Source organism: Callithrix jacchus, chromosome Y (genome assembly GCF_049354715.1).
Source record: "Callithrix jacchus isolate 240 chromosome Y, calJac240_pri, whole genome shotgun sequence".
NCBI classification, from domain to species: domain Eukaryota; kingdom Metazoa; phylum Chordata; class Mammalia; order Primates; family Cebidae; genus Callithrix; species Callithrix jacchus.
In genome coordinates, this window is record NC_133525.1 from 6,245,013 (window position 1) to 6,317,101 (window position 72,089).

Sequence of the window (72,089 nt, forward strand, 5' to 3'; positions counted from 1 at the left end):
TGGGTGGCAGAGGGAGGCCCTGTCTCAAAAACAATCAAATGAAATTAAAAGTGAAACATCACAGATTTTGTTTATTCAACCAAGCCTTCCCTCATCCAACTAGAGTAACGTGAGAAATGGATGAGAGTTGCAAAACCACAACTTCTGTTGTGAAATGTTTCTTCTTTACACTATAATGAAGTCACATTCTTTTGTGAAATCTTTGGAATGTTTTCCAAATCTAAATGAGGAAATACCTCACTACCTGGTTCTGTCTATGTCCTCACAGTTACTGTCTCACACTGCACTTTGCCTTCAGGGAAATCTAAAGCAATTATCATGCATAGTATTTTTAATGCGAAAGAAAAATGAGATATCTTTTCAGACTTTTTGCTAAGATCAAGCATAGCATCTGGATCTATTTCTATTGGTTTAATATCTGATATATTCTCTACCCAAGGACAGTGTATTAAATGAATTTGGAAATCAGGGAGTGGGTATTGCAGTAACTATAGGGATGATGGAAAGAAGAAGCAGAAGTAGAGGAAGAAGAAGAAAAGAGGAAGGAAAGGAGGGAGGAGGAGGAGAAGAGGAGAAAAGGAGGAGGAGGAGCAGGGAAGGAGGAGGAAGAGGAGGAGGAGGAAAAGAAGAGGAGGAGAAAAGGAAGAGGAGGAGGAGGATAAAGAGGAGGAGGAGGAAGAGGAGGAGGAGGAGGAGGAATAAGAGGAGGAGGAAGAAGAGGAGGAGGAAGAGGAGGAGGAGGAAGAAGAGGAGGAGGAAGAAGAGGAGGAGGAAGAGGAGGAGGTGAAATAAGAGGAGAAAGGAGGAGGAGGAAGAAGAGGAGGAGGAGGAAGAGGAGAAAGGAGGAGGAGGAAGAAGAGGAGGAGGAGGAAGAGGAGAAGGAGGAGGAAGAGGAGGAGAAATAGGAGGAGGAAGAAGAGGAGGAGGAGGAGGTGGAAGAGGAGGAGGAAGAGGAGGAGAAAGAAGAGGAGGAGGAGGAAAAAGAGGAGAAGGAAGAGGAGTAGGAAAAAGAGGAGGAGGAAGAGGAGGAGGAGGAAGAAGAGGAGGAGTAGGAGGAAAAAGAGGAGGAAAAAGAGGAAGAGGAGGAAGAAGAGGAGGAGAAAGGAGGAGGAGGAAAAGGAGGAGAATGAGAAAGAGGAGGAGGAAAAAGAGGAGGAGGAGGAAGAGGATGAGGAGGAAGAGGAGGAGGAAGAGGAGGAGGAGGAAGAGGAGGAGGAGAAAGAAGAGGAGGAGGAAGAAGAGGAGGAGGAGGAAGAGGAGGAGGAGGAAGAAGAGGAGGAAGAGGAGGAGGAAGAGGAGAAGGTGGAAGAGGAGGAAGAAGAGGAGGAGGAAGAGGAGGAGTAGGAGAAGGGAGAAGAGGAGGAGGAAGAGGACAAGGAGGGAGAGGGAGAAGAAGAAGAAGGAAGGGGTAGAGCAAGAGGAAAAGGAGGAGAAAAAGAAGAGAAAAAAACACAGGGGTGGCTGAGAACCCAGCCCATCTATGTGCGGCAGGTGGAATCATGGTTCTCCAAAGAATTCCTCACTTTAACGCTTGGAACATGTGAATATGTCATACTTCATAGCAAAAGGGAATTATGGCTGCAGGTGGAATTAAGCTTACAAATCACCTGGCCTTGACATGAAAAGCTGAACCTGCATTCTGTGGGTAGACTAATATAATCACGAGGTCCTTTTCAGTGGAAGAAAAAGGCAGGAGGGCAGTCAGAGTTGGAGAGAGGCGACAGAAGGGCTTGACTGGCCATTGCAGCTTCAACAATGGAGGAAGGGGACATAAGCCGGGGCTGTGACCAGCTTTCAGAAGCTGGGAGAAGCAAGGAGATGGATTCTCCCTTATGGATCTGGGAAGACATGCAGCCCAACCACTGCTTTGGCTTCAGCCTGGGAGACCTATACTGCACTTGTGGTCTACAGAACTGTAGACTGTGTGTCTACAGTGTAAGGGTTTAAGCCATTCGTTTTGCAGCACTTTGTCACAGCAGCTAAGAAAGAAGAAAACAGCAAGAAAATACACTTTGAAATGTCAAGAATCAAATTTTCTCTCTCTCTCTCTCTGTGTGTGTGTATATATATGTATATGTATATGTATATGTATATGTATATGTATATGTATATGTATATGTATATGTATTTTAAATAGAGATGGGGCCTTGCCTTGTTGCCCAGGCTGGTCTAAAACTCCTGTCCTGCGATCCTCCCATCTTGGCTTCCCAAAATGCTGGGATTACTAAGCGTGAGCCTCAGGTGTTTTCTTCTAAATTAAACTGATCTGATCTGGTGGGAATTCAATCGTTCCCTCTCAATCACACAAATGCTAAGGCGTTTTTGGGATTGCGAATCTTGCTCTCGGCAGTATGTGCAGAACCTGAAATATACCAGGCATTTTTGATGAGTTAAATAAATGTTCTTGAAAGAGTCACAAAGGCAGACTTCCCTGTTTAAATGTACGGTTATCAAGTCTCTCTCCTCTCTCTCTCTCTCTCTCTCAATCTCTCTTATTTATTTTATTTTATTTATTTATTTTTGAGATGGAGTTTCGCTCTTGTTACCCAGGCTGGAGGTCAATGGCACAATCTCGGTTCACCGCAACCTCCACCTCCTGGGTTCAGGCAATTCTCCTGCCTCAGCCTCCTGAGTAGCTGTGATTACAGGCACGCGCCACCATGCCCAGCTAATTTTTTTTATTTTTAGTAGAGTCGGGGTTTCACCATGTTGACCAGGGTGGTCTCGATCTCTTGACTTCGTGATCCACCCACCTCAGCCTCCCAAAGTGCAGGGATTACAGGTGTGAGCCACTGCACCTGGCCGATATCATCTAAATTTTAAGAGAGCATCTCTTAGGCCCTAATTTTTAAGAGGAATGTTTAAATTAAAAAAAAAAAGTAGAGTTGGTGACAATTTTTTAAATGCTTTTTAATTTTTAAAACGCCTTTAAAAAATCTATCAGCATGATCCTGTGATTTCCATAGATACTTTGAATTTGAAGATGTAGCATCTGCAGTTTTGATGGTTATCAGGTGACTTGGAAGATCTAGTTCAGTATGCCTTAAATTATTATTTTTATCAAAAATATCTATTGTCAGCCATGCACAGGGGCTCACGCCTGTAATCCCAACACTTTGGGAGGCCGAGGTGGGCAGATCACAATGTCAAGAGATCAAGACCAGCCTGGCCAACATGGTGAAACCCTGTCTCTACTAAAAATACAAAAATTAGCTGGGCATGGCAGTGCATGCCTGTAGTCCCAGCTACTTGGGAAGCTGAGGCAGGAGAGTTGCTTGAACCCAGGAGGTGGAGATTGCAGTGAGCCAATATCATGCCACTGCACTCCAGTGTGGTTACAGAGCAAGACTCTGACTCAGAAAACAAAAAACAAAATGAAAAGCAAAAAACTATATGTATTGTCATGAGGGAAAGCCTATTTTTTAGTTATTGGGGTCTTGAGAGATTCGTATGCATTATATTGTTCTTTTTTAGAAAACATTTTGGCCAGGCACGGTGGCTCACGCCTGTAATCCCAGCACTTTGGGAGGCTGAGGTGGGTGGATCACGAGGTCAGCAGATTGAGATCATCCTGGCTAACACAGCAAAACCCTGTCTGTATTAAAAATAGAAAAAATTAGCCGGGCGTTGTGGCACGCTCTTGTAGTACCAGCTACTTGGGAGACTGCGACAGGAGAATTGCTTGAACCTGGGAGGTTCAAGCAATTGCAGTGAGCTGAGATCACATCTCTGCACTCCAACCTGGGCAACAGAGCGAAACCCCATCCCCAAAAAATTAATTTAATTATGATAAAACAACACATAACAAAATTTACCATTTTAAATCATGTTTAAGGGCACAGTTTAGTGATATTGAGGACATCCATTGTTGCTGGGCATGGTGGCTCACACCTGTAATCCCAGCACATTGGGAAGCTGATGCAAGTGGATTGCTTGACATCAGGAATTTGAGACCAGCTTGTCTTTACTAAAAATACAAAAATTAGCTGGATGTGGTGATGTCTGCCTGTAATCCTAGCTACTCGTGAGGCTGAGGCATGAGAATCACTTGAACCCAGAAGGCAGAGGTTGTAGTGAGCTGAGATCACACCGCTGCACTCCAGCCTGGCTGACTGCAAGACTATATCTCAAAAGATGAAGTAAAATAATAAAATAAAATAAAATAAAAAACATTCAGGCTGGGCATGGTGGCTCACACCTATAATCCCAGCATTTTGGGAGGCTGAGGTGGGCAAATCATGAGGTCAAGAGATCGAGACCATCCTTGCCAACATAGTGAAATCCCGTTTCTACTAAAATACAAAAATTAGCTTGATGTGGTGGTGTGCACCTGTAGTCCCAGCTGCTTGGGAGTCTGAGACAGGAGAATTGCTTGGACCTGGGAGGCAGAGGTTGCAGTGAGCCAAGATCGTGCCACTGTACTCTAGTCTGGTGCCTGGTGACAGAGCAAGACTCTGTCTCAAAAAAAAAAAATTCATTTTTGGCCACATGATGTGGTGGTTCACACCTGTAATCCCAGCATTTTGGGAGGCCAAGCAGGTGGATTGCTTGAGCCCAAGCAGCAGAAAGAGGATTGCTTGAGAAGCAGCAGCAGAAGCAGACAGAGGACAAAATTGAGGACTAGCTAAAACATGGAAGCAGCTTTTCATAAGACATGTCACCAGCGTGCCATGTCAGTTTACCATTGTGATGACAATGCTTGGGAGTGACTGTTCTTCTGTGGCAATGACCTGAGCACTCAGAACTTAGCAACCTTTTCCTAGAAATTTCTGCATAAACTGCCCATGAATCTGCATGCAATTAAAAGTGGGTATAAATATGACTGCAGAAGTGCCCTGAGCTCAGAACTGTGACACTACCACCTCCATAAAGCTGTTTCTTCCACCACTGGCTCACTCTTGAATTCTTTCCTGGGGGAAGCCAAGAGCCCTCCCAGACTAAGCCCCAATTTGGGGCTCACCTGTCCTATATCCATCTGCAGATCTTTGTCTTTTGTAGTCTGCAGTCACAGATGCTTCAAATTTTGGATTTATTTTTGTTTATCCTACTTAGAATTACTTCCTATGTGTATTGACAAATGCTTTTCTTCAATGAAATAATTGTTTTAGCCATGTTTCTTTATTTTTTCTTTTTTTGAGACGGAGTTTTGCTCTTGTTACCCAGGCTGGAGTGCAATGGCGCGATCTCGGCTCACTGCAACCTCTGCCTCCTGGGTTCAGGCAATTCTCCTGCCTCAGCCTCCCGAGTAGCTGGGATCTACAGGCACGCACCACCATGCCCAGCTAATTTTTTGTATTTTTAGTAGAGACGAGGTTTCACCATGTTGACCGGGATGGTCTCAATCTCTTGACTTCGTGATCCACCCGCCTCGGCCTCCCAAAGTGCTGGGATTACAGGCTTGAGCCACCGCGCCCAGCCCTATTTTTTCTTAAACATTAACTCTTCCCCATTTTTCTTATTTTGTGTTTAAGGAATCATGATTAACTGCAATTGCTGATGCTTATGACAACAGTATTCATAATAATATTTATTGACTGCTTATTCTACACAAGGTGATTTCACATTAATTAATGCATGTAATCCTCATAGCTACTCTGTGAAGTAGACATTGTTTTTCCTCATTTTACACATGAAAAAACCAAATTGCAGAGACATCTCCACAATGATATAATTACCAGGAAGCAAAGTCAGGAACTTCAGCACAGTCCTTTTTCTCAGAATCAGATACGTGTTGAACAGGAAGAGAAAAAAAGGAAAAAGAGAAAATCAAGAAGTCAAACTGATAATAGTACTACCTCAAGTTTTATGTGGCCCTCTGCTTCATGATAAAATTAAGTACTTACAATGATTTATTACAAAGCTAGCATTTCTGGGTGTAGGATCTGCAAGCAGAAGTTTCTGACTTAGGACATTGGACCTGATGCTTCTATGAATTCTAGGAACAAAAGCTCTACAAGAATCTGCTGAAGTCACCTTGATCTGCTCTTTTCCTTGGGCAATGGCACAATTATATACTAGAAAAAAATTATACAACAAATGCTCCCCTCCAGATTCACTGTTATATAGTACCACCTTCATTTCACTGAGCTCTTGAAGAAAGAACTGAAGTCTGAGGATAAAACAATGGGTGAGGCCATTAGTTTTAATCCCAAGTGGATTAAAAACTCCCAGTCACCTGACTGGGATTATAGTCAGCTGAGCACTGCTCCTATGACCATTGTAACAGTAAGTTTGTGGTGGGTAACAAATGGTCCCCACGGTCTCATGGAGCTGTGGGAAGGATGTCATCTTCCTTGTCACACCCACAGAAGGGGAAGGTGCCACAGCATGGCTGCAGCCATGGTTTCCAAATCATGCTGAACACAGAGAACTGCTGTGGGGCTGGTGTTAGTGTCCCATGATGCTCTTTTATGGCTGCCTCCATCTTCTTGATCACAGAGTCAAATAATGGTTCGTTGTCAGGGTTCAGTGGAATGACTTCCGAAGGGTCTCTTGAGATGTCAAAGAGGAGTGGTGGGTCATGGTACATCACATCCCCCGAACATGAGCATATTCCACTCCCATAGCAGGCACCAGTTCCCTCAGGGTAGAATTTAGGAGTCACATAATGAACTTTCCAAACAGTTGCACCTAAAAAAAAGTTGCATTGTGATGCCAGCTTTGTGGTGATTTTAGGACTCTTTTCATTAAAAAACGTTTTTCTCAAATGCTTTTTCTGGTGATTGATAACACAATTCTGCACAAAAGTACACAGCAACAGTAGCATTTCCTCAACTCTAAGAACAATGCACAATTTTACTGAAAACTTGAAGACATTTTTAGAAATCTTGTCATGAGAACGTTTGGAGATAACAGTGATGACCCAGGTGGGAATATGGTAATTCTGGGAATTCCAAATTAAAAATTCTACCTCAATCCCATCACAAGTGATTGATCCCATCAGAGAAAATTCCTCCTGCAAAGAAAGCCAAATTCAACCAAGTAAGAATTCTGGAGTTTCATGCAATGACTCCAAAAGACCTTTCTTTACAGGTGTAAGGCAGTCAATACTATTTGTTAATTTGTATTGTTTGCATGACTGTGGGACAGAAAGAATCACTAGCATGCTAGGAAGAAGGTGGAGATGAGTGACTGCCATGCAGGTCACATGGGAGAGTTTACTCCTTATTGCTAGCATAACTACTTCAGTCATCCCTAAGTTCATATTCTCTTTTTCTCTCTCTCTCATGTATATATTCACACAAGCTAATGCACACTTACACACTCATATTAATCATGTTTTCTTAATTGTCTGTATGCTATAATGTTTTGACTATTTTTTTGAGACAGAGTCTCTGTTGCCCAGACTGGAGTGCAGTGGTACAATCATTGCCAACTGCAGCCTCAAACTTACCATTCAGCCTACAGAGTAGCTGGACTACAGTTGTGTGCCATCGTATTTGACTAATGTTTTTTCTTTTTTAGAGACAGGGTCTTGCTATATTTCCCAGGCTGATAAACTGCTGGTCTCAAATAATCCTCCTACCTTGGCTTCCTAAAGTGCTGAGATTACAACTGTAAGCCACTGTGCCAGGTTAGTATTTTGACAGCTTGAGGGGCCTTATCGACTTGGGTAAAGACTGCTCCTCCCAGGGCTAGTTGATTCCTAAAAATAGTGATATGTTTTGGCTCTGCCCCCACCCTAATCTCAGCTTGAATTGTAATAATCCCCACATGTCAAGGGGAAAGCCAGGTGAAGATAATTGAATCATGGGAGTAGACTCTGCCATACTGTTCCCATGGTAATGAATAGTTCTCACAAGATCTGATGGTTTCATACGGCATTTCCCTTTTTGCTTGAATCTCATCCTTTCTTGCCTTCCACCAAGTAAGATGTGTCTTTTGCCTTCTGCCATGATAGCAAGGCCTCCCTAGCCACATGGAACTGTGAGTCCATTAAACCTCTTTTTCCTTTATCAATTACCCAGTCTTGAGTATGTCTTTATCAGCAGCATGAGAACATACTAATACAAATAGAAACAACTCACTTAGGAACACATCCTTCCTAAGCAAGCAACCACCTACTTTATCTAACTCTCACACAGTAAGCTGATATTTCCTCTGCCCCAAATCAACCAAGCACCAGATACCTGGCAGCTATGGACAGTCTTGTTGCACCAAAACTTACTGTGATTACTCAAACTAGATAGTATGAAGCTGTTCACACTATTGTGCCTGACCTTTCCTGAGGCAGACATACTTCGTTTTCTTCCTCTGTGCAGGACACACTTCCTGTTGCTCTCCTGAGACAGACGTACTTCCTGTTCTTCCTCTGTGCAGGACACATGCCCTGTGTTTCTCCAGTGCAGGACACACTGTTTTGTTGCCACAAAACTTACTGTGATTACTCAAACGAGCCAGTATGAAGTTGTTCACACTGTCCTGCCTGACCTTTCCCTTGGAAACTCTAACAGCAAAGGCTGTGTCCTGCGATCTTCATTCCTTCCCGTGTCTGCTTCCTAGCCAAGCCCTGGTGCTTCCCACTGTGAACCTGTGTGGTGAGGTATTATCCTCTTCTTCTGGGAAATCTAAGGCATGAAAATATTGCAATGGCATTAACCTCTCTGTGTCAATACTCATTTACCTCCCAAGGTGTGACTCACTGCATCCTTTCCACTGGGGGCTCACATGTATGGGAGGCCAAGTAGACAGGATCACTTGAGATTGGGAGTTAGAGATCAGCCTGGGGCACATAGTAAGATCTTTTCTTTATTTTTTAAAACTTAAAAAAAATTAAAATAAAACCCTTTGGGCACAAATCTCTCTCACACACACACATCTCTCTAAATTCCTACTGCAGGCCAGGCATGGTGGCTCACGCCTATAATCTCAGGACTTTTGGAGGCTGACGTGGATGGATCACATGAGGTCAACAGTTCGAGACCAACCCGGTCAACATGGAGAAACCCTGTCTCTACTAAAAAATACAAAACTTAGCTGGCTGTAGAGGTGCAACAAGGAGTAAATTCTTCAGTGAGACCCTGTCTCAAAAAAATAGTCAAAACATGATAGGACATAGAAAATTAAGAAAACATGATTAATGTGGGTGTGTAAGTGTGCATTAGCTTGTGTGAATGTATACATGAGAGAGAAAAAAAGAGAATATGAACTTAGGGATGACTGAAGTAATTATTCTAGCAATAAGGAGTAAATTATTCCATGTGACCTGCATGGCAGTCGCTCATTTCCACTTTCTTCCTAGCATGCTAGTGAGTGTTTCTGTCCCACAGTCATGCAAACAATATAAATTAACAAATAGAATTGACTGCCTTATGCCTGCAATCACAGCACTTTGGGAAGCCAAGGTTGGTGGATCACCTGAGGTCAGGAGTTCGAGACTAGTTTGGCCAACTTGGTGAAACCCCGTCTCTACTAAAAATATGAAAATTAGCTGGTCATGGTGGCAAGTATCTGTAGTCCCAGTTACTCAGGAGGCTGAGGCAGGAGAATCACTAGAACCTGGTAGGCAGAGGTTGGTAGTCGAGATTGCACCATTGCACTCCAGCCTGGGTGACAGAGTGAGACCCTGTCTCAAAAAAGTAAAAAATAAAATAAAATCCTACTGTAGTACACTATCTATTTATGTGGTTTTCCCAGCAAAAAAGAACCATCATGACTGGGCAATATCTGCATGTGACGCAGTTTGCCCCAGGAGACAAAGGAGACAGGAACAGGGCACTTATTGTCTTCCCATGTGTCCACAGTCTTTATATTTACAATCCTTCTGATGCCATCTAACCGTGTGCAGATAGACCCCGCAGTAGTGGAAGAGGAACTCATGGTGGGAATGAGACGCCCTTCCTTCCAGCAGGGGCATTATGTTCTGGCCATCAGTCACTCTTGGGAGAGATAGGGGTGTGCAGAAGGTGATGAGAGAGGCATGGTTCAGTCAAGCATTTTTTTTTTTTTTTGAGACAGAGTCTCGCTCTGTTGCCCAGCCTGGAGTGCAACGGCGCGATCTGGGCTCACTGCAATCTCCACCTCCCAGGTTCAAGCTATCCTCCCACCTCAGCCTCCCAAGTAGCCAGGATTACAGGTGCATGCCATCATGCCAGACTAGTTTTTGTATTTTTAGTAGATATGGGGGTTTCATCATGTTGTCCAGGCTGGTCTCGAACTTCTGACCTCAGGTGATATGCCCACCTCGACCTCCCAAAACTGCTTTATACATACGTGTTTTTATTCAGTAATCATTTAACACTTAATTGCTTAATGGTCTAGAAGCTGTGAGGGATGCGATGATGTATGAGAATCAGACAAACACATGCATGCCTAAGTGTAATATGGCAAAGGATATTAAGGTCCACCATGCATCAAGAGGAGAAAGACATCTAGCCCTATGGGCAGAATATTGATAATTAAGTAATATACTATGTACTTAAACACACACATAGAATTATCAAGTATGTCCACATGTGTCCAAATATATCTCCCTAGGTTAGGAGCAACTGTTGTTACTATACCTGTCCTGGGGAAAGATCCCTCCACCTATATAAGACAGCGTCGGGTAGATGTTCATTAGGCTGGTGGACTCACTGATGACTCTCCCAGCCTCCAAGACCATCGGCCACCGGAATATCCCCGGCACACTAATACCTCCTTCCCATCCTCCCATTCCTTTGCCACCTAAAACCAAAGATTACAACACAACCAAAGATGAGTTAAAACCTAACTATATCAGCTGAACGCAGTGGCTCACCTGTAATGCCAGCACTTTGGGAGGCCAAGGAGGGCAGATCACTTGAGGTCAGGAGTTCGACTAGCCTGGCCAACATGGTGAAACCTGTCTCTACTAAAAATATGAAAAAATTGGCCAGGAGTGGTGGCAAGCACCCATAATCAAAGCTACTTGGGAGGCTGAGGCAGGAGAATAATTTAAACTCAGGAGATGGAGGTTGCAGTGAGCTGAGATCCTGCCACTGCACTCCAGTCTGGGCAACAGAGTGAGACTCTGTCTCGAAGAAACAAACCAACCCAACCATGTCATTCTCTACTGAATAGAAAATTAAATCTATATGTGACTTTTTTTGTGCTGTGTTCACAGAGAGATACAAAATAGTGATGAGGTAGCATTCTTGCCTTCCAGAAGTTAAAACATTAGTTGTCAACTTTTAGCATACAGGTGATATGTTCAATAACAATAAATGAAAATAAGCGCTGTCTTACGATAGCACACTATATGTGCTAATTACTGAGATGACCTTTCAATATCATAAGAGGGGAAAAGAGGACATTTGATAAACTGGTCAGTTCGTAGTCCTTATTGGAATTAGAATGGGCTTGAAAGATAGAAGAGGTCAACTCTGTGTTTGGCATGCAAAGGCAAACTAGAAAGACACATTTTGCCAGGCATCGTGACACACGTTTGTAATCCCAGCATTTTGGGAAGCCGAGGTGGGAGAATTGCTTGAGCTCAGGAGTTCCAGACCACATGGGCAACATAGTGAGCCCTCATCTGTACAAAAAAAGTTTTTTAATCACTCTGTCTCCAAAAAAGAAAAAAGAAAAGAAAATGACAGGTTTTATCCATGTTATAATGGCCCTTGAGGAACAAGCTGAAAAAATTCGACTTTACCCTGTGATTTCCCATATAGAGAAAGCAAGAGAGGAGTGTGAGTGGAAAAATGGCCAGAGGCAGAAAAAATGTGGAGAATCACTTCTTAGACAAAAGGCCCCTTGGATATTTCTCAGCACCAAGCAAATAATGAAGCCCTTGCTGTAAGATCAATCGTGCGATTGAGGCATTTATTACAGAATAGAAACATGGCCCCATGCCAAATGCCATTGCCAGGACCATATGTCTACACTCTAAGAAAAAAATGGAAGCCTCTCCTGGGGAAAAGATCTTCCTATGTGAAATGTTCACTGAATCCCTTCTGTGTGTGGACCTGACAGGCAACATTACAAAGAAAACACAAAACCACAGCCTCTAGCAGAAAATGAGGTAAAAGTCACTGCACAAACGTTCACTGATCTAACCACTGTTGAAAGGCATCTCTGCTTCTTGGCACCATCCTTTTTTTTTTAGACACTGTCTCGTTCTGTCGCCCAGGCTGGACTGCAATGGTGTGATCATGGCTCACTGCAGTCTCCAACTCCTGGGCTCAAGCAATCCTTCCCTTCATTCTAAAGAAGAAAACTTGATAAATAAGAAAAACTTGACAAACTCCCTGCACCAAATCTATGTGTTTTAACACACAATCATAAAGCCATCCTGATGTTTTCTTCATCTTGTTTAATAACCTGTATCTTTGTGGGGCAGAGCTGCGGGACATAAGTAGACTAAAACAAAACCCAGCGTCTACCCAGGAGATTGAAATCGCTCTATCCAGTGAATTCATCGCTTCACAGGAAGCACCTGAGAAACAGGGAACCTGTCCCAAAACGTGAGAAATGCTCGCAAGAATTTTGCCAGGCCTATTCCAGGGTTATGTGTGCTTTCTAAGGACACGGCGTTACACTCACACATCGTCACGCAATTAGAATCATTATTATAATATATAATATGTACCACTGTTAGAATCACAGTGATTGTAATAATCACGTTTCATTAGAGGGCATATAAACGGTCATCCAAATCTGTTCCTCACTTTTTCTACTAGGCTTAGTAGCAATTAATCTTTGCTCATTACAGTTATGACTACAGCAAGTTCACATGACAAGCCAGAGGATACGAATGCTTTTAGAGGCTCACTTTTAATAATTTACAATATATGATCCAGTACATACAACCCTATATGTCATCCTATTTGTGTGTGCATCTACATAGGATTTTACATTGTAAATATATGGTGAATATATATTGAATTACATATATTATACATAATGGATATGGTGACCATATACATACAGTAAATATCTATAGGATTATGTACATTATATTGAATACAGTGAATAGATAAAATTATTTTATTATACACAATGAATATAGTGCATATATATATGATTATGTGTAATATGTAATGAATATAGGGACTACATACAGTGAATATGTATACTGTACATAGTGAATATATAGAATTATATACACTATGTATAATAAATATAATGACTAGACATACATAGTAAATATAGAGAGAATTATATATTATGTTATGTATAATGAATATATTAAAAAGTATAATGATCTATACAATACATATAGTAAATATATAGAGAATCATATGTGTTGTATATAGTGAATATAATGACTATATATACATAGTGAATATGCATGGGATTATGTATATTATATATAGAAAATGTGTAGAATTACATGTATTATATATAAAATAGCGAATATATATAGGATTATATGTTTTATATGTAATGAATATAGTAACTACATATACATAGTGAATATATATATGGGATTTTATATATATGACATGACATATATGATATGTTTTATGATGTTTAATTAATATGGTGAATATAGACACAGTGAATATATATAAGAAAATACATATATCACACACGCGCGCACACACACACACACACACAAACACAAACTTTTTAATAAAATACAAGGAAGTCCAAACATTCTGATTTTATAATGACAATTTTGATACCCTGTTAGTTTTTTTGTTTTACTTGGAAGGTTAGAAGATGGGGGGAAATAGCAAATACCAAATTCTTTTTTAAATGATTCTTTCTGTTGGCATGGCTTGGCTGATGCCTAAGAGAGGGTGCCACGGAGTTCTTCAGCAACACAATGTGAAGTCTCTCACAGTGAGCTGGAAGAATCTGCCGACCATGAGGAGGTAGTCAAATGAATAACTTTTTTTCTGATCCACATCACACTCACTAAAGCGTAACGAATAGCATCATTGATGTTACTGAATTAAAAATGTGCATCTGGGTATCCAAGTGAGGATGAATCCAAAGGAGCACTTCTCACCCAGAGCCCAGGGATGCTGTTCAACCCCTGCAATGCACAGGATGCCCCCAGCCAGAGAATCCTCCAGCCTCAAATGTCAATTGCGCAGAGGCTGGGAGAGCTGCCACAGATGGTCACTGAGACCCTACGCTCCCTCTCATGGGGTTGGCATTGCCTCACACATTTTCATTTGAAGCTCTTGGAAACTGCCCCAAAATTTGCAGCTTTTTTTCCCTTTTGTCTAGCTTAGTAAGAGTCTAACTCACATAAAAATGTCTGAACAGCGTGGCAAATGAATTCAAGCAAATGCAAAGCCAATAGAGACTACAATCACCTTTGTAGACCCCGTTCCAGCTACCCAGCTGGGTACCAGGGACTCCAGGTGGCCCCCGTTGTCAGAGGTGAAGTATACCAGTGTGTGGTTGGCCAGGAGCTCCGGTCCAGGGCATCGAGGATTTTACCTGATGAGGGTCAGAGACACAAAGACGTTGACCTCTCAGTGCAGATCACCACTGCTTTATTACGTGTCTATTACGACGCATTTATTACACACAGTGGTGAAAGCTTATTCTGCATTACACAATATTGTATAATTAATAACTATTACATGAAACTGTAATCAAGACTACTTTAAACTGTAGGTAATATAGTGTATATAATACATATATTATATCCGGCAGTTAAAATGTTTAATATATAATGTAATGCAATCTGTATATGTAATATAATAATGTACAATTTTATACATTTTAAATTACTTACTATATATTTATTATATATTATAGGATGCATGGTACATATGTCTTCCAAGTACATGTTAATATATAACATATTTTAGTAATGCATAAAGAATTGTTATATATTAAAATATAATCAATTATGGAATAGAACAAAATATATTGTAATATGTATAATCAATACATATTATGTATAATTATACTGTATGATTTTACAATACTATAAATATATTATTATATAATGGTTTTTAATGATTATGAATAATACTCTATATCACTGTGTAAAAATTGTTATATAATTTATAACGTATATGTTATTTTATAATATGGTATTTTGTATATCAATATAATATGTAAAAATCTGTTTATACAAAATATAAGAAAACATATTAAGTATGAGATAAAATATGAATATATGTAATAAATATATACAATAAATATGTTAAATTTTATAACATATCTAATATATAAAATTGTATCATAAATTTATATCATTTATAGAAATATGCACTGCATTATTTTAGATAATTGTATAATATGTGTAACATACTATTATATTAATCTTATTATATTGATGTAATTATAAATGTTATATTATAAATATTAAATATATTAAATACACTATATTAGTTTAAAATCTAGAATAGTTTATATATAATATATAAAGTATTGGTTTATTATATAATTATATTGTATAACATGTTCATTATTTTATTACTTAATATATAATAAAGTATATTTTATTAACAAATCATGTAAGAACGTGTAATGTCATCATTGCTTCCAACAATTCGAACAGTGCCCATTAGGCCCAGCAGTTAAATAAACTGATGAACATTAATTTAAAAAAATACAATGTGCAAAATGACATCTCCAGGAACACATCAGCAAAACCATTCTTGTCCTCCAGGGCACAGTGTCTCCTCTCTCAGACACTCTGCTGTCCTGGCTGCTATCTGAAGTCTACATGGAAATTGCAGGTTACCCTTGCTGTTCAGGTTATGGTGAAGTTCTAATGACAATCCTGCGCTAGGCTCAGCAGATACCGTCTGTGATGTGTTGACAATCCCTCAGGAGGATGGTTTTTAAGAATAATAAGTAGAAAGCTGATCTAGCAAAATTCCAAATGACGCTGATTTAGTTTCCGCTATCTGTTGAGCATTTGCAAACCCACAGATAACATCACCCTGGGCCGGATGCACGCTGCACTTCTAATTCACACCAGGCCACTGTGCGCTGTGATCTTGTCCCATTCAAAGATAAAAGAAAATGCTGCACGGAGAACTGTTTCTATGTAAACTCATGCATCTTCGTTATCTATTGCTCAAAAGTTATTTGTTTTAAAAGTGACATACACTATTTTTTAGAAATGTTATCATTAGAAATTAAGATATTTTAAAGCCCAGGGTTTGTATGATGAAAGATTATAAAGGCTTTCTGGGAGGAAAATAATTAGATGTTAATTATTAATTCACATTAGATCTGGCTATAGTATAAAAAAATCATAAAAGTGATTTGTAATTTATACTGCACAAATATGATAGCTGCAAATTCTTTTTCTGTTTCAAAACAAATATATATGTAAATAATTGTCCATATACTGTCTAAAGTGTATATAGACAGATACATATAAATATATAAATACTAATGGTAATAGGTCACTTATAAGACCTCCTACTAAAGGCACCTGAAAAGAAACCAATAATGGAAAGTGATTAAGGTTGGGTGCAGTGACACACAGGTAATCTCAGCACTTTGGAAGGCTGAGGAGGGAGGTTTCCTTGAGCCCAAGAGTTCAAGACCAGCCTAGGCAAGATGGCAAAACTCCTTGTCTACAAAACACACACACACACACACACACACACACACACACACTAGCCAGACATGGTAGCCCACACCTGTAGTCCCAGCTGTTCAGGAGGCTGAGGTGGGAGGATCACATGAGCCCAGGAGGTCAAGGCTGCAGTGAGCTGTGATTGCACCACTGCACTCCAGCCAGCCTGGGCAAAAGCGTGAGACCCTGCCTCTTAAAAAGAAAAAGTGATTAATAGGCACAACTTTCTTTGATTGGAAAGTTTAAATGTTACTGAACTCTTCAAGATTCCTTAAGTTCATTTTGCTTACTGTATTTGCATTCACTGAGTATAGTATTGTTATGGCTCACTTTTGAGTAAAGTTAATAATTTACTAAACCTTTGGGATTTTTTTTTTTTTTTTTTTGAGATGGAGTTTCGCTCTTGTTACCCAGGCTGGAGTGCAATGGCGTGATCTCGGCTCACGGCAACTCCGCCTCCTGGGTTCAGGCAATTCTCCCACCTCAGCCTCCCGAGTAGCTGGGATTACAGATACGCGCCACCATGCCCAGCTAATTTTTGTATTTTTAGTAGAGACGGGGTTTCACCATGTTGACCAGGATGATCTCGATCTCTTGACCTCGTGATCCACCCGCCTTGGCCTCCCAAAGTGTTGGGATTATAGGCGTGAGCCACTGCACCCAGCCAACCTTTGGGTTTTATACTCAGGTTGTTAAATAGGAAAATAATACCCACAGAGATATCTGTCTGACTTTCCATATGTCTTGATTTTGGTAGAAATTTTATAAGAAATGATGGAGAAAAGTTAGAATATTTGGGAGACGTTATGCAGAAAAATAGCTACTCATGATTTCCCCTGTGTAAAATAATATTCGCCATTCAATGATGCAACTGCTAGATTTTGTAACACGTCTTCATCATGTATTCACATACATGATAAAACAAACATAATTATTTCTTAGTGATAAATATTCAGATATAGACTTTAACAGAAATTCCCTTTGCAGGACAATGTCTTTTGGCTAAAAGTACAACTATAGTAAGCAACTTCAAAAGAAACAAAGAAAAAGAATCTCAATTATCTAATTACATTAAGGCTACAAGGTTATAGCTGTTTTTAACTGTAACACATTTCAGTGTTTGTATTTCATTACCAAGGAATTACACTGTATATATTATATGTGTATATATGCAATGTACAGTACTATGTATATATATATACAAAACATAACGTGTATATACATATAAACCATATGGCGTGTGTGTGTGTGTGTGCGTGTGTGTATATATATGTATATAACATATGGTATGTGTGTATAGTTTAACTCATATTAAATCTGGCTATAGTATTATGCATAAAAGTGATCTGTAATTTATACCATGCAAATAAAATAACTTTAACTGGGTGAGTATGTATATATACACCCACATACACACATCCCACAGCAAAGATTACATTAATCAATACAGAGCTTGGCTTTAGTTCAACAAGCTTAAAAAGAGGTTTGATGTCAGGGATTAATTCCCTTTAAGCCCTTAAGGTTTTCCTGTTAATACATTCCTTTTTTTTCTCCCCGTTTCTGCTTAAATGCCTTCCTGGTAGCACTGACTTTCCTTGTGTTCTTTTTTTTTTTTTTGAGACAGGCTCTCACTCTGTTGCCCAGGCTGGAGTGCAGTGGTGCAATCTCAGCTCACTGCAACCTCCAACTCCCAGGCTCAGGTGATCTTCTCGACTCAGCCTCTTAAGTAGCTGGAACTACAAGACATGTGCATGACACCATGCCTGATAAGTGTTAGTATTTTTTTGTAGAGATAGAGTCTTGCTGTGTTGCCCAGGCTGGTTACAACCTCCTGGGATCAAGCAATCCTCCCACCTCAACCTCCAAAAGTTCTGGAACTGCAGGCATGAGTCTCCACTCCCTGTGCCTCTTTCTATTCTATCTCCTCTTTGAGATTAAATATAGATGGTAAATATTACCATGGTTTCTAGAATGTTAGGTAAACATAACATAGTGGAAATACAACAGAGAAATTTGGCTGGGCACGGTGGCTTACACCTGTAATCTCAGCACTTTGGGTGGCCGAGGCAGGCAGATCACAAAGTCAGAAGTTTGAGATCAGCCTAACATGGTGAAACCCCGTCTCTTCTAAAAATACAAAAATTAGCCGGGTATGGATGTGCCTGTAGTCCCACCTACTCAGGAGGCTGAGGCAGGAGAATCACTTGAACCCAGGAGGCGGAGGTTACAGTGAGCCGAGACTGCACCATTGCACTCCAGCCTGGGAGACAGAGAGAGACTGTCTCAAAAAAAAAATGAAAGAAAGAAAGAAATTTATCCCATGATGAGATCCCCCACTTTGTCCTACCTGGCAGCACTAGTTCTTCAGTAATTTTAACTAGTATTTTATAGCTTACTTAGATTGTGTTTTCCAGAGAAAAAAGTTATTTATAATAAAAGTTCATTGATTAACACCCCTTAAATGCGTTTAAATTAAAATAGCTCTGTTTCTTTCAAAGGTGCTCACTATAAATAGACAGAGGGAGCTGATAACTGGGTGACTGTTAGTTTAAACGGTTTGGCACGGCACAGTTTTCATGGAGGTGGGGGGGATGCAGTTCAAACACCACAGTTATTCAATATTGCAGAACGCATGCAGCAACTCTTCCCATCTGCTCTTTTATCATTCTTAGTGTTTCTTTATATTGCCCACTATGCCTAAACTCTCACCCCAAATTTCTATGTATTTTCTGTGAAATCAACTACTCTGAATAATGGTTCCTTTTATATTCATAAAAATAACCAGGAACTCAAATTACAATATTCTTTTTTTTTTCACTGTGTCACCCAGGCTGGAGTGCAGTGGTGCAATTTCGGCTCACTGCAACCTCTGCATCCTGGATCCAAGCGATTCTCCTGCCTCAGCCTCCCGAGTAGCTGGGACCACAGGCCCGCATAATCATGCCTGGCTAATTTTTGTATTTTTAGTAGAGATGGAGTTTCACCATGTTGGCCCGGTTGGTCTAGAACTCCTGACCTCAAGTGACCTGCCCTCCAAGGTCTCTCAACGTGCTGGGATTACAGGTGTGAGCCACTGTGTGCCTGGCCAGGAATGACAGTATTCTTTACAGTGCAACTTTATCTTGCCAGTGAGTTTTTCTGAAAACTGGCTGTCTTTATCTTAAAGATGGGAAAACGTATATTTACAAACTGTGACACTTAACTTGGGGAATACATTTTACTGGTATTGATGAGCAACTAAAAGCCAGCTTTTAATTCAATTCTGGGATGAAACAAATACTAATCAGGGATCTATGCTATGCAAGGGTCTGGACATTAACTGTTCTTCTGTAGCCCACACTTGAGATAGTTATAGTGGCATCACAGAATACTTACCCACCATCCAATCCATTTCTTCCACATTATCCCCGTACCTGCCATATTTACTGTGCCCAACAAACTTCTCTTTGGAGATGAGTGGAGTATGTACGTGTAGAAAGGAAAAAAAGAGGAGAAAAGGTTCCCGTTTGTACCTAAGGGTAGAAAGTTAGCAAAATTACCTTCACAGATCAAGTCATTTCTGCCATTTAAACGTGAGTCTGCATTGATGAAAAGATCTGATAGCAGTTGGTGGAGGTTTTCTATGTACATTAGATGACAATACCACTCCTATAAGTTGACAATGCCACAAGATTTCTGTTGAAAGGATATGAGGAGGAATAACAGATAACAGAACATCTGTGTTCCCAGGAAAATGTGTAATGTAGCCAGGCACACTGGCTCATGCCTATATTCTTAGCACTTTGGGAGGCTGAGGCAGGAGGATTGCATGAGCCCAGGAGTTCAGGACCAGACTGGCCAACATAGCAAGACCCCACCTCTACAAAAAATACAAAATTACAGCTGTGCATAATGGCACACCTGTGATCCCAGCTACTCAGCAGGCTAAGGCAAGGGAGTCACTTTAGCCTGGGAGGTGGAGGCTGCAGTAAACTCTTAACACATCACTGCACTCCAGTCTGGGCCACACAGTAAGACTCTGTCTTATCAAAAAAAAAAATGTTTAATGCAGTTCATTTTATACTCTCTTGGGTCCAGTTTAGCTTCTGACATAAAGTAGCAGCTTAATAAATCTTTTCATCTTTGTTGAATGGGTTAAAAAATATAAATTTGCCTCTTCTATTATCCCAAAGTGTTCTTTTAGTTATGAGTTTAGAAGAATCATATCTTAGTGACACATCCAGATGTGCCTCAGTAAGGATTTGATGCTCCTTACTCTCCATTTTCCCTTCTTTCTTTCTTCCACCTCCTTCATGGTTGCCAGAACATAAGTCTGATGGCTGGAACTTTGGCATTCATTTTGGGCCATGAAGCGGCTCACAGTGGATGGCAAAGAACAAGATAAAAGCTAAGGTGTGAATAACCTCACTGTATCTGTAGCCTGCCTACCACAAGAGAGAAATCAATTCTCCTCATGTACATCTTGCTTTTTGTGTTCTGCATTTTATGTATTTATTTATTTTGAGACAAGGTCTCACTCTGTTGCCCAGGCTGGAGTGTAGTGGTGCAATCACAGCTCACTGCAGCCTCGACCTCCTGGGCTCAAGTGATCCTCCCACCTCATCCTCCCCAGGAGCTGAGACCACACATACACACCACCAAGCTTGCATAATTTTTAAAATTTTGTGTACACATGGGAGCTCACTATATTGCCCAGGCTTGTCTCAAACTCCTGGGCTCAAACAATCCTCCTGCCTCAGCCTCCCAAAGTGCTGGGATTACAGGCATGAGCCACCATGGCTTACCTTGCATTCTGCTTTTTAATGTCACATGCAGTCATTCTAAAACTACTCCTTTACACATTTTAACAACCAGTGTAGGAAGAAGGGAGGGAGATGGAGATTGAATGTATTCACACAAAGACAGCCCAAGAAAATGGGTTGGGATGGGAGGGGCAGGTAAGATGAACAGAGAGCTGGCTGGGTGACTACATCACCATTCTTGTGGTTGTGTTGTAATAAACAACCTGATGTGCACAGGGGTATATGAGTGAAGGATATTCCCCTGCATGCCCTTCAGCCTGGTAGAGTAACAATATGTCCTCCCCTCTCCCCTCCCTGTCTGCCCCACTAAGGAATGTGACAAACAGTGTAAATGAAACTCTACACCAACAATTTGAATGTGCCTCTAATTTGTAATCTAGGCTGGGACAGCAGCTCACACCTATAATCCCAGCATTTTGGGTGGTTGAGGCAGAAGGATTGCTTGAGCCCAGAAGTTTGAGACCAGCCTGAGCAACATAGCAAGACCCTGTCTCTACAAAAAAATAATTTTATAAAATTAGCTGGGTGTGGTCATGTGAGCCTGTGGTCCCAGCTACTCAGGAGGCTGAGGTGAGAGGATCCCTGGAGTCCAGGAGTTTGAAGCTTCAGTGAACTATGATTGCACCACTGCACTCCAGCCTGAGTGAGAGAGTGAGACCCTGTCTCCAAATAATATTAATAATAATTTTTAATGTAGAAGTGAGCTGGTAGGGGATGATGAGAGCTCATTACAGTGATGCCTGCAAAGCTTGTATTGAACATAGAAAAGTTAAAACCAGGTTTCTACAAACACAGAGGCACTTCCCAAAAGTTCATGGACAGAGTTCCAGCTGTGTCTGAGACAGAGAAAAAAATATTCACCCCCCCCAAGTTTAATCAATTTAGACAGCAATCCATGCTGAAGCAATGAAGATTGAAATATGTAACTCCAGGTTTTTGTTCTTGTTGTTGTTTTGGGTTTTCTTTTGTTTTGTTTCTGACACGGAGTCTCACTCTGTAGCCCAGACTGGAGTGCAGTGGTGTGACCTCAGCTCACTGCAACCTCTGCCTCCTGGGTCCTGGTTCAAGCGATTCTTCTGCCTCAGCATCTGGAGTAGCTGGAATTACAGGCATGAGCCATCACACCCAGCTAATTTTTGTTTTTTAATAGAGATGGGGTTTCACCAGGTTGGCCAGGCTGGTCTTGAACTCCTGACCTTGTGATCTGCCTCCCTCAGACTCCCAAAGTGCTGGTATTACAGGTGTGAGCCACTGCACCTGGCCTAGTTTTTTGTTTTTAAAAAAGGGGTAAGTGGCCAGGCACAGTGTAATCCCAGCACTTTGGAAGCTGAGGTGGGCAGATCACTTGAGCCCAGGAGTTTGAGACCAGCGTGGGCAACATGATAAAACCCCGTTTCTAAAAAAAAAAAACAAAACAAAACAGAAATTAGCCAGGCATAGTGTGTGTGCCTGTAGTCCCAGCTACTCCAGAGGCTGAGGTGAGAGGATCACTTGAGCCTAGGAGTGGAGGCTGCTGTGAGCCAAGTTCACACCTCTGCACTCTAGCCTGGATGGCAGAGTGAGATTCTGTCCCAAAAAGTAAAAATATTAAAACGTTAAAAATGGACAAATGAGCAAAAAAATGTGTGTGTGGTTTTGTTTTTTGTTTTTCTGCCTTTTGAGCATTCAAAATTTGCAGGAAATTTAACTGTTTTATTCAACCTAAGAGGAGATTCAAGTCTACCATAAATGTTGCCTAAAATGTTTTTTCCTCAGCTTTTATCTTAGACACAGGAGGTGCATGTGCAGGTCTGTTACATGGTATACTGAGCTCAGATAGTGAGCATAGCACCCAGTAGGTAATCTCCAACCCGTATCTATCTGTCTTCCTCTCTCCTCTAGAAGTTTGCAGGCGTCTATTATTTCCATGTTTACATCCATGGAGGCTGAATTTTTAGCTCCCATTATATCCCATGAAATACTACACAGCCATGAAAAAGAATGAGAGGATATCCTTTGCAGCAACATGAATGCAGCTGGCGGCCATTATTCTAAGCAAATTAATGCAGAATGGAAAGCCAAATACCGCACATTCTGTCCAAAAGATTTTTAAAGGCCTGTGTTATCAAGGTGTGATGTTACATCCTGCTAGGAAATAAAGTAAAATTTCCATGCCGGAAATCAGGCAAGAAATGACTAAATACCTTTCAATGAAAGCAAGTGCCTCCTTCAGCAGGAGGGAAGCTACTTTCTCCTCTTTCATCGGCTGCTGGATAATTTCATGGTTCCGCATAAGGATGCAATTCCAACGCTGAGAAAATCCATAACTTGAGTACCAGAAACTGAAAAACAGAAAGGCGAGGAGAGTGGAGAAAAAGATGACCTTCCACGGCACCAAGAACCAGCAGGCAAGCTTGGGAATGAGAAGCAGCAAAAGAACGAGGCCAGTGAGTGCCGTGGAGATCCACAGTTTGATCCTGAGCCAGCGGTGCAGTTCTGGCTTCCCGGATCCCTGGCAGTCACTTAAAAGTCTGAAAAAGGGAGAGGACTCAAGATGGCGCTGTGAGAACAACCCAGGATTGGAGCTCTCGTTGAATCCGCAAACGGTGAGTCGGAGCTGCATTTCCAGACTGATCTTTGTTGTCCATAGAACGGGGAAACTCCCAAGTATAAAAAAGACACGGGACGCCAGGCAGTAGGTCTGCCTGGCGAAGCCAGCAGCTGGGGTGGCGGCGGCCGGCCCTACCCAGCAATCCCCACAGGGCGCAATTGTCTGGGTGCCCTGTTGAACCGGCAACCTGAGACTTGAGAGGGCTGGACTTGAGATTGAATGAGACTTCGACAGTAGGCCAGCCCAGGGGATTGCAGGGACAGATCGTTCGGGACACCCAGTGGGACGAACAAAACCGCGATTTCAAACTATCCCAAGCAGACGGCCCGAGACGCTCTGTGGGGGAGGGGCATCCACCACTACTGAGGCAACCCGCCCCAACTGAGATACATGCCCACTGCTGATGCAGCCAGCTGTTGCCAAGGCAACCTGTCCCTACTGAGATACACGCCCACTGCTGACGCAGCCTGCTGTTGCCGAGGCAACATGCTACAATGAAGAGACTCTGCCACAGGGCGTGGCGGAGACCACAGAAGAGCCTGCAGGAACAGGGTGAATCACACAAGAGAAGGGCGGAGCCGCGGCAGCCAAACAGTGGCTAGTCTGCCTTCTAGCTGGGCAGGACACATCATTGGACATCAAAAATAAAGCCCGAACCCCCCAACACAGAGCATTTGAGAAATAAAGGGTTTTTTTTAATGAGCTCTGTTGCAGCAGAATCAAACATAACAGGCTAACAGCCCTGATTGAACAACAGAGCTCACAGCTCAGCAATTGAGCTCCAAAAAAGTACAGACTGTCTCCTCAAGCAGCTACCTGACCCCTCTATATCCAAAAGACTGACATTTTGCAGGCATCATCCTGGGACAAAGATAGCAGAAAAAGAAACGGGTAGCATCCCTCACTGTGCCACAGCTGCTAGAGGTGCACCCCAGACAAGCAGGGCCTGGAGTGGACCTCAGCAGTCATACAGCGAAGGGGCTAGGCTGGTAGAAGAAAAACCAAGTAACAGAAATACTTCATCATCAACAATCTGGGTGTCCACCCAGAGACCCAATCGAAAAGTCAGCAACTACGCAGACGACAAGCGAATAAACCCACAAAGATGGGAAGAAACCAGCGCAAAAAGGAGGAAAACACCCGAAACCAGAACACCTCGCCTCCTAGAAAGGACCAAAACTCCTAACCAGAAAGGGAGCAAAGCTGGACGGAGAATGACTGTGACAAAATGACGGAATTAGACTTCAGAAGGTGGATAATGAAAAACTTTTGTGAGCTAAAAGAACATGTATTAAATCAATGCAAAGAAACAAAGGAACTTAAAAAAAGATATGAGGAAATGATAACAACAATGGATAACTTAGAGAGGAATATGAATGAATTAAAGGAGCTGAAAAACACAATACGAGAACTTCGCAAAGCATGCACAAGTTTCAATAGCCGAATTGACCAAGCAGAAGAAAGAATATCTGAAGTCGAAGACCAACTCAATGAAATAAAACGAGAAACCAAGATGAGAGAAAAAAGCGCAAAAAGTAATGAACAAAGTCTTCAAGAAATGTGGGACTATGTGAAAAGACCTAATCTACGTTTGATAGGTGTACCAGAAGGGGATGAAGAGAATGAATCCAAGCTGGAAAATACTCTTCAGGACATCATCCAGGAAGACTTCCCCCACCTAGCAAGACAGGCCAACACTCAAATGCAGGAAATACAAAGAACACCACAAAGATATTCTGCTAGAAGAGCAACCCCAAGGCACATAATCGTCAGATTCAACAAGGTTGAAATAAAGGAGAAAATACTAAGGGCAGCCAGAGAGAAAGGTTGAGTTAACCACAAAGGGAAGCCCATCAGACTCACAGCATATCTCTCGGCAGAAACACTGCAAGCCAGAAGAAAGTGGGGGCCAATATTCAACATTCTTAAAGAAAAGAACTTTCAACCCAGAATTTCATATCCAGCCAAACTGAGCTTCAGAAGTGAAGGAAAAATAAAATCCTTTGCGAACAAGCAAGTACTCAGAGATTTTGTCACCACCAGGCCAGCTCTACAAGAGCTCCTAAAAGAGGACTACACATAGAAAGGATCAACCAGTAACAGCCATTCCAAAATCACACTAAAAGTTAAAGAGCATCAACATAATAAAGAATATACAACAACTAATGGGCAAAACAGCCACTTAGCATCAAAATGGCAGTATCAAATTCACACATAACAATATTAACCCTAAATGTAAATGGACTAAATGCACCAATCAAAAGACACAGACTGGCAAATTGGATAAAAATCCAAAACCCATCAGTGTGCTGTATCCAGGAAACCCATCTCACATGCAAGGATACACAAAGGCTCAAAATAAAGGAATGGAGGAAGGTTGACCAAGCAAATGAAGAGCAAAAAAAAACAGGGGTTGCCATTCTCATCTTTGTTAAAATAGACTTTGAAGCAACAAAGACCAAAAGAGAAAAAGAAGACCATTACATACTGGTAAAAGGATCGATAAAACAAGAAGAGCTAACGATCCTAAACATATATGGACCCAATGCAGGAGCACCCAGATACATAAGGCAAGTTCTTAATGACTTACAAAGAGACTTAGACTCCCACACAATAATAGTGGAAGACTTTAACACTCCACTGTCAATACTAGACAGATCAACCAGACAGAAAATCAACAAGGACATCCAGGGCTTGAACTCAGACCTGGAGAAAGCAAACCTGATAGACATATACAGAACTCTCCACCCCAAATCCACAGAATATACATTCTTCTCAGCACCACATCACTCCTACTCAAAAATTGGCTGCATAATTGGAAGTAAAGCACTGCTCAACAAATGCAAAACAACTGAAATCATAACAAACAGCCTCTCAGACCATAGTGCAATCCAGTTAGAACTCAGAATACAGAAACCGACCCAGAACCGCACAGCTTCATGGAAACTGAACAACTAGCTCTTGAATGTTGACTGGGTAAACAACGAAATGAAGGCAGAAATAAAGAAGTTCTTCGAAACCAATGAGAACGAAGACACAACATGTCAGAACCTCTGGGACACACTTAAAGCAGTCTCTAGAGGAAAATATATAGCAATAAGTGCCCATATTAGGAGAATGGAGAGATCCAAAATTGACACCGTATCATCAAAATTGAAAGAGCTAGAGGAGCAAGATCAAAAAAACCTCAAAACCCAGCAGAAGACAAGAAATAACTAAGATCAGAGCTGAACTGAAGGAGATTGAGATACGAAAAACCCTTCAAAAAATCAATAAATCCAAGAGCTGGTTTTTTGAAAAGATCAACAAAATAGACAGACCACTAGCTAGATTGATTAAAAAGAAAAGAGAGAACAACCAAATCGATGCAATAAAAAATGATAAAGGGGAAATCACCACAGATTCCACAGAAATTCAAACCGTCATCAGAGAATATTACAAACAACTCTATGCACATAAACTAGTAAACCTGGAAGAAATGGATAAATTCCTGGACTCCTGTGTCCTCCCAAGCCTAAACCAGGAGAAAGCTGAAACTATGAATAGACCAATAACAAGGTCAGAAGTCGAGGCAGCAATTAAGAGCCTACAACACAAAAAAAAAGCCCAGGTCCAGACGGGTTCACAGCCGAATTCTACCAGACACACAAAGAGGAGCTGGTACCATTCCTTCTAGAACTATTTCAAACAATCCAAAAAGAGGGAATACTTCCCAAATCATTTTACGAGACCTACATCATCCTGTTACCAAAACCCGGCAGAGACCCAACGAGAAAATAAAACTTCAGGCCAATATCCATGATGAACATAGATGCATAAATCTTCAATAAAATATTGGCAAGCCGATTGCAACAGCAAATCAAAAAACTTATTCACCATGATCAAGTATGATTCATCCCAGGGATGCAAGGTTGGTTCAAGATACGCAAGTCTATCAACGTTATTCACCACATAAACAGAACCAAAACCAAAAACCACATGATTATCTCAATTGATGCAGAGAAGGCATTTGACAAAATTCAACAGCCCTCTATGCTAAAAACCCTCAATAAACTCGGTATCAATAAAACGTATCTCAAAGAAATAAAAGCTATTTATGACAAACCAACAGCCAAAATCATACTGAATGGGCAAACACTGGAAGCATTCCCTTTGAAATCTGGCACTAGACAAGGATGCCCTCTTTCACCACTCCTATTCAATATAGTTCTGGCAGTTCTAGCCAGAGCAATCAGGGAAGAAAAAGAAATAAAGGGTATTCAAATAGGAAAGGTGGAAGCCAAATTGTCTCTATTTGCAGACGACATGATAGTATACCTAGAAGACCCCATCGCCTCAGCCCCAAAACTCCTGAAACTGATAAACAACTTCAGCAAAGTCTCAGGATATTAAATCAATGTGCAAAAATCACAAGCATTCGTCTACACCAATAACAGACTTAAAGAAAGCCAAATCAAAAACGAACTGCCATTCACAAATGCTACAAAAAGAATAAAATACCTTGGAATACAACTCACAAGGAACGTAAGGCACCTCTTTAAGGAGAACTACAAACCACTGCTCAATGAAATCAGAGAGGACACAAACAGATGGAGAAACATTCCATGTTCACGGTTAGGAAGAATTAATATTGTGAAAATGGCTATACTCCCCAAAGTAATTTACAGAATCAATGCTATCCCCATCAAGCTACCATTGACTTTCTCCACAGAACTGGAAAAAATCACCATGACCTTCATATGGAACCAAAAGAGAGCCCGCATAGCCAATTCAATTCTAAGGAAAAAGAACACAGCGGGGGGCATCACACTACCAGATTTCAAACTATACTACAAGCCTACAGTAATCAAAACAGCATGGTACTGGTACCAAAATAGAGATATAGACCAATGGAACAAAACAGAGGCACCGGAGGCAACACAACATACATACAACTATACAATCTTTGATAAACCTGACAAAAACAAGCAATGGGGAAAGGATTCCATGTTTAACAAATGGTGTTGGGAAAACTGGCTAGCCATGTGCAGAAAGCAGAAACTGGACCCCTTCCTGACACCTTACACTAAAATTAACTCCAGATGGATTAAAGACTTAAACATAAGACCTGGCACCATAAAAACCCTAGAAGGAAATCTAGGCAAAACTATTCAGGACATAGGAGTAGGCAAGGACTTTATGAACGAAACACCAAAAGCATTGGCAACAAAAGCCAAAATAGACAAATGGGACCTCATCAAACTCCACAGCTTCTGCATGGCAAAAGAAACAGTCACTAGAGTGGATCGGCAACCAACAGAATGGGAAAAATTTTTTGCAGTTTATGAATCTGACAAAGGGCTGATATCCAGAATTTACAAAGAACTCAAACAGATTTACAGGAAAAAAACAAACAAGCCCATTGAAAACTGGGCAAAGGATATGAACAGACACTTTACGAAAGAAGACATATATGAGGCCAACAATCATATGAAAAAATGCTCATCGTCACTGGTCATCAGAGAGATGCAAATCAAAACCACATTGAGATACCATCTCACGCCAGTTAGAATGGCGATCATTAAAATATCTGGAGACAACAGATGCTGGAGAGGATGTGGAGAAAAAGGAACACTTTTACACTGCTGGTGTGAGTGTAAATTAGTTCAAACATTGTGGAAGACAGTGTGGCAATTGCTCAAGGCCTTAGAAATAGAAATTCCATTTGACCCAGCAATCCCATTACTGGGTATATATACAAAAGACTATAAATCGTTCTACTATAAGGACACATGCACACGAATGTTCATTGCAGCACTGTTTACAATAGCAAAGACCTGGAATCAACCCAAATGCCCATTGATAATAGACTGGATTGGAAAAATGTGGCACATATACACCATGGAATATTATGCAGCAATCAGAAATGATGAGTTCGTGTCGTTTGTAGGGACATGGATGAATCTGGAGAACATCATCCTCTGCAAACTGACACAAGAACAGAAAATGAAACACCGTATATTCTCACTCATAGGTGGGTGATGAAAAATGAGAACACATGGACACAGAAAGGGGAGTACTAAACACTGGGGTCTATTTGGGGGAAAAGGGGAGGGCCAGTGGGAGGGGGAGGTGGGGAGGGATAGCCTGGGGAGAAATGCCAAATGTGGGTGAAGGGGAGAAGGAAAGAAAAGCACACTGCCATGTGTGTTCCTACGGAACTGTCTTGCATGCTCTGCTCATGTACCCCAAAACCTATAATCCAATAAAAAATTAAAAAAAAAAGAAAAGTCCGAAAGGCATCCCGTAAAAGTAGTGAAAAACATGGTTGAGTGGGTGGTAGCAGTGATCGTTCCGAGAGGCACAGCTCAAGCCCAGGTGCCATTTGCCTAAAAGTAAAACAAAATCGTAGCAAGGCTGATTGGTCTCTGGAATGTGGGCTTCCCTTTGAAAAAGTCGAACATAACTCTCACTCTATTGTCATCACGGATTTTTCTGGGTATTCCCAATGACTTCCCTGGTATGGACATGCCACCAACGGGCTTCTCCCTACTGTACGCCTCTTTCAGACAAAACCGCGCAGCAGGAACCTCTTTGCTACAAGGAGAGGAGCCTGGTGTTGGATTCAGAGGAAACCTTTTGCTTCATACCAAACAATCTCATGAGCAGCCAGGTATCTGGAGGCTGCTAGGTCGCCAGAGGCGATGTCTTGCTTGTCTGGTGCGGACAGCAGCAAGCATTTCCGGCTCACCTTGCACACTCGTGCTTTTATCTAGCGGTGCCTTCTGACCCTCTCTTTCCATCTCACTGAAACGTCATTGATATTTTATAGACGGAACACCTCTTCTAGGTCCCCAAGCTGGGGATGGCAAACTAGCCAAAGAATTTCATCGAGACCCAAATGATTACAATGATTCAACTAATTCCTTTGATCAAGCACAACGCGAGGGGCCAGGGCATGCTCTGATTTGTCTGCACACATTATTGTGTTCAACATTCCCAGACCCTTTATTATAAATAGAAAACACATTATCGAGATTTTTTTTTTTAAGAGACAAGGTCTTGTTCTGTTGCCCAGACTGGAGTGCAGTGGCATGATTTTAGCTCACTGCAGACTCGAACTCGAACTCCTGGGCTCAAGCGATCCTCCCACCTCAGCCTCCCGAGTAGCTGGGATTATCAACGTGTTCTACCACACCCAGCTAATTTTAAAATGTTGTTTTTGTAGACCCAGGGTCTTGCTATGGTGGCCCGGGCTGGTCTTGAACTCCTGGCCTCAAGCAATTCTTCTGTCTCAGCCTCCCAAAGTGCTGGGATTACAGATCTGAGGCTCTGCACCCAGCTATCTAGATTTATTCAGAAGCCTGAGTTGCATTAATTAATAGTGGTAGAGTCGCATCTGAACCCCATGCTCCAACAATGTGAGAACACTGCAAAGCTAATCTAGAGAATTATTCACAGGACACTGGTGAGGCTTGCATGGGAATACATGCCCTATTGATGGAAACAGTTTTTTAGCTGAGGATATCTCAGAGCTGTGGCTTATAATTCATATTAAAAATCCTCAAATATAGGGCTGGATGTGGTGGCTCATACCTGTAATCCCATCACTTTGGGAGGCCAAGGCAGGCAGATCACCTGAGGTCAGGAGATTGAAAACAGCCTGATCAGCAAGGAAAAACCCTGTCTCTACTAAAAATGCAAAATTAGCCGAGCATGGTGGCAAATGCCTGTAATCCCAGCTACTTGGGAGGCTGAGGCAGGAGAATCACTCGAACCTGGGAGGCAGAGGTGGTGGTGAGCCGAGATCGTGCTGTTGCACTCCAGCCTGGGCAACAAGAGTGAAACTCTATCTCAAAAAAAAAAAAAAAATCCTCCAAAACAGTGAACCATTACAATGCTATTGGGTAGCATTTTTCCAAAAAGATTTGGTCACAAAAGTTATTCAGAGAAATACCTTCTAAGCTTGTAATTCTACAAACAAGCTTATTTTTTGGTAAAAGGTTCCCTCACAAGCTCATGTCCACCCCTCTCCAAAAGGGCAGAGAATATTATGGGATCTAAATCAACCAGCAATTGCCTCCATTTGACAACTCTTCATGCTTTAAGTTCTCAATTTCAACAGTAGTTCTCTACAACTTTACTAGTTTTTCTGCTGTTAATCGTATCACAAATGTCATATCCCTCCAACACAATATTTCATTTTAGGGGTAACTTTGGGTACACTTGTTTGTTTTCTGTTCTCATTTTTTTCCAAAGATTATGCCCTTGATTCTAGACATCCTCAACGTGGGATCAATTTCTTCTTCAAGTGCCTTATCTCAAAGAGAAGTCATTGAACTGTCACACATAGAGCCAACATCCCCAGAAACACCTTACACACTATGACATGGAGGCTGCAGGATCACGTTTCTATTGGCAGAGTTCCAGCCATACCTATGAGTCCCATGTGGTAGCCACAGTGCTGCAGTAGCTCAGCAAAAGTCGTTTCATTGGTAGGAAGACCACCTGATCCACCAAGCCACATGAGGGCACAATTCAGGTTGTAGGGAGACCCCATCCCTAAATTCACAGATGGCAATTGGTTAGCCCCATAGTCTTTGCTAATAGCAGATTAATTGCAACATGCTCAAAATTCTCTCCTCCTGCACCTCCTCAAAGCCATTCTTGCCCAAGTTTTCTCTTGCCTTTCTGGCTATATGTCCTTGACTCTCCTTTTCCCACTTGCTAAATGCAAACATTACCTTGGAATTACAGTTGCCAGAATAAATATGGGACACTCAGTTATATTCATATGAACTTCAGACTAACAACAAACAACCTTCATTAGCTTTTCATGTAAAGGCTGATAACCTTCAATGCTTCAATAGCATCTGAGGATACCACTGCATTTTAGCTGGGTATAAATACTCGGGAAATTAGCTGGGTATAAATATATTTTTAAATGTATCATTGAGAATCTGAAATGAAGAAGAGTGACAATGTCTTTATATATATATATGTATATTTGAGATGGAGTTTCACTCTGTCACCAAGGCAGAATTGCAGTGGCACAATCTTGGCTCACTGCAAAATCCGCCTTCCAGGTTCAAGCAATTCTTGTGCCTCAGCCTCCCGAGGAACTGGAATTACAGATGTGTGCCACACACCGGGCTATTTTTGTTTTTTAGTAGAAACAGGGTTTCATCATGTTGGCCAGGCTGGTCTCTAACTCCTGGCCTCAAGTGATCCACCCGCCTTGGCCTCCCTAAGTGCTGGGATTACAGGTGTAAGCCACCATGACTGTCCTCCATATTGTTTTATGTAGATTTATACTGGTAGATGAATTTACACACCTATAGTTTAAAAGGAATTTACAAGAAAACCACAAGTGAAGATCAACAAGAAATAAATAAATGATAATTTCAGACAGGGTTTGGTGGCTGATGCCTGTAATCCCAGAATTTTGGGAGGCAAAGGTGGAGGGATCACCTGAGGTCAGGAGACCAGTCTGGCCAACATGATGAAACCCCGTCTCAACCAAAAATACAAAAATTAACTGGGTGTGGTGGCAGGTGCCTATAATCCCAGCTACTCAGGAGACTGAGGCAGGAGAATTGATTAAACATGGGAGGCAGAGGTCACAGTGAGCCAAGATCATGCCATTGCACTTTAGCTTGGACAACAAGTATGAAACTCCATCTCAAAAGAAAAAAAGTATTTCAGGGTCTTACCTTGGAAGAAGAAGAAAGTAGACTCTATATAATGTCATTGATAGTAAAGAGGAACAGTTTCATTAAGGGAAGTATTAGACTATTATATTGGTGTTGAACTGTTTTGCTGAAATTTTTGATAAGTAGAATGAATTAAGCTGAACAGTTTGTGTCAAGTGATTAAAAATATACACATGGCAATGACCACCAATCATTAATTTTTTTCTTAATTTTAAAAAATAAATTTTATTTCACTGTAATCAATACTTAGAAATTATGCCAGGCATGGTAACTTACTCCTGTAATCCCAACAGTTTGGGTGGGCCAAGATAATTTGATTATATGAGACCAGGAGTTTGGGACCAGCCTGGCCAACATGGTGAAACCCCATCTCTACTAAAAATATAAAAACTAGCCAGGCATGGTGGTACGTACCTGTAATTTCAGTGACTTGGGAATTGAGGCAGAAGAATCACTTGAACCTGGGAGGTGGGGATTGCAGCGAGCTGAGATCACACCATTGCACTCCAGCCTGGACAACAAAGCAAGAATCTATCTCAGAAAAAAAATTCTCAAGTTTTAAGTGTGATGTTTTTGGAAAGGTATACAGATTCATATCTTTATCTCTTTCCATACATGGTACTGTGTTATACAGAGACTGCTTATCTAGAAACCAAACTGTTTTGAACAAAATGGAAAACCTTGAATTATGAAAGAAGGTCATTAGGCAAAAAAAATAGATAATAATATAACAATATTTATGAGACAAAAACTTTCAATGTTTACTCTTAATTTTAGTATAATTCTAATTAACCTAATTAGTTCATTCTTGAAGTGTATTGGGTGAAAAGCTACTACTTGGAAGAAAACTCATACAGAAAAATTTTTCACTGAAAAATTAAACTGTGAAGGCAGGTATAATAAAATTATGACAAACAAATACTAGAATTAAATAAAATACAAAAGTATGGGGCAATATTTCACATAGAGGCTGATAACCATGAATACTTCAATAGTGTCTAAGGCCACCTCTGTATTTTAGCTGGGTATAAAAATTGTTGTTCATAATATTGATTTTGAGTGGATGTTTGTAGGTATTGATTCTCAGCTAAGCTGCAAAGGAAAACATTTAATTTTCATTATATCAATTTGGCAAGTCTAAATCTTGAAATTTTGGGGTCAAGTAAGGGAATATGTTAAAGTGTCATTTCATTTTTGTTTTCTCAGTTATACTTTTTTCCCAACTGTGTCTAGTTTTCCAATCGCATTCTCAGAGATGGATTAGATCCACTTTCCTCAGAACCACTGCACAGTCTCCGCTAGCTTATAGACATTGGAGCCTCTTGGGAAATCTTAGCAAAAAAATACCTGAAAATGGGAGTGTTCACTGTAAGTTGGCAAATTGCCCCCAAGAGGCCTAAACTCTGTCACTATATGCACAGAGATGGGCAGGTGTGGTTGTACCCAGTGAGAAGCACACCTGCTTAAGCTGTCCATGGGATAACATCCCCCTTTGAATTTAGATTCCTAATACTCTGAGTGACCATTTGAGAATTCTTATAAAAATTTGCAAAAACTAATCATTATAATACATTCTGGTGATACAGAAATGTTGCTGCCTTTTTATTGCCTTACCTGATCTGATGGGGTACCAGCCGGTCAGGAAGGCAGCCCGACTTGGGGTGCACATGGAAGCAGCTGCAAGATGCTGCATGAGCATCACTCCCTCACTTGCCAGGCGGTCAATGATAGGTGTGCTGCAGATAGAAGAAAAGTTCAGCAGGTGAGTTTCTAAAAATTCTCAATACAATGATTCAGGCTCAAAGCTATTCTATTTTGGGTAAATTGACTCTATTTCTGGTAAAACTGAAATCCATCTTTTTAAAACTTTAATCTGGTTACTTCCTTCAATTTCTGGTAAACCTAAAATCCATCTTTTTAAAACTTTAATCTGACTCCTTAGGTGCTTTGATGGGTAGAAGCAAATGGAAATGTAAGTATAAAATATATCTTCAGTCAAAACTATTACAAATGAATACAGGTCACTGTGTATATAGTTTTGTGAGTCTAAGACCAAAATGCATTTCAATGGAAAAGTCAGCCAATTTGTTCTTATCAAGGACCTAAAATTAATAGGTAATTTAGATTAAGAAAAATTTTAATGTGTTTCATATTTTTTTAAGAGACAGGCTCTTGCTCTGCTGCCCAGGGTGGACTACAGTGGTGCAATCATAGCTCACTGCAAGCTGGAATTCCCTGGGCTCAAGTGTTCCTCCCACCTCAGCCTCTCAGGTAGCTAGGTCCACAGGTGTGCACCACCATGACTTACTAATTTATTTAAAATTTTATTTTATTTTATTTAGACAGAGTGTTACTCTGTGGCCCAGGCTGGAGTGCAGTAGTGTGATCCCGGCTCACTGCAACCTCTGCATCCTGGGTTCAAGTGATCCTCCTGCCTCGGCCTCTTGAGTAGCTGGGATTACAGGTCTGAGCCACCACACCCAGCTAATTTTTGTATTTTTAGTAGAGATGAGGTGTCACCATGTTGGTCAAACTAGTCTCAAACTCCTGACCTCAAGTGATCTGCTTGCCCCAGGCTCCCAAATTTCTGGGATTACAGGTGTCAGCCACCACACCTGGCCTTAAAATTTTATGCAGAGATATGGGGTCTTGCTCTTTTACCTAGGCTGGTTTCAAACTCCTGGCCTCAAATGATCCTCCCACCTCAGCCTCCCATTAATGTATATCTTACAGTAAAATTGACCTATTTTATAACCAAATTGTGACATTTTGGAGTTTATTTCCCATTTTGTTTGTCTAATATTTTAAGGTCTTCAAAATGTTGTAAAAATTTTGTAAAACTTATAGAATTCTACAGGTTAAGAAAAAAAAGATGCACCTGTTCTCCCATAAGCTAAACCATACCCAATCTTCATCCCATGTGTACGGCTTTTGTTTCCATAATCCCACAGAAAGATGATAATAAAGGCTGGGCGTGGTGGCTCATGCTTATAATCCCAGCAGTTTGGGAGGTCAAGAGGGGCTGAACACTTGAGTTCAGGAGTTCAAGACCAGGGCCTCTGCAAAAAGAAACACAAAAAATCAGGTGGGTGTGGGGGCTCATGCCTGTAATCCAAGCTATTCAGGAGGCTGAAGAGGGAGGATCACTTGGACCTGGGAGGTCAAGGCTGCAGTGAGCCAAGATCCTGCCACTACACTCCGGTCTGCCTGACAGAGTGAGATTCCCTCATAAAAAAGAAAAAGAAAGTAAGAGAAAGGAGAAAAGAAAGAAAGGAAGAAAGAAAGAAAGAAAGAAAGAAAACAATAAGAAGGAGACCAATGACTTCATAGCTCACTGCAGCCTTGAAGTCCTCAGCTCAGGTGCTGCTTGCAACTCAGCCTCCCAGGGAGTATAGAAAATAGGTGCCATCATCACATTCAGCTTATTCTTGTAATTTTTGTAGAGATGGGGTATTGCCATGTTGCCTAGCCTTGTCTCGAACTCCTGGCCTCAAGCAATCTGTCTGCCCTGGCTTCCCAAAGTGCTGGGATTATAGGCATCAGCCACCCAGCTCAACCCAAGTTCAACACCAAGTACAGTCACACGACACGTAAAAGTGCTGGCCATACATATGACAGCGGGCTCGTAGGAGTTTATCCTGCATTTTCACTAGAGCTTTGTGAGGCTTGGATATGTTGAGAACCACAGATACTTCCCACTATGTGACAGCTGCCTGCAGCATTCCATGCAGTCACATGCGCTATGGGTGTGCAGCCTAGGAGCTGCAGTCTCTACCATCTGGCTTGGGTATCCGGGAGGCTGCATCATCTAGTGGCGGGATGTTCACACAATGACACAATCTCCTAAAAACTCATTTCTCAGACCGCATCCCCAGTGTTAAGTGAGGTGTGGTTGTCTGCTCAATGGCTGACGTTGTGCAACACCTGCAGAGCTGAGTGTGTGCAACAGAGACCATAAGGTGGGCAACTCTGAAAATAGCTACCATCCAGCCCTTTACAGAAGGACTTGCTCGCCTGTTTTATATGCCTGGATTGTCGAGCTGTTCTTTGTACTTAGCAAGGGTATTTCCAATGGTTCTCTCAACTGCATGTTTCCTTGTGCACTTCCTGACGTCTTCCTATACCCCTGACTGGCCGTATTCTTCAATTCCCACCTCTATCTTCAGGCGGCCATTCCCAGATAAGGGGAAATGTGGGGAGGCTGTGATGTGGCTACAGGCAGCAGGCCCGTCCTCCTCCTCAAATGTCCAGGCTGCCCTGGCTTACCGTCAAAGCTTCCGTGTTCCACGGCGTGCTGCAGCAGGAGTTTATGCATGTGGAGCGAAGGCTGGAAGACAAACACCCCGCTATTGAAGCAATCCGGCCATCCTGGGTCTGGGGCTGCAGAAAACTCTCCCCAATCAAACAGCTCATCCACATTGGACAGCACCTGGTGAAGCAAAGATGGAGAATCTGCTGCAATCCTTCTTTTTTTCTTTTCTTTTCTTTTTTTTTTTTTTTTGCGTGAAGTTTTGCTCTGTCACCAAGCCTGGAGTGCAGTGGTGTGCTGTTGGCTCACTGCAGCCTCCACCTTCTCAGTTCAAGCAATGCCCCCACTTAAGCCTTTTGAGTAGCTGGGATTACAGGCACCTACCACCACACCCAGCTAATTTTCTTATTTTTACTAGAGATAGGGTTTCACAAGTTGGCCAGGCTGGTCTCAAACTCCTGGCCTCCAGTGATCCACCCACCTCGACTTCCCAAAGTGGTGGGATTACAGGCACTAGCCACTGTGCCCGGCCAATGCTTCTTTCTGCAAAGGCAGATTGAGTTTACAAAATAATACAGTAGGAACTTTAGGATGGGCCTGGAAATGCTTGCTGGTTGGAAACCTTCATCCAGTTTTTGTTTGTTTGTTTGTTTGTTTGAGTGACTCTTAAGACTTTCACACTTATGCTCAAAGGAAATACATTTGTGAGAAAGACTGTTCTGTGGTTGATTTCAAGTGGTTGAAGCAACACTGTCTAAAATTATTTCCTTAAGGTTCTTAAAATCCTCCATGAAATTCTCTTAATTGTATATCCTCAACACACGCAAATGTCAGCAATGACATTACAGAAACTCATAAGCAGAGAGGTTTGAAAGTCAACATAATGTAACTCATTGCCTTATAGAGCTTGACAATTAATTTCAGTTCTTCTTTACCCAGTGGTCCCCAAGATTTTTGGCAATAGGGTCCAGTTTCCTGGAAGACAACGGTAGTGGGAGATGGTTCCAGGATGATTCAAGCACATGACACTGATTGTGCACTTTATTTCTATTCTCATTGCATTGTAATACGTAATGAAATAATTCTACAACTCAACATCATGTAGCATTGGTGGGAGCCCTGAGCTTGCTTTCCTGTGAGTAGAAAGTCCCATCTGGGGCTGATGGGAGACAGTGACAGACCATCAGGCCTTAGATTCTCATAAGGTGCATGCAGCTCAGATCTCTCGCACGTGCGGTTCACGGTAGGCTTTACATCTCTATGAGAATCTAATGCCAGGGCCAGGAGCAGTGGCTCACGCCTATAATGCCAACACTTTAGGAGGCCGAGACAGATGGATCACAAGGTCAAGAGATGGAGACCATCCTGGTCAACATGGTGAAACCCCGTCTCTACTAAAAATACAAAAAATTAGCTGGGCACGGTGGCACGTGCCTGTAGTCCCAGCTACTCAGAAGGCTGAGGCAGGAGAATTGCCTGAACCCAGGAGGCAGAGGTTGTGGTGAGCCGAGATCGCACCATTGCACTCCAGCCTGGGTAACAAGAGCGAAACTTCGTCTCAAAAAAAAAAAAAAAAAATCTAATGCCGCCGCTGGTCTGACAGGAGACAGAGCTCAGGTGGTGATGCCAGTGATGGGAGTGACTGTGAATACAGATGAAGCTCGCTTGCCTGCCCTTCACTCACCTCCTGTTGCATCAGCAGACTGGTGCCTGTCTATGGCCCTGGAGGTTGGGGAACCCCTGCTTTAACACATGCATTTTCTAAACTAGGCAACACTATTCTGATTATCATTTTTGGTTTCTTCTTTCTCCAGACCTAATTTTCCTTAATCGAGACAATCCAGAACTGACTTCTAACACTTAACCTTCATTTCCCATTTTGATTTTCCAACGGATGTTTTTGAAAGTGCCCACTGTGTAGGTGACTAGTCCTCATAGCAATTAGGAGATGCCACACCTTAAAGAGCCTGGTGTACCAGTCCAAACAGGACCACATAATTCAATATACAATCATGGGGACAGGTTTTTTTCTTTTTTTTTTCCTTTTTTTTCTGAAACAGGGTCTTGCTATGTTGCCAAGGCTGGAGTGCAGTCACATGACCTCAGCTCACTACAACCTCTACCTCCCAAGTTCAAGCGATTCTCATGCCTCAGCCTCACAAGTAGCTGGGATTACAGGTGTCCATCAGCACACCTGGCTAACTTTTGTATTTTTTGTAGAGACAGGGGTTCACCAGTTACCCAGGCTGTTCTCAAACTCCTGGCCTCAAGTGATCTGCCTACCTCAGCCTCTCAAAGTCCTGGGGTGGCAGGCAAGAGCCACTGCACCCAGCCACAAGTTTTTCTTTCCTAATGGTTCTATTTTGCTTGTGTAAAATATTGTGGTTATAATTCATTCCTGGGGTAGGAACATGTTTTCCAACCCCTCGTTCTCTTCAGCAGGGTCTAGCACAGTGCTAGAAGTATGTCTGATTATAATACACTGAATACTCTGTTAGAAATAGAAATGCACATAACCTCACAGGCATCTTCCAGTGAGAGCTGACAGACTGGCCAGCATGTTGAAACCCTGTCTCCAGAGGACTCAAGATGGCGCTGTGAGAACAACCCAGAATTGAAGCTCTCGCTGGATGCACGGAGAGGGTGAGTCGGGGACGCATTTCCAGATGGATCTTAGTTGCACACAGAACGGGGAAATTCCCAGGGATAAAAGAGACGCAGGACGTCAGGTAGAGGTTTTGGCTGGTGTAGCTGACAGCCAGTGTGGCTGAGGTCCACGCCGGAGCACAGAGGTGATCCACAGTGCTCCATACAAAAGTGCACTGTTACGGGTGCCCTGTTGAACCGGCAAACTGAGACCTGAGAGGGCTGAACTTGAGACTGAACAAGACTTGGACAGTGAGCCAACCCAGAAAATCCCAGGGACACAACGTTTGGGGTAGCACAGTGTGACAAAGAAAACAGCAATTCCAAATGATTCTGATGAGGATGTTCCCTTACAGGGCAGCTCCGTGGGGGAGGGGCGTACACCATTACCAAGGCAATCAGCCCCTACTGAGGTACATGCCCATTGCTGATGCAGCCTGCCATTGCCGAGGCAACCCGGTGCAACAGAGAGACTCCGCTGCAAGGCGTAGCCCGTGACAGCAGGGCAGAGACCGCAGCAGAAGGGCAGAGCCTGCAGCAACAGGGTGAACCTCACACCAGCAGGGTGAAGCCTTGGCAGGCAAAGAGTGACTAGACTGCCTCCAACTGGGCAGGATAGCACAGCGGACACTCAAAAATAAAGCCCCAACCCCTTCAGAAAGAGAAGCTGAGTTAAAAAAGGGTTTTCTTTTTAATGAGTTCTGTTGCAGCAGAATTAAACATAGCAGACTAACAGCCCTGAATGAAAAATAGAACTCACAGCTCAGCAATTGAGCTCCTATAAAGTACAAACTGTCTCCTCAAGCAGGTCCCTGACCCCTCTATATCCAGAAGACTGACATTTGGCAGGCATTATTCTAGGAAAAGATAGCAAAAAAAGAAACTGGTAGCACCCCTCACTGTTCCGCAGCTGCTATAGGTGCACCCCAGACAAGCAGGGCCTGGAGTGGACCTCAGCAATTGTACAGCAAAGTGGCTAGACAGGTAGAAGAAAAACCAAGTAACAGAAATACTTCATCATCAATAATCTGGGTGTCCATTCAGAGACCCAATAAAAAAGTCAGCAACTACACAGATGACAGATGGATAAATCCACAAAGATGGGAAGAAACCAGCGCAAAAAGGAGAAAAACACCCAAAACCAGAACACCTCCCCTCCTAGAATAGACCAAAACTCCTCACCAGCAAGGGAACAAAGCTGGACAGAGAATAACTGTGACAAAATGACGGAATTAGAGTTCAGTAGGTGGATAATGAGAAACTTTTGTGAGCTAAAAGAACATGTTTTAAGTCAATGCAAAGAAACTAAGAACCTTGAGAAAAAGATTTGAGGAAATGATAACAAAAATGGATAACTTAGAGAGGAATATGAATGAATTAAAAGAGCTGAAAAACACAATACAAGAACTTCACAAAGCATGCACAAGTTTCAATAGCTGAATTGAGCAAGCAGAAAAAAGAATATCAGAAGTCGAAGATCAACTCAATGAAATAATATGAGAAACCAAGATCAGAGGAAAAAGCACAAAAAGGAATGAACAAAGTCTCCAAGAAATGTGGAACTATGTGAAGAGACCTAACTTACGTTTGATAGGTATACCAGAATGTGACAAAAAAAATAAATCCCAGCTGGAAAATACTCTTCAGGACATTATTCAGAAAAATTTCTTCCACCTAGCAAGACAGGCCAACACTCAATTACAGGAAATACAGAGAACACCACAAAGATATTCCGCAAGAAGAGCAACCCCAAGGCACATAATCGTCAGATTAAACAAGGTTGAAATAAAAACAAAATACTAAGGGCAGCCAAAGAAAAATGTCAAGTCAGCCACCAAGGGAAGCCCATCAGACTCATAGCAGATCTCTGGGCAGAAACTCTACAAGCCAGAAGACAGTCGGAGCCAATATTCAACATCCTTAAAGAAAAGAATTTTCAACCCAGAATTTCATATCCAGCCAAACTGAGCTTCAGACGTGAAAAAAATAATAAAATTCTTTGCAAACAAGCAAGTACTCAGAGATTTTGTCACCACCAGGCTTGCTTTACAAGAGCTCCTGAAAGAGGCACTACACATAGAAATAAACAACCAGTACCAGCCATTCCAAAATCACACTAAATGCTAAAGAGCATCAACATAATGAAGAATCTACAACAACTAATGGGATAAACAGCCAGCTAGCATCAAAATGGAAGTATCCAATTTACACATAACAATATTAACTCTAAATGTAAATGGACTAAATGCACCAATCAAAAGACAAATTGGATAAAAAGCCAAAACCTATCAGTGTGCTGTATCCAGGAAACCCATCTCACATGCAAGGATACACAAAGGCTCAAAATAAAAGAATGGAGGCAGATTGACCAAGCAAATGGAGAGCAAAAGAAAGCAGGAGTTGCAATTCTCATCTCTGATAAAATAGACTTTAAAGCAACAAAGATCAAAAGAGACAAAGAAGGCCATTACATAATAGTAAAAGGATCGATACAACAAGAAGAACTAACAATCCTAAAGATATATGAATCCAATACAGGAGCACCCAGATACATAAGGCAAGTTCTTAATGACTTACAAAGAGACTTAGACTCCCACACAATAATAGTGGGAGACTTTAACACTCCACTGTCAATATTAGACAAATCAACCAGACAGAAAATCAACAAGGATATCCAGGGCTTGAACTCAGACCTGGAGCAAGCAAACCTGATAGACACTTACAGAACTCTCCACCCCAAATCCACAGAATATACATTCTTCTCAACACCACATCACACCTACTCTAAAATTGACCACGTAATTGGAAGTAAAGCACTGCTCAGAAAATGCAAAACAACTGAAATTATAACAAACAGCCTCTCAGACCATAGTGCAGTCAAGTTAGAACTAAGAATTTAGAAACCAACCCAGAACTGCACAGCTTCATGGAAACTGAACAAGTGGCTCTTGAATGTTGACTGGATAAACAAAGAAATGAAGGCAGAAATAAAGAAGTTCTTCGAAACCAATGAGAACGAAGACACAACATGTCAGAATCTCTGGGACACATTTAGAGCAGTCTCTAGAGGAAAGTATATAGCAATAAGTGCCCATATGAGAAGAATGGAGAGATCCAATATTGACACCCTATCGTCAAAATTGAAAGAGCTAGAGAAGCAGGATCAAAAAAACCCTCAAAACCCAGCAGAAGACAGGAAATAATTAAGATCAGAGCTGAGCTGAAGGAGATTGAGACACAAAAAAACCCTCAAAAAAATCAACTAATCCAAGAGCTGGTTTTTTGAAAAGATCAACAAAATAGACAGACCACTAGCCAGATTGATTAAAAATAAAAGAGAGAACGACCAAATAGATGCAATAAAAAATGATAAAGGGGAAATCACCACAGATTCCACAGAAATTCAAACCATCATCAGAGAATATTACAAACAACTCTATGCACATAAACTAGTAAACCTGGAAGAAATGGATAAATTCCTGGACTCCTGTGTCCTTCCAAGCCTAAACCAGGAGGAAGCTGAAACTATAAATAGACCAGTAACAAGGGCAGATGTCAAGGCAGCAATTAAGAGCCTACCACACACAAAAAAAGCTCAGGCCCTGACGGGTTCACAGCCGAATTCTACCAGACACACAAAGAGGAGCTGGTACCATTTCTTCTGAAACTATTTCAAATAATCCAAAAAGAAGGAATCCTTCCCAAATCATTCTATGAGACCGATATAATTCTGATACCAAAACCCGGTAGAGACCCAACAATAAAAGAAAACTTCAGGCCAATATCCATGATGAACCTAGATGCAAAAATCTTCAATAAAATATTGGCAAGCCAATTGCAACAGCAAATCAAAAAACTTATTATCATGATCAAGTAGGATTCATCCCGGGAATGCAAGGCTGGTTCAACATACGCAAGTCTATAAACGTAATTCACCACATAAACAGAACCAAAAACAAAAACCACGTGATTATCTCAATTGATGCAGAGAAGGCATTTGACAAAATTCAACAGCCCTTTATTTAAGCTAAAAACACTCAATGAACTCGGTATCACTGGAACGTATCTCAAAGTAATAAAAGCTATTTATGACAGACTAACAGCCAATATCATACTGAATGGGCAAAAACTGGAAGCATTCCCTTTGAAATCTGTCACTAGACAATGATGCCCTCTGTCACCACTCCTATTAAATGTAGTACTGGAATTTCTAGCCAAAGCAATCAGGCAAGAAAAAGAAATAAAGGGTATTCAAATAGGAAAGGTGGAAGCCAAATTTTCTCTATTTGCAGTCGACATGATAGTATACCTAAAAGACCCCATCTCCTCAGTCCAAAAACTCCTGAAACTGATAAGCAACTTCAGCAAACTCTCAGAATATAAAATCAATGTGCAAAAATCACAAGCCTTCCTCTACACCAATAACAGACTTAAAGAGAGCCAAATCAAGAAAGAACTGCCATTCACAATTGCTACAAAAAGAATAAAATACCTTGGAATACAACTCACAAAGAACATAAGGGACCTATTCAAGGAAAACTACAAACCACTGCTCAACCAAATCAGAGAGGAGACAAGGAGATGGAGAAACATTCCATGTTCATGGTTAGGAAGAATTAATATTGTGAAAATGGCTATACTGCCCAAAGTAATTTACAGAATCAACGCTATCCCCATCAAGCTACCATTGACTTTCTTCACAGAACTAGAAAAAACCACAATGAACTTCATATAGAACCAAAAGAGAGCCTGCATAGCCAAGTCAATTCTAAGCAAAAAGAACACAGCGGGGGGCATCACACTACCGGATTTCAAACTATACTACAAGGCTACAGTAATCAAAACAGCATGGTACTGGTACAAAAACAGAGATATAAACCAATGGAACAAAACAGAGGCATTGGAGAAAATGGATTTTTTTTTTTTTTTTTTTTTTTTTTAGTTATGAAGCTCAGTTTTGCTGAATATGAAATTCTGGGTTGAAAGTTCTTTTTATTAAGAATGTTGAATACTGGCTCCCAGTCTATTCTGGCTTGCAGTGTTTCTGCTGAGAGATCTGCTGTGAGTCTGATGGGCTTCCCTTTGTGGGTGACCCGACCTTTCTCTCTGGCTGCCCTTAGTATTTTCTCCTTTATTTCAACGTTGTTCAATCTGACAATTATTTACCTTGGGGTTGCTCTTCTTGCAGAATATCTTTGTGGTGTTCTCTGTATTTGCTGCATTTGAATGTTGGCCTGTCTTGCTATGTGGGGAAAATTTTCCTGAATAATGTTCTTATTAATGTTCTTATTAAGAATAATGTTCTTATTAAGAATAATGTTCTTATTAATGTTCTTAAGAGTATTTTCCTGCTTGGATTCATTCTCCTCATCACATTCTGGTACACCTATCAAACGTAGGTTAGGTCTCTTCACATAGTCCCACATTTCTTGGAGTCTTTGTTCATTCCTTTTTGCGCTTTTTTCTCTGATCTTGGTTTCTCATTTTATTTCATTGAGTTGATCTTCAACTTCTGATATTCTTTCTTATGCTTGGTCAATTCAGCTGTTGAAACTTGTGCATGCTTCACGAAGTTCTCATATTGTGTTTGTCAGCTCCTTTAATTCATTCATATTTTTCTAAGTTATCTTTTCTCATTATCATTTTTTTAAATCTTTTTCAAATGTTTTTCTAAGGTTCTTAGTTTTTTTTCATTGATTTAAAACATGTTTTGACTCAAAAGTTTCTCATTTTTCACCTCCTGAAGTCTAATTTCGTCATTTAATCAAAGTCATTTTTTGTTTAGCTTTGTTCCCTTGCTGGTGAGAAGTTGTGGTTCTTTCTATGAAGCAATGTATTCTGGTTTTGGGTGTTTTCTCCTTTATGCGCTGGTGAGTTTCTATTTTGTCGATTTATCCACCTTTCGTCTGAGTAGTTACTGGCTTTTCGATTGGGTCTCTGAGTGGATGCCCAGATTGTTAATGATGAAGTATTTCTTTTACATGGTTTTTCTTCTACCAGTCTAGCCCCTCCACTATATGACTGCTGAGGTCCACTCCAGGCCCTTCTTGTCAGGGGTGCACCTATAGTAACTGCGGAACAGTGAGGGATGCTACCAGTTTTTTTTTCTGCTATCTTTGTCCCAGAATGATGCCTGCAAAATGTCAGTCTTTTGGATATAGAGATATCAGGAAGCTGCTTGAGGAGACAGTCTGTACTTTATAGGAGCTCAAGTGCTGAGCTGTGAGCTCTGTTCATTCAGGGCTGTTAGTCTGCTACGTTTAATTCTGCTGCTGCAGATCTCATAAAGGAAACCCTCTTTTTCTCAGATTCTCTGTCTTGGGGGGTTGGGGCTATCTTTGTGGGTGTTCGTTGCACTTTCCTGCCCAGTTAGGAGGAAGTCTAGTCACTATTTGCCTGCCGAGGCTCCACACTGCTGGTGTGATGTTCTCCGTGTTGCTGCAGGCTCTGCCCTGCTGCTGTGGTCTTTGTTTCACTGCCACGAGCTACACTCTTTGGCCGAGTCTGTCCGATGTGGTGGGTTTCCTTGGCAATGGCAGGCTGTGTTAGCAACGGGCATGTACCTCAGTATGGGAGGATTGCCTCGGTAATTGCAGACAGCCCTCCTTCACTGAGCTGCACCATCCTGGGTTCAGCTGTGCTCACGGTAAAACTCTCCACCTGGAGAGTTTGGAATTGCCATTTTGTTTGTTTCTCTGCACTACCCTAAACGCTGTTTCCCTGGAATCTCCTGGCCTGGCTCACTGTCCACACCCTGTTCAGTCAGATATGCCAATCTTCCCTCTCAAGTCTCAGATTGCCAGTTCAATAGGACACCCAGACAAGTGCACTTTGTGTGGAGCACCTCTGTGCTACAGCACCGGCTGCCAGCTGCACCGGCTGCTGGCTGCACCAGCCAAAACCTCTGCCTGGTGTCTCGAGTCTCTTTTATACCTGGGAATTTTCCCGTTCTTTGGGAAACAAAGATTCGTCTGGAAATGTGGGACTGACTCACCCTTTGTGCATTCACTGAGAGCTTCAATCCTGGGTTGTTCTCATTGTGCCATCTTGAGTCCTAGGCCAAAATTTTATCTTTTATTTACATAGTTTTAATAAAAGAGAGTACTTATTCCCAAATGTTTTTTCTATTTTTTTTATTTACACTCTGTTTTAATACAAGAAAGTATATTATTTTCACATTTCATTAATCTACCCTGAGGTAAGCTAAACTTTACAATTTAAGGTGAGTGTTCAAAAGACTTTCATCATTACAGTCTTTAGTTTTCTTTCTCTTCTAACTAACTGGATAAAAATTTTTTGGTTCCCATAACTATCCTTTAGTTCAACAATTTGCTAGGATAATACAGAAATTCATGGCATTGCTATGCTTAATTTGACGGTTCTATAATAGTAAAAAGATACCAAGCAGAACCAGGAAAAAATTCTAAATGTGAAGTCAGGTTTTAAGTGCAACACTTCTGTCACCATTAGGGATATGTTATCCTCCAAGCATGAAAGTGTGCCAGTACTCAAAGTGTAATGACAACCAGGGAGGCTCACCTCAACTTTTAATTATCAAAATTTTATTGAGATCTTACATAGGCATAATTTATTAAATTATCAGCCACGTGATTATATCTCCAGCTCCAATAAGATGGCCGACTAGGAGCAGCTCAGGATTGCAGCAAGCGAAAGCACAAAGGAAACATGGACACCACATTTACAGATGGATGTTTATTGCCCACAGACCAGGATATTTCCAGACAGAGAAGCCCCATTGGTCCAGAGTATGGCTGTTCTGGCCTGCACCCCAGTGCTGCAGGTCTCTGCACAAAATACACAGATCTGGGTAGTCTTTTTAATGGCAATTGGAGCTTCTGAGAGACGGAACTTACATTCAACAGATAAAAAAGAGGACTTAAACAAGAAGCCAGGCCAGGAGAGTCCCAGACAAAAAAGTGCCACAAATATCAGCAAGGCTGTTTCAGCCAGTGCCATGTGTTGCCACATGGGAAATCACACAGATCTCGGCACATTTTCAACACGTGATTGAAACATCTGGGAGACAGTAGCCTGTTTATATTAAAAAAAAAAAAAAGAAAGTGATCTGAGGCAGGAAGCCAGGTGATCAGGCTTGGCTGATCCCACCCCATAAAAAAACAGCAATCTGAAACTCTCTGGATTGAGAGTTTCACAGCAAGCACAGCTGAACCCAGGATGGTCCAGCTCTGTGGGGGATGAGCGTCTGCAATTACTGAATAGGTCCACTACTATGGCAGTGGTCCACAATTGCTGAGGCAGCCAGCCGTTACAGAAAGCCCACCTGTATAATGGTATAATAGTTCACAAAGCAGCTGGGCAGTGTCTGAAGCAGTTCAGCAAAGTTTCTGCAGGCAGACAGTGAATAGTCTGCTTCCTCCCTGGGCAGGGCAGCCCTGAGAAAAGATAGAAGCATAAAAGAAACTTATAAACAAAGGCCTACTTCCCTGACACAGAGTAGCTCAGAAGAAAAGGGGGGTTTTTTTACTTCTGCTTCAGCAGACTAAAACAAACCAGCCCAGCTCAATGGAGCTCTGAATATACAATAAAGCCCACAGCTCAGCATTTGAGCTTTTACAAGGAACAGACTGTCTCCTCAGGGAGCTCTCTGAAGCTATATATCCAAAAATTCACCTCATAAAAAGAAGCTCAGACTGACTTTGGGCAGGTATCCTTCTAAGACAAAGATAGCAGAAAAAACAGGCAGCAACCCTTTCTGTTCTGCAGCTACTGCAGGTGACCCCCAGGCAAGCAGGGCCCAGAGTGGACCTCCACAATCCTTCAGTAGAGTGGACTGAATGTTAGGAAAAAAACTAAGAAACAGAAAGAAATAATAACTTCATCATCAACAAACTGGGCATTCACTCAGAGACCCAATCTTAAAGCCAACAACTACAAAGATGACAGGTGGATAAACCCACCAAAATGGTAAGAAACCAGGGCATAAAGCATTAAAACACCCAAAACCAGAACACCTCTCCTCTCTCAAGGGATCACAACTCCTCACCAGCAATGGAACAAGACAGAACGGAGAGTGAGTGTGATGAACTGACAGAAACAGGCTTCAGATGGTAGATAATAAGAAACTTCTGTGAGCTAAAAGAACATTGGGTTCTAACCCAATGCAAAGAAACTAGAAACCTTAAAAAATATTTGATGAAACACTAATGGGAAGAAACAACTTAGAAAGAAATATAAGTGAATTGATGGAGCTGAAAAACGGAAGAGCTAAATTCACCAAAGAGAAGAAAGGATATCAGAGGTTGAAGATCAACTAAAAAATGAAATAAAATAAGAAGGCAAGACTAAAGGAAAAAAGAGTAAAAAGGAATGAAAAAAGTCTCCAAGAAATATGGGACTATGTGAAGAAACCTAAACTATGTCTGATAGGTGTATTTGAATGTGAGGGAGAAAAGGAATCCAAGCTGGAAAATACTCTTCAGAATATTATCCAGAAAAACTTCCCCAACATAGACAATCAGGCCAACATTCAAGTCCAGAAACACAGAAAACGCCACAAAGATATTCCTCAAGAATTCACCCCAAGGCACATAATTGTCAGATTCACCAGGGGTATAATAAAAGAGAAAACGCTAAAAGCAGCCAGAGAGAAAGGTGGGATTACACACAAAAGGAAGCTTATCAGACTCGCAGCAGATCTCTCAACAGAAACCATATAAGCCACAAAAGAGTGGTGGCCAATATTCAACATCTAAAGAAAAGAACTTTCAACCCAGAATACAAGGTGTTTCTGAGCATATGGCTCAATGCTGCTGCATGGCTGTAAAGCCAGTCCTTGATAGGTCAAATTATGAAAGTCAGCCAAGGAGATTAATATTCCCCTATCTGGGTTTTCCCCTTAAATCTTAGCCTGTTGTACATTTCTTACACTTTGTTTTTGAATTTTTATTTGTTTGCTTATTTATTTTTTATTGCATGTTAAGTTTTGGAGTACATGTCAAGAACACGCAAGATAGTTGCATAAGTACACACTTGGCCATGTGATTTGCTGCCTTCCTCTCCTTCATCTATATCTGGCATTTTTCCCCCTGCTATCTCTCCCCAACTCTTCACTCCCCACTGTCCCACCTCTATTCCTCCCAACAGACCCCAGTGTGTAGTGCTCCCCTTCCTCTGTCCTTGTGTTCTCATTGTCCAACACCTGTCTATGAGTGAGAACATGTGGTATTTCATTTTTTGTTCTTGCGTCAGTTTGCTGAGAATGATGGTCTCCAGGTTCATCCTTGTTCCTTCAAAGGACAAACACTCGTCGTTTTTGATTGCTGTATAATATTTCATGGTGAATTTGTGCCACATTTTTCTTGTCCAGTCCATCATTGATAGGCATTTGGATTGTTTCCAGGTCTTTGCTATTGTAAACAGAACTGCAATAAATATTCGTGTACATTTGTTCTTACAATAGAACTATTTATAGTCCTTTGCATATATACTCAATAGTGGGATTGCTGGGTCTAATGAAATTTCTATTTCTAGGTCCTTAAGAAATTGCCACACTGTCTTCCACAATGGTTGAGCTACTTTACACTCCCACCAGAAGTGTAAAATTGTTTCTATTTCTCAACTCCCTCTCCAGTATCTGTTGCCTCCAAATTTTTAGTGATCATCATTCTAATTGGCATAAGAATTAGAATCTCAATGTAGTTTTGATTTGCATTTCTCTAATAATCAGTGATGATGAGCATTTCTTCATGTTTGTTGGCCTCATGTATGTTGTAGTTTGTAAAGTATATGTTCATATTTTTGGCCCACTTTTGAATGGGCTTGTTTTGTTCTTGTAACTCTGCTTTAGTTCTTGTAGATTCTGGATATCGGCTCTTCGTCAGATGGGTAGACTGCAAAAATTTTTTCCATTCTCTTGGCTGCTGATTCACTGTAATGACTGTTTCTTCTGATATTCAAAAGCTGTGAAGTTGGATTAGGTCCCATTTGTCTATTTTGGCTTTTGTTGCCAATGCTTTTGGTGTTTTGTTCATGAAGTCCTTGTTTATGCCTATGTCCTGAATGGTTTTGCCTTTATTTTCTTCTAGGGTTTTCATGGTGTCAGGTCTTATGTTTAAGTCTTTAATCCATCTGGAGTTAATTTTAGTGTAAGGTGTCAGGAAGGGGTCCAGTTTCTGCTTTCTGCACATAGCTAGCCAGTTTTCCCAACACCATTTATTAAACAGAAAATCATTTTTCCATTGCTTGTTTTTGTCAGGTTTATCAAACATCGTATAATTGTAGATATGTTGTGTTGCCTCCAAGGCTTCTGTTCTGTTACACTGGTCTATATCTCTGTTTTGGTACCAGTACCATGCTGTTTAGATTACTGTGGGCTTGTAGTATAGTTTGAAGTTTAGTAGTGTAATGTCTCTAGCTGTGTTCTTTTTACATAGAATTGATTTGGCCATGCAAGCTATCTTTTGGTACCATATGAAGTTTAAGGTGGTTTTTCCAGTTCTGAAAAGAAGGTAATTCGTAGCTTGTAGGTGTGATGTGGTGCTGAAAATAATATATATTCTGTGGATTAAGAGTGGAGAGTTCTGTAAATGTCTATTAGGTTTCCTTGTTTCAGGTCTGAGTTCAAGTTTTGGATATTCTTGTTAATATTCTGTCTGGTTGATCTGTCTAATACTAACAGTGGAGTGTTAAAGTCTCCCACTATTATTGTGTGGGAGTCTAAGTCTCTTTGTAGGCCATTAAGAAATTGTCTTGCGAAGTCAAGATGGCATGGTGAGAACAACCCAGAATTGAAGCTCTCAATGAATGTGCAGAGCGTGAGTCAGGGCCACATTTCCAGACGAATATTTGTGGCCCACAAGATGGGAAAATTCCCAGGTATAAAAGAGACGTGGAATGCCAAGCAGAAGTTTTGGCTGGTGCAGCTGGCAGCCGGTGTAGCTGGTGGCTGGTGTAGTAGTGCAGTGGTGCTCCATAGTGCTTCACACAAAGTGAACTGATCTTGGTGCCTGGTTGAACCGGCAATCAGAGACTTGAGAGGGCAGATTGGCATATCTATCTGACTGAATGAGACTAAACAGTGAGCCAGGCCAGGAGATTCCAGTGAAACGACGTTTGGGGTAGCACAGTGGGACAAACAAAATGGCGATTCTAAACATTCCAGGTGGAGAGTTTTACTGCAAGCACAGCTCAACCCAGGATGGTGCAGCTTGGTGAAAAAGGGGCGTCCACCATTACTGAGGCAATCTGCCCCTACTGAGGTACACACTCATTGCTGATGAAGCCTGCCATTGCCAAAACAACCCACAACAACAGAGAGACTCCACCACAGGGTGTAGCCCGTGGCAGCAGGGCAGAGACCGCAGCAGCAGAGCAGAGCCTGCAGCAACAGGTTGAATCTCACACCAGCAAAACGAAGCTTCAGCAGGCAAATAGTGACTAGACTGCCTCCTAGCTGGGCAAGACAGCACAACAAACACTCACAAAGATAGCCCCAACCCCCCAAGACATAGCATCTGAAGAAAGAAAAACGTTTCTTTATGAGTTCTGCTGCAGTAGAATTAAACATAGCAGTCTAAGAGCCCTGAATGAACAACAGCACTCACAGCTCAGCACTTGAGCTCCTATAGAGTACAGATGATCTCCTAAAGCATCTTCCTGACGCCTATATCTAAAAGACTTACATTTGGCAGGCATCATTCTGGGACAAAGATAGCATAAAAAAGAAACTGATAGCATCCCTCACAGTTCCACAGCTGCTATAGGTGCACCCCAGACAAGCAGGGCCTAGAGGGGACCTCAGCAGTCATACAGTAGAGGGGATAGACTGGTAGAAAGAAAACCATGTAACAGAAATACTTCATCATCAACAATCTGGGTATCACTCAGAGACCCAATCAAAAAGCCAGTAACTACTCAGACGACAGGTGAATAAATCCACAAAATGGAAAGAAACCAGGACATAAATGAGAAATACACCAAAAACAAGAACACCTTGCCTCCTAGAAAAAACCAAAACTCCTCACCAGCAAGGGAAAAAAGCTAGACAAATAATGACTGTGACGAAATGAATGGAATTAGACTTCATAAAATGGACAATCAGAAACTTTTGTGAGCTAAAACAACATGTTTTAAATCAATGCAAAGAAACTAAGATACTTTAAAAAAGATTTGAAAAGAGATTCGAAGAAATGATAACAAGAATAAATAACTTAGAGAAGAATATGTATAAATTAAAGGAGCTGGAAAACACAATACGAGAACTTCGTGAAGCATGCGCAAGTTTCAACTACCGAATTGACCAAGAAATAAGAATATCAGAATTCAAAGATCAACTCAATGAAATAAAACGAGAAACCAAGATCAGAGAAAAAAACACAAAAATAAATGAACAAAGACACCAAGAAATGTGGGACTATGTAAAGAGACCTAACCTACGTTTGATAGGTGTACCAGAATGTGACGAAGAGAATAAATCCAAGCTAGAAAATACCCTTCAGGACATTATTCAGGAAAATTTTCCCCACCTAGCAAGACAGGCCAACACTCAAATGCAGGAAATACAGAGAACACCACAAAGATATTCCTCAAGAAGAGCAACCCCAAGGCAGATAATTGTCAGAATCAACAAGGTTGAAATAAAGGAGAAAATACTAAGGGCAGACAGAGAGAAAGGTCAAATCACCCACAAAGGGAAGCCCATCAGACTCACAGCAGATCTCTCAGCAGAAACACTACAAGCCAAAATATAGTGGGGGCTAATATTCAACATCCTTAATAAAAAACTTTCAACCCAGAATTTCATATCCAGCCAAACTGAGCTTCATAAGTGAAGGAAAAATAAAATTCTTTGCAAACAAGCAAGTACTCAGAGAGTTTGTCACCACCAGGCCTGCTATACAAGAGCTCCTGAAAGAGGCACTACACATAGAAATAAACAACGAGTACCAGCCATTCCAAAATTACACTAAATGCTAAAGAGCATCAACATAATGAAGAATCTACACCAACTAATAAGCAAAACAGCCAGCTAGCATCAAAATGGCAGTATCGAATTCACACATAACAATATTAACCCTAAATGTAAATGGACTAAATGCAGCAATCAAAATACCCAGACTGGCAAATTGAATAAAAATCCAAAACCCTTCAGTGTGCTGTATTCAGGAAACTCATCGCACATGCAAAAATACACAAAGGCTCAAAATAAAAATATGGAGGAAGATTTACCAAGCAAATGGAGAGCAAAAAGAAGCAGGAGTTGCAATTCTCATCTCTGATAAAATAGACGTTAAAGCAACACAAATCAAAACAGACAAAAAAGGCCATTACATAATGGTAAAAAAATCCATACAACAAAAAAAGCTAACGATCCTAAACATATATGGACTCAATACAGGAGCACCCAGATACATAAGCCAAGTTCTCATAGACTTACATAGAGACTTAGACTCCCACACAATAATAGTGGGAGACTTTAGGACTCCACTGTCAATATTAGACAAATCAATCAGACAGAAAATCAACAAGGATATCCAGGGCTTGAACTCAGACCTGGAACAAGCAAACTTGATAGACATTTACAGAACTCTCCACCCCAAATCCACAGAATATACATTCTTCTCAGCACCACATCACACCTACTCTAAAGTTGACCACATAATTGGAAGTAAAGCAATCCTCAGAAAGCGCAGATCAACTGAAATCATAATAAACAGTCTCTCAGATGATCGTGCAATCAAGTTAGAACTCAGAATTCAGAAACCAACCCAAAACTGCACAGCTTCATGGAAACTGAGCAACTGGCTCTTGAATGTTGACTAGATAAACAATGAAATGAAGGCAGACATATAGAAATTCTTCAAAACCAATGAGAACAAAGACACAACATGCCAGAATTTCTGGGACACATTTAAAGCAGTCTCTGAAGAAAAATATACAGAAATACGTGCTTATATGAGGAGAATAAAGACATCAAAAATTGACACTCTATCTTTAAAATTGAAAGAGCTAGAGGAGCAAGATCAAAAAAACTTAAAACCCAGCAAAAGACAAGATATAACTAAGATCAGAGCTGAACTGAAAAAGATAGAGACACAAAAAACCATTCAAAAAATTAATAAATCCAAGAGCTGGTTTTTTGAAAAGATCAACAAAATAGACAGACCACTAGCCAGATTGATTAAAAAGAAAAGAGAGAACAACCAAATAGATGCAATAAAAAATAATAAAGGGGAAATCACCACAGATTCCACAGAAATTCAAACAACCATCAGAGAATATTACAAACAACATTATGCACATAAACTAGTAAACCTGAAAGAAATGGATAAAATCCTGGACTTCTGTGTCCTCCCAAGCCTAAACGAGGAGGAATCTGAAACTATGAATAGACCAAAAACAAGGTCAGAAGTCGAGGCAGCAATTAAGAGCCTACCACACACAAAAAAAGCCCAGGTCCATAGGGGATCACAGCCAAATTCTACCAGACACACAAAGAGGAGCTGGTACCATTCCTTCTGAAACTATTCCAAATAATCTTGAAAGAGGGAATCTTTCCCAAATTATTTTATGAGACCAATATCATCCCGATACCAAACCTGGCAGAGACCCAACAAGAAAAGAAAACTTCAGGCCAATATCCATGATGAACATAGATGCAAAAGTCTTCAATAAAATATTGGCAAGCCGATTGCAACAGCAAATCAAGAAACTCATCCATCATGATCAAGTAGAATTCATCCCGGGAATGCAAGTCTGGTTCAACATACACAAGTCTATAAATGTAATTCACCAAATAAACAGAACCAAAAACAAAAACCACATGATTATCTCAATTGATGCAGAGAAGGCATTCGACAAAATTCAACAGCACTTTATGCTAAAATCCCTCAATAAACTCGGTATCAATAAAACGTATCTCAAAGTAATAAAAGCTATTTATGAAAAACTAACAGCCAATATCATACCGAATGGGCAAATACTGAATGGATTCCCTTTGAAATCTGGCACTAGATAAGGATGCCCTTTTTCACCACTACTATTCAATATAGTACTGGAAGTTCTAGCCAGAGCAATCAGGCAAGAAAAAGAAATAAAGGGTATTCAAATAGGAAAGGTGGAAGCCAAATTTTCTCTATTCACAGATGACATAATAGAATACCTAGAAGACCCCATTGCCTCAGCCCAAAAACTCCTGAAACTGATAAGCAAGTCAGCAACGTCTCAGAATATAAAATCAATGTGCAAATATCACAAGCATTCCTCTACACCAATAACAGATTTAAAGAAAGCCAAATCAAGAACGATCTGCCATTCACAATTGCTACAAAAAGAATAAAATACCTAAAAATACAACTCACAAGGAATGTAAGGGACCCCTTCAAGGAGAACTACACACCACTGCTCAACAAAATAAAAGAGAACACAAACAGATGGGGAAAGATTTCATGTTCATGGTTATGAAGAATTAATATCGTGAAAATGGCTATAATGCTCAAAGTAATTTACAGAATCAATGCTATTCCCATCAAGCGACAATTGACTTCCTTCACAGAACTGAAAAAACCCATCATGAACTTCATATGAACCAAAAGAGAGTCTGCATAGCCAAGTCAATTCTAAGCAAAAAGAACACAGTGAGGGGCATCACACTACCGGATTTCAAACTATACTACAAGCCTACAGTAATCAGAACAGCATAGTACTGTTACCAAAACAGAAACATAGACCAATGGAACAGAACAGAAGCATTGGAGGCAACACAACATATCTACAATTATACAGTCTTTGATAAAGCTGACAAAAACAAGCAATGAAAAAAGAATGCCCTGTTTAACAAATGATGTAGGAAAAACTGGCTAGCCATGTGCAGAAAGCAGAAACTGGACACCTTCCTGACACCTTACACTAAAATTAACTCCAGATGGATTAAAGACTTAAACATAAGACCTGGCAGCATATAAACCCTAGAAGAAAATTTAGGCAAAACCATCCAGGACATAGGAGTAGGCAAAAACTTCATGAACAAAACACCAAAAGCATTGGCAACAAAAGCCAAAATAAACAAATGGGACCTAATCAAACTTCACAGCTTCTGCACGGCAAAAGAAACAGTCACTAGAGTGAATTGGCAACCAACAGAAAGAGAAAAATTTTTGCAGTTTACCCATCTGACAAAGGGCTGATATCCAGAATTTACAAAGAACTCTAACAGATTTACAGGAAAAAAAAAACAAGCCCATTCAAAATTGGGCAAAAGATATGAGCAGACACTTTATGAAGGAAGACATATATGAGGCCAACAATCATATGAAAAAATGCTCATCATCACTGGTCATCAGAGAGATGCAAATCTAAACCACCTTGAGATACCATCTCACACCAGTTAGAATGGCGATCATTAAAAAATCTGGAGACAACAGATGCTGGGGAGGATGTGGAGAAAAAGCAACACTTTTACACTGTTGGTGGGAGTGTAAATTAGTCCAACCATTGTGGAAGACAGTGTGGCGATTCCTCAAGGCCTTAGAAATAGAAATTCCATTTGACCCAGCAATCCCATTACTGGGTATACATCCAAAGGACTATAAATCGTTCTACTATAAGGACACATGCACACGGATGTTCATTGCAACACTGTTTACAATAGCAAAGACCTGGAACCAACCCAATTGGTTTCAAATGCCCATTGATGATAGACTGGATTGGGAAAATGTGGCACATATACACCATGGAATATTATGCAGCAATCAGAAATGATTAGTTTGTGTTGTTTGTAGGGACAAGGATGAATCTAGAGAACATAATTCTCAGTAAACTGACACAAGAACAGAAAATGAAACACCGCATATTCTCACTCATAGGCGGGTGATGAAAAAGGAGAACACATGGACACAGGGAGGGGAGTACTAAACACTGGGGTCTATTTGGTGGAAAAGGGGAGGGCCAGTGGGAGGGGGAGCTGGGGAAGAATAGCCTGGGGTGAAATGCAAAATGTGGGTGAAGGGGAGAAAGGAAGCAAAACACACTGCCATGTGTGTACCTATGCAACTGTCTTGTATTTTCTGCACATGTACTCCAAAGCCTAAAATTCAATAAAAATTAAAAAAAAAAGAACAACCAAAAGGAACTCTTATTTTTTATTCACTGTAAAACTTAAAAACATCTTATATTTTATTAGTAATTTATAAGATAATATCAAGACTTTAAAAATTTCTAATTTTAAAAATAAATGTTATTTTAGAAAAAATAAATGTTTTCTAAACTTTAAAATATTTATTATTCTACTTTGTTGTCCCCAACCTTTCATTCTAAATAATATTTACAATGCAAAGAGCTTACTAATTGTCAGGTACAATGCAGTATTTAATTCTCCCAACCTGTGAGGTTGGTACTGCAATGAACCCGTTTTACAGATGAGAAAACTCCAGCACAGAAAGATTCACACACATCTCCAGAGTCACACAAGTTTTAAGAATATTCTTTTTGTTTGCCTGTTTTTCTATGGGTACCACCCTTCTCTTTGCATTCTCTCTAGGTCTTCTGACCGTTGCCAGGTGAAGCCCAATCATGAGAACTCTTTTTTTAAGGAGGTCACCTATCTCTTTCTCGTCTATTCTGTGCCCAGCTAACTATCAGTGTCTATGTGCAAAGGAAGGCTGCTTGCTACTGCACTGGAAATCTTCAAACATTTCTAAGTTTGCATTCATCCATCTTTTTGGGGGACTTGTTTCAGTCAGGACTAAACCTTTTTGAGGAAAGGCCCTTGGGAGAATAAGCCACAAGAAGGTAGTGGCACTCCTTTATAACCAGGAGACATTGGGAAAAAAGAAAGAGTTCTCTACAGCACTGAGTTAAGAAAAATGGAATCACAGGTCCTATGGTAATGGTGTTCGTAGGAAGCTGAATGGTGAAAAGCCACCCTGCAAGATCTTTTCTTTCAAGGATTAACTGGACTTTCAACATTGAACAGGGAGAGGGGTACTGTTACTAAACATGTGACATTTGGTTCATGCATGAACAGGTCCAGTGCTCCATCTAGAGGGCAGAAAGACAGCCACCCAGTAGAACATTACATACAGAATCAGATGGCATCTGCTCCTATGCACCTCCACTTTTTTCCTCTTTAGGAAAAAGGAAGTCATGTAGGTGAAGAAATGGGGAAGTCCCATACTCTAGTTTTTAGATACAAAAACCTGGGCCATGAAAATTATTAGCAAGGTATTTCTAAAAAACACTTCCTCAGGTCACAGAAAAGAAGGAATATTTGCACACTGCCTTGTCTCAGAAATAATCACAGGCCTCTTTATAACTGGGAAGTCTTCTGTTTAAATGCCATTTACAGGTGCATGACATGGTATTTTTAACATGGTATGTTAATTTTCAGTAGCAAGTGAGTCACTGGAATTCAGATTCAGGTACCATTTTGAAAAGTGCTTTCCTCTACCTTAATCTTTTATATTTGTGATGCAGATTATTGGAGATGTCCAAGTGCTGGAAATGCTGCTTGAAAGATTTTTAAATTTCAAGTTATGATATTAGAGATAACAGGACTATTCTATAGTCTAAAATTAAACAGAAGTTTCATTATCAATCAGTTGAATAATTTACAAAAATAAAAAACAAAAAGATAAAGACTTTCTCCATTGTCAGGCAAAGTCAATGTCAGAGGTTGAACTTGAGTCATTTTGTTAAAAGGGAGATGTTTTCCCTATAAAATCCAGTCAAATTGCCCTACACTCATGAAATATTACAGTTGAATAATGTGGTCACAAAAATTATGCTGATGAAACAATATGTGTTATAGGGGTGAAAGTTTCTGGTTTAAAATCAATGAAGGGTGGTTTACTTCCCACTGAAGGCAAGAGGCATGCCACCAAGGAAGAAAAAAAAGGGCTGGGGTGGGGCATGTAGCATCCACTGGTCTGAAACGTAAGTCACAGGGACAGTAACATTGAGCCAGGTCATGCCGTCCAAAAAGAGACACCGCGCATTTGTTTGGGGATGTCTGCAGTACACAAAGCCAATTTGGCATTAATAGAAGGCGTGTCAACCTAGGGGTCAACCAGACCCTTACAGTTTGCATGAGCAATTTTTCAGCAGTTTGCATGAGCAATTTTTATGGTCATGTTGGAAAAACTCATCGTAATGAAATAAACGTAAAACAGGAAAGCAGTGTTTTGAAAGCAGTCTTTGACGGTGCTTTGCTCCTTTTATTTTTTTTAATCGTTGTGATTAGGAGGTAACGGTGGAGAGGATATGGGGCTTCCCAAATGTCAGGCAGGCTTCTGACGCCGTTCTGGGAAGAGGAGTGGAGGACGTAGCGTGCCTGTGAGTGACGACACCTCATTCACATAGGAGAGTTTCCCAGGCAATTGTCGTCGCACTGCACTCTAGCAACTTAGTGGTGAGCACTGTGCAGTCCAGATTTTGTTCCTTCGTGTTCCTTTGGTGAGCTCTGGGCCCCTTGCTTCCTTTCTACTTATTCTCTACTGCCTCCGTTGTCTTTTTTTTTTTTTTAATTTTTTATTGCATTTTAGGTTTTGGGATACATGAGCAGAACATGCAAGACAGTTGCGTAGGTACACACATGGCAGTGTGTTTTGCTTCCTTTCTCCCCTTCACCCACATTTGGCATTTCTCCCTAGGCTATCCCTCCTCACCTCCCCTTCCCATTGGCCCTCCCCTTTTCCCCCCAATAGACCCCAGTGTTTAGTACTCCCCTCCCTGTGTCGATGTGTTCTCATTTTTCATCACCGGCCGATGAGTGAGAATATGCGGTGTTTCATTTTCTGTTCTTGTGTCAGTTTGCTGAGGATGATATTCTCCAGATTCATCCATGTCCCTACAAATGACACAAACTCATCATTTCTGATTGCTGCATAATATTCCATAGTGTATATGTGCCACATTTTTCCAATCCAGTCTATCATCAATGGGCATTTGGGTTGATTCCAGGTCTTTGCTATTGTAAACAGTGCTGAAATGAACATCGGTGTATATGTCTTTTTATAGTAGAACGACTTATAGTCCGTTGGATATATACCCAGTAATGGGATTGCTGGGTCAAATGGAATTTCTATTTCTAAGGCCTTGAGGAATCGCCACACTGTCTTCCACAATGGTTGGACTAATTTACACTCCCACCAACAGTGTAAAAGTGTTGCTTTTTCTCCACATCCTCCCCAGCATCTGTTGTCTCCAGATTTTTTAATGATCGCCATTCTAACTGGTGTGAGATGGTATCTTAATGTGGTTTTGATTTGCATCTCTCTGATGACCAGTGATGATGAGCATTTTTTTATATGACCGTGGCCTCATATATGTCTTCTTTCGTAAAGTGTCTGTTCATATCCTTTGCCCACTTTTCAATGGGCTTGTTTTTTTTTTTTTTCTTCCTGTAAATCCGTTTGAGTTCTTTGTAAATTCTGGATATCAGCCCTTTGTCAGATGGGTAAACTGCAAAAATATTTTCCCATTCTGTTGGTTGCTGTTTCACTCTAGTGACTGTTTCTTTTGCTGTGCAGAAGCTGTGGAGTTTCATTAGGTCCCATTTGTCTATTTTGGCTTTTGTTGCCAATGCTTTTGGTGTTTTGTTCATGAAGTCCTTGCCTACTCCTATGTCCTGGGTAGTTTTGCCTAGATTTCCTTCTAGGGTTTTTATGGTGCCAGGTCTTATGTTTAAGTCTTTAATCCATCTGGAGTTAATTTTAGTGTAAGGTGTCAGGAAGGGGTCCAGTTTCTGCTTTCTGCACAGGGCTAGCCAGTTTTTCCAACACCATTTGTTAAACAGGGAATCCTTTCCCCATTGCTTGTTTTTGTCAGGTTTATCAAAGATTGTATAGTTGTAGATATGTTGTGTTGCCTCTGGTGCCTCTGTTTTGTTCCACTGGTCTATATCTCTGTTTTGGTACAAGTACCATGCTGTTTTGATTACTGTAGCCTTGTAGTATAGTTTGAAATCTGGTAGCATGATGCCTCCCGCTGTGTTCATTTTGCTTAGAATTGACTTAGCTATGTGGGCTCTCTTTTGGTTCCATATGAAGTTCATGGTGGTTTTTTCCAGTTCTGTGAAGAAAGTCAATGGTATCTTGATGGGGATAGCATTGATTCTGTAAATTACGTTGGGCGGTATAGCCATTTTCAGGATATTAATTCTTTCTAACCATGAACATGGAATGTTTCTCCGTCTGTTTGTGTCCTCTCTGATTTTGTTGAGCAGTGGTTTGTAGCTCTCCTTGAAGAGGTCCCTTACGTTCCTTGTGAGTTGTATTCCAAGGCATTTTATTCTTTTTGTAGCAATTGTGAATGGCAGTTTGTTCTTGATTTGGCTTTCTTTAAGTCTGTTATTGGTGTAGACAAATGCTTGTGATTTTTCACATTGATTTTATATCCTGAGACTTTGCTGAAGCTGCTTATCAGTTTCAGGAGTTTTTGGGCTGAGGCGATGGGGTCTTCTAGGAATACTATCATGTCGTCTGCAAACAGAGACAATTTGGCTTCCACCTTTCCTATTTGAATACCCTTTTTCTTGCCTGATTGCTCTGGCTAGAACTTGCAGTACTATACTGAATAGGAGTGGTGAAAGAGGGCATCCTTGTCTAGTGCCGGATTTCAAAGGGAATGCTTCCAGTTTTTGCCCATTAAGTATGATATTGGCGGTTAGTTTGTCATAAGTAGCTTTTATTACTTTGAGATACGTTCCATCGATACCGAGTTTATTGAGGGTTTTTAGCATAAAGGGCTTTTGAATTTTGTCAAATGCCTTCTCTGCGTCAATTGAGATAATCACGTGGTTTTTGTTTTTGGTTCTGTTTATGTGGTGAATTACGTTTATAGACTTGCGTATGTTGAGCCAGCCTTGCATCCATGGGATGAATCCTACTTGATCATGATGAATAAGTTTTTTGATTTGCTGTTGCAATCGGCTTGCCAATATTTTATTGAAGATTTTTGCATCTATGTTCATCATGGATATTGGCCTGAAGTTTTCTTTTCTTGTTGGGTCTCTGCTGGGTTTTGGTATCAGGATGATGTTGGTCTCATAAAATGATTTTGAAAAAATCCCCTCTTTTTGGATTATTTGAAATAGTTTCAGAAGGAATGGTACCAGCTCCTCTTTGTGTGTCTGGTAGAATTCGGCTGTGAACCTGTCTGGACCTGAGCTTTTTTTGAGTGGTAGGCTCTTAATTGCTGCCTCGACTTCTGACCTTGTTATTGGTCTATTCATAGTTTCAGCTTCCTCCTGGTTTAGGCTTGGGAGGACACAGGAATCCAGGAATTTATCCATTTCTTTCAGGTTTACTAGTTTATGTTCATAGAGTTGTTTATAATATTCTCTACTGATGGTTTGAATTTCTGTGGAATCTGTGGTGATTTCACCTTTATCATTTTATATTGCATCTATTTGGTTGTTCTCTCTTTACTTTTTATTCCATCTGGCTAGTGGTCTGTCTATTTTGTTGATCTTTTCAAAAAACCAGCTCTTGGATTTATTGATTTTTTGAAGGGTTTTTCGTGTCTCAATCTCCTTCAGTTCAGCTCGGATCTTAGTTATTTCTTGTCTTCTGCTGGGTTTTGAGTTTTTTAAATCTTGCACCTCTGGCTCTTTCTATTTTGACGATAGGGTGTCAATTTTGGTCTCTCCATTCTCCTCATATGGGCACTTATTGCTATACACTTTTCTTTAGCGACTGCTTTTTATGTGTCCCAGAGATTCTGGCATGTTGTGTCTTCGTTCTCATTGGTTTCGAAGAACTACTTTACTTCTGCCTTCATTTCATTGTTTACCCAGTCAACATTCAAGGGCCAGTTGTTCAGTTTTTATGAAGCTGTGCAGTTCTGGGTTGGTTTCTGTATTCTGAGTTCTAACTTGATTGCACTATGGTCTGAGAGGCTGTTTGTTATGATTTCAGTTGTTTTGCATTTGCTGAGGAGTGCTTTACTTTCAATTATGTGGTCAATTTTAGAGTAGGTGTGATGTGGTCCTGAGAAGAATGTATATTCTGTGGATTTGGGGTGGAGAGTTCTGTAGATGTCTATCAGGTTTGCTTGCTTCATGTCTGAGTTCAAGCCTTGGATATCCTTGTTGATTTTCTGTCTGGTTGATCTGTCTAATATTGACAGTGGAGTGTTAAAGTCTCCCACTATTATTGTGTGGGAGTCTAAGTCTCTTTGTAAGTCATTAAGAACTTGCCTTATGTATCTGGGTGCTCCGGCATTGGGCCCATATATATTTAGGATTGTTAGCTCTTCTTGTTGTATCAATTTTTTTAGCATTATGTAATGTTCTTCTTTGTCTCTTTTGATCTTTGTTGCTTTAAAGTCTATTTTATCAGAGATGAGAATTGCAACTCCTGCTTTTTTTGCTCTGCATTTACTTGGTAAATCTTCATCCCTTTATTTTGAATTTTTGTGTATTCTTGCATGTGAGATGGGTTTCCTGGATACAGCACACTGATGGGTTTTGGATTTTTATCCAATTATTTAGTCTGTGCCTTTTGTTTGGTGCATTTAGTCCATTTATATTTAGGGTTAATATTGTTATATGTGAATGTGATACTGCCATTTTGATGCTAAGTGGCTGTTTTTTTTTTAGTTGTTGTAGATTCTTCATTATGTTGATGCTCTTTAGCAATTAGTGTGATTTTAGAATGGCTGGTGCTGTTTGTTTCTTTCTATGTGTAGTGCCTCTTTCAAGAGCTCTTCTAAAGCAGGCCTGGTGGTGACAAAATCTCTGAGTACTTGCTTGTTCATAAAGGATTTTATTTTTTCTTCATATATGAAGCTTAGTTTGGCTAGATATGAAATTCTGGGTTGAAAGTTCTTTTCTTTAAGAATGTTGAATATTGGCCGCCACTCACTTTGGCTTGTAGTGTTTCTGCCGAGAGATCTGCTGTGAGTCTGATGGGCTTCCCCTTGTGGGTGACCCAACCTTTCTCTCCGGCTCCCCTTAGTATTTTCTCCTTTATTTCAACCTTGTTGAATCTGATGATTATTTGCCTTGGGGTTGCTCTTTTTGTGGAATATCTTTGTGGTGGTCTCTGTATTTTTTTAGTTGAGTTTTGGCCTGTCTTGCTAGGTGGGAGAAATTTTCCTGGATAATGTCCTGAAGAGTATTTTCCAGCTTGGATTCATTCTCTTTGTCCCCTTCTGGTACACCTATAAAATGTAGGTTAGGTCTTTTTACGTAGTTTCACATTTTTTGGAAACTTTGTTCATTCCTTTTTGTGCTTTTTTTCTCTGATCTTGGTTTTTTATTTTATTTTATTGAGTTGATCTTTGACTTCAGATATTCTTTCTTCTGCTTGGTCAATTCGGCTATTGAAACTTGTGCATGCTTCACGAAGTCCTCATATTGTGTTTTTCAGCTCCTTTAATTCATTCATATTCCTCTCTAAGTTATCCATTCTTGTTATCATTTCCTCAAATCTTTTTTTATATCTTTTTTAAGGTTCTTAGTTTTTTTGCATTGATTTAATACATGTTCTTTTAGCTCACAAAAGTTTTTTATTATCCACCTTCTGAAGTCTAATTACGTCATTTCGTCATAGTCATTCTCCATCCAGCTTTGTTCTTTTGTTGGTGCGGAGTTTTGGTCCTTTCTAGGAGGCGAGGTTTTCTGGTTTCAGTTGTTTTCCTCCCTTTTGCGCTGGTTTCTTTTCATCTTTGTGGATTTATCCACTTGTTGTTTGCGTAGTTCCTGACTTTTCTATTGGGTCTCTGAGTGGACACCCAGATTGTTGGTGATGAAGTATTTCTGTTACTTGGTTTTTCTTCTACCAGTGTAGCTTCTTTGCTGTATGACTGCTGAGGTCCACTTCAGGCCCTGCTTCTCTGGGGTGCACCTATAGCAGCTGCGGAAAAGCGAGGGATGCTACCAGTTTCTTTTTCTGCTATCTTTGTCCCAGAATGATGCCTGCCAGATGTCAGTCTTTTGGACATAGGGGGGTCCGGGAGCTGCTTGAGGAGACAGTCTGTACTTGGTAGAAGCTCAATTGCTGAGCTGTGAGCTGTTTTGTTCATTCAGGGCTGATAGGCTAAAAAAAAACCCTTTTTTTCTCAGATGCTCTGTCTGGGGGGAAGGTTGAGGCTTTCCTTGTGAGTGTTCACCTCACGATCCTGCCCAGCTAGGAGGCACTCAGGTCATTATTTGCCTGCTGAGGCTCCGCCCTGCTGGTGTGAGGTTCGCCCTGTTGCTGCAGGCTCTGCCCTTCTGCAGCAATCTCCGCCCTGTTGCCATGGGCTATGCTCTGCAGCAGAGTCTCTCTGTTGTACTGGGTTGCTTCAGCAATGGAAGGCTGCGTCAGCAATTGGCGTGTACCTTAGTGGGTGCTGATTGCCTTGGTAATGGCAGACGCCCCTCCCCAACGGAGCTGTGTTTTAAGAAAACCTTCTCATCAGGACGGTTTAAAATCATTGTTTTGTTTGTCGCACTGTGCTAGCCCAAACGCCTTGTCCCTGGGATTTCCTGGGCTGGCTCACTGCCCAAGTCCCATTCAGTTTCAAGTTTAGTTATCTCAGGTCTCAGTTTGTCGGTTCAACAGGACACCCGTAAGAGTGCGCTTTTGTATGGAGCACTGTGGAGCTCCTCTGTGCTCCTGTGTGGGCTGGAGCCGCACTGGCTGCCAGCTACACCAGCCGAGACCTCTTCCTGGCATCCTGTGTCTCTTTTATACCTGGGAATTTCCCCGTTCTTTGGGCAACTAAGATCCGTCTGGAAATGCGTCTGTGACTCACCCTTTCTCCACATCCAGCAAGAGCTTCAATCCTGGGTTGTTCTCACAGTGGCATCTTGAGTCCTCCCCGCTGAGTTGTCTTTTCAATGTGCTAATCCCTTAATGATCTGTGTTTCTGTGAACTCATGCCCTAAAGTGAAGCCTGAGTGTTTCTCCCCTGGAAAGATGCTTTGGGGACCTAAGAATATGAAACTAAACTCAATGCTTTGTAATGTGGTGGGAAAATCAATGATTTAACAACAAAACTAAAAAACTGGCCTTCTGTCTTGTGGCTTATAGCCGCGGAGTCAAAATTTATTAGTATTCACTGACAAATATTGTTCTATGTTGAAGGCTGAGCTACGGGGAACAGATTATTTGTTGAGACTCATCTCCCGAGTCTACTTCCTGTCTCTAATGGTTGCGAGAACTTTTTGTATGCAGCTTAGCGGTGGAGGGGCTGTGCTATGACATTTTCACAGTCCTTCTTGCACAGGCTTGTGTGCCACAGATGCTGAATTCCTCAGAGAGCAATCAGTACTGGCTTCGCGACAGATCTTTGTGTTCTCATGGGGCTGCATTGCGATACAGCCAGCCTAGGAAACAGGTACAAACTCCTGCAGCCAGCTCCATGACCTTTGAAAGGTCAACAGAGCCAGACGTCATATCCTTTGTGGAGAAGCAGCGACCAGAAAATGTAAACCCTTTTACAACCTGGACATCATTTTACTAATTCTTGCCTGATTTTTTCCACTTGAACTCGGAAGCTTCTTTCCTATTCTGTATTCGTCCTAACCAATCTTTAATTTTAAACGCTATAATTAACTATTTGCACTGGTCAGTTTCCTGTTTTCCATAACATTCTGCTTTGAGAGCGATCCACCCTGTTTTGTCCCGTATGTTTTCTACTATTGGAGGGAGAGTGTCGCCTCCTTTTTTTTTTTAGAAGGTGGACGTTCTTGAACACAGAACTGCAGTGAAAGGAGGACCACAAGGGCTTTCAGGCTCGTGTAACAAGGCAGAAGTGGCCGGGCATGGTGGCTCAAGCCTGTAATCCCAGCACTTTGAGGGGTTGAGGTGGGTTGATCACAAGGTCGAGAGATCGAGACCATCTTGGTCAACATTGTGAAATCCTGTCTCTACTAAAAGTAAAAAAAAATTAGCTGGGCATGGTGTCGCATGCCTGTAATCCCAGATACTCAGGAGGCTGAGGCAGGAGAATTGCCTGAATCCAGGAAGCGGAGGTTGTGGTGAGTTGAGATCACGCCATTGCACTCCAGCCTGGTTGACAAGAGCAAAACTCCACCTCAAAAAAAAAAAAAAAAAAAAAAAAAAAAAAAAAAAAAGAAGGCAGAAGTGCAGTTTCCAGTACAGGCATCTGGGGTGGTGGCTTTTCTTCACGCTTGCTTTCACTTCCATCCGACAGCTACTCCGGAGGAATATCCAACAAACACGATATGGCTGAGATAGAGAAATTCCACAACTTGAAACTGAAGAAGACTGAAACGCAAGAGAAAAATCCACTGCCTTCCGAAGAAAGTAAGCTCTGACCCACCCCTATATTTACAAAGGTACCTGGGAGCAGCCGTTGAAAATGAAGAAGGCCAGGAGTGGCCACACGAATTAGGTAACGACAACTGTGAGGAAAGAACTGACAGTTGATTAATGTGACTTGCAAAGCTTAATTAAAAATGAAATGACTTTCAATGCAGTCAAAGCTGAAGGAATGTTTTTAGATTTAATTTACATCCCCAAACGCTTGATTTTGAGTTCTCTGCTATGGAGATTATTCTGAGTGGGTCTGGTTTAAAAAGAAGAAAGACCTGAAAAAGAATGATCTCTCAGTGAGTTGAGGAATGCTCTTTGAAGGTCGGACGAATTGAGGCCATGTTGGAGAAACTCTAGTAGCAAGGAGGAGTGGGGCTTATAGAAACTGTGAGTAACTTCTATGACCCATCTCTGTCCCCTAGTTAAGAAGTAGCAAAACTAGGAATCCTCTGAAAATATAGTTGCAAGGAAAAAAGTTTTATCAAATGAATTTGAAAATAAATTCTTCCACATTTGAACATCTAGATTAGAAATAGCCTAGCTACCCGCTTGATTGCAGCCTTTTGAGAACATGAGCATAGAACCCAGCTCAGCTATACCTATGCTTCTGACTTACAAATACTATGAGATAATTAGTATATGCTGTTTTTGGTTTCTATGTTTGAAGTGTAATTTATTAAAAAACATTAGTAAACTAACATAATATCTGTTCTCAAATTTTTAATAAATGTAGCTTGTTAATAATTTTTTATTTATAGCAATAGAATTATTTATTAATTTTTTAAAATCTCTCAGACTAGAAAAGTGGTTTGAGAGATTTAATAAATCAAGCATCACTAAGTGAAAATTTAAATAGTGCTGTTATGTATTAGTCATCTAACTTTTGACAGTATGTATTAGTTTTCTTGTTTGATCCATTTAGTTTGAACAACTATAAGGAAAACTAAGATTTCCTTTTACAAATTAACTATCATGAACTCTGATAAAAATGCTAATGAATAATAAAATGCTAATAATGTTTACTGGAACCATGAAGCATATTGAAGTCCTTTTTGAAATTGTGATGTTGAATGTTGGATAAGTGAAGGAAATCAATCTATTTATCTGTTTCAGACTTTGGATTAGGAGTCACAGCAAAAGCATCCATGAGCATCTGATGACTAGGAGTTCTAAAGCCAAGTTCTATTTTTTTCCTCAAAAACATTTCTATATTTTATTACTTAGAGAAGCATTTTAATTTTATTTTTAACTTCTTAATCACTTGTCTTCTACCTCCAACTGACTGTTTTTCCAATTTTTTAAATTTGCCTTTTAAGTTTTAGGATATATGTGAAGAGCATGCAAGATTGTTGCATAGGTACACACATGGCAGCGTGGTTTGCCCCTAGTTTCCCCCTACAGACCCCAGTGTTTAGTGCTCTCCTCCCTGTGTCCATGTGTTCTCATTGTTCAACACCCACCTGGGAATGACAACATGCAGTATTTCATTTTCTGTTCTTGTGTCAGTTTGCTAAGAATGATTTTCTCCAGGTTCATCCATGTCCCTACAAAGGACATGAACTCATCGCTTTTGATGGCTGCATAGTATTCCATGTGTATATGTGCCACATTTTCCCTGTCCAGTCAATCATCAATGGCATTTGGGTTGGCTCCAGGTCTTTGCTATTGTAAACAGTGCTGCAATGAACATTTGTGTGCATGTGTTTTTACAAATGATCATAATTTTATGCCTACATGATATCTTCATAGATATTCTAGCAGGAGACCTTCTGTTAGTTTATATAAAAGCCACAATCCATGTATTAAAAGCTTTTTTGTATTGTCATATGAAAGATGGAGATAAAAAATTAGTTTGTTAACTTCAAAAATCTATAAGTTACTGAGGTTTGGGGATAACTATAAATAGCACTATAATTAGAAAAATCTTGGTAGAAGACAAATCTAATATTTAAACCTTTCACACAATCAACACAAGGTAAGATGTTCTGAAAGCAAATGTTCTTACAGCAACTATCCTAAGTTCCAATTCGCACTGGTCTCAGGGGCATAAGAAAATAGTAACTAAACAACATTAATCTCTCAGCATAATAAGTTCTTTGAAGAAGAAGTACAACAGTAATACTTTTTGGGTTTTTTTTTTTTTTTTTGGTATATGTACTCCTAATCACTTGCTCTGATAATAGTCATAATATGGATAAATGTTAATTTATTAAAGCTCTTAGCCCTTAATATAGAGGGACCATTAATTGCTTTAATTAATAAATGAGCAAATTGAGTCAGAGAGAAGTAGAAAAACCAGTCCCCCATCCTAGGCCATTCTCAGTAGTTTGACATTTAGGCCTCTCACCTTGATAACTGACTTATTCAAAGTCAGCAAGAGAAGGATTCTAGCAAGAATCTGCCAGCAAGATTGAGTTTTATGTAGCATAAAGTAAACCAAATATAGAAGTCACATCCCAGGATCTTGGACACACCCAAGGGGTATATCATTATATACAAGGGTGTGAATAACAGAACATAAGAGGAATTGGGGATTACTTTAAAGAGGACATGTGGGCTTCTCTAATATAGCTGCTTTGTGCCCACAAGGAGAACATTTCCATCTCGTGAAGTTAGAACTGCCCAACATAATCACCCATTGGATTTCCTTCAAATCAACTAATTTGGGGTCATTAATTACATTACACATTTTTTAACCTTCTTTATATTTTGCATAAGTAGAAGCAAGACACAAATCTTACCATACTTTATGGGAGGGGATGGCACACAGGTCTAGACACATCTATAGGGGCCATTGGCATCACCCCAGAAATGTATTGTCTATTACAATATATTTGAAATGATTATGCACAAGATCTGAGAATATAGATTCCAAACAAAATTATCATTGGCAACTGTTTATAAAAAAAAACAGTATTTTTCAGGCATCACTAATTTAAAAAATGTTTCATCCAGATCTGTGTACAGAGAATATGAAAAAATATGCTTTACCATAATATAAATAAAATGAAATAAATAGCTAGTTTTATGCTTCAATATGCAAAATAAATAAGGGCCACCATAAGCCATGGTGTTAAATCTATAAATTGTTTATTATAAATTTAATTTTAATACAATATTAAACTGTTATACCAAAAAGTAAGCTGGAATAGAAATATTAAAGGCAATAAGGGATGAGATACAGGAAAGGTCCTTGACAAGATTGAGTACATTAACACAATTGTCTTGTGCAGAAACAGAGTAAAAGCTGTAAAGTTTACTAAAATGTTAGAAAATCTGAATATTTTAAAGAGCAAGTGAAAACAGTAAGAGAACTAAGACAACAATGAATAACATCCCAAGAGGTCATAAAAAAAGAGGAGAAAATAAGCTAAAGACCAGGGGGTGAAAAATGGAAA

General features: G+C 40.7%; 1 protein-coding gene across 1 annotated transcript; it reads right to left on the reverse strand.

Moving 5' to 3' along the window:
• Window positions 1–5,390: 5,390 nt before the first annotated feature.
• Window positions 5,391–37,642, reverse strand: LOC100409360 (arylsulfatase H). Its single transcript, XM_078364538.1, is given in 12 exon segments — window positions 5,391–6,630; window positions 9,757–9,878; window positions 10,503–10,665; window positions 14,232–14,267; window positions 14,270–14,335; window positions 14,338–14,358; window positions 19,844–19,980; window positions 23,454–23,781; window positions 30,133–30,228; window positions 32,276–32,401; window positions 35,167–35,288; window positions 37,551–37,642. Coding segments are annotated over 12 exon segments (1,677 nt in total). The 3' UTR covers window positions 5,391–6,262.
• Window positions 37,643–72,089: the final 34,447 nt, after the last annotated feature.